Source organism: Panthera tigris, chromosome B2 (assembly GCF_018350195.1).
Source record: "Panthera tigris isolate Pti1 chromosome B2, P.tigris_Pti1_mat1.1, whole genome shotgun sequence".
Taxonomy (NCBI): Eukaryota; Metazoa; Chordata; class Mammalia; order Carnivora; family Felidae; genus Panthera; species Panthera tigris.
The window spans coordinates 92,092,481-92,164,569 of record NC_056664.1 but is presented as its reverse complement, the minus strand read 5'-3'; the positions used below and the strand labels follow the sequence as shown (position 1 = coordinate 92,164,569).

General features: G+C 34.8%; 1 pseudogene; it reads right to left on the bottom strand.

Moving 5' to 3' along the window:
• Positions 1 to 20,628: 20,628 nt before the first annotated feature.
• LOC102964987 lies at positions 20,629 to 50,955 on the bottom strand (annotated as a pseudogene).
• Positions 50,956 to 72,089: the final 21,134 nt, after the last annotated feature.

Below are 72,089 nucleotides of genomic sequence, written 5' to 3'. Positions count from 1 at the left end.
GGTAAAATCATGTTGGAACAGAATAAGTGCATTTCTTGCAGTCCCTGTGGGACATCTATGATACTGCTGCCTTGACTCTACCTACGTACATGTTGAAGATATGGAATTTATTGGCAAAGTTCACCCATATGCCAATGCCAATGTAAAACACCACAGCTGTGCTCTGGAAGAAGTACATAAGACACAATATACCAAGCATTCACCAGTTATAGGATATGGCAAAGAAAGCATTCAGAAAGCCTTATTAAAACAACTAGAGTATCTAGTGGATGTTCCAAGAAAGAATCATCTTCAACAACATTTGAGACGTAGTTCATACTGACCCAACAAACATCATGTCTTTGCATCTGGTGTTTTCAATACTTAGATTCTTTACCAAGAGGTAAAACAATAAGAACCTCAAATTTGGAGTCCTATCAATTCTTCAGAAAAGCCAAAGTTTCTGTGGCTGGGGAAAGCTGGTAAAAGTAATGTTCTATTGAACATGATGGCAGTGAAGAAGAAGCATAACCATTACATTACATAGAAGCCAGAATGTACTGAATTTGGCATGGTTTGTGGAGCATTGTTTTTGGTGGTACTTTTGCATAGCCTGACTGTGAAAACTTGAATGTGTTCTAGCTGAAACAAGTAGTGTTGTTGTTCTTCAGTATTAAGCCTAGTTCAGAATGGATGAGTATGAAATAAATGTTAATGAGGATGTTTAGAAGTCAATAGCCATTGGAACCAGACAAAAAAGCAGATCCAAGAGAGGTTTGGTTCTTAAGGTAAAAACTGTTACGAGAAACAAAGTATGAATTCTCTGATTCTAATATTGAAGGCATAGAGGTTGTAAGAAGAAAAAAATGTAGTAGGAGAGAAAGAACCAGCCATCTTCAAAACTCCTCCAAAAGTAAATATCACTCTTGAGTTCAAGAGGAAGTAAGTTAGCCAATCAGCTCCTTCAAACAGACACTGTCGCACTTCTAACCTTATACATGGATTTTCCTTGTGTACAATATCGTATTATCTCTACAATATAACATTAAAGGTATTGGATCTCCCTTGAACCACAAACCATGGTCAGAAGCCAGGGATTAGAATCATGCATAGTAGGCTAATCCTAGGTTAGACTGTACATATTACTTTAGCATCATATAGATATATTCAGGTGATATCATGTGAACATTAATGTACAATGTCCAAACATAAAATGTACATTATTTTACTTCAGTTCTTTCAAGCTTTTTATTTTGAAATTGTTTTAGACTTTTAAAGCTAGTTTTTTTAAAGATTTTTTTAAAGTTTATTTATTTTGAGAAAGACAGAGAATAAGTGGGGGAGGGGCAGAGAGAGAGAGAGACAGGATCTGCAGCAGACTCTGTGCTGAAAGCAGAGAGCCTGATGCGGGGCTCAAACTTGTGAACCCTGAGATCATGACCTGAGCCAAAGTCAGATGCTTAACCGACTGAGCCACCTGGCACCCGTAAAGCTGGGTTTTAATAAGATTCTTAGAATTGTTTTAAACGATGAAGATATTGCAATTACCCAGAAATCTTACTATTATGTCATTTTAGATCTGAGAAACTTATTTTATAATAAACAAACTATTAAGATAATGTACCTTTTGTAAAAAGCATTTTCAAAGTCCATGTACAATGGATCTCATATGTATAATAAACCTGTCTCACTTTTAGAAATGAAAAACATGTTTTCTTCCTTGAATTTCGGTCTTTTCCTTACATACCCATTTTTTAAGAGCAAGAAAATATTAAACTAAGAACCTATGTATTTATATATGTATGTATATATTTATTTATATTAATGTGATTTCTTCAAATGACTCTACAATCTCAGATTTTTCTGTGCATTTAGTTACATAATTGGCCGGAAAAGGAGAACAGATCCTTGGATAGAGGTACCAAAGGAGATTTTGTTCTACTTAGTTTTATATGCTGTTGGGAAAAGATAAGCTCTTGCTACTATTATTTTTCTTAAGGCAGAGAGATTAGGACACTAAACTAAAGCATCTTGTATGGTGCTATGCATCCACTCAAACTGGTTAAACGATGATTGGATTACAGTGAAAAAAAATGAACTTTTCACACCTGTTTTCTTTTTTTCTCCTACTTTTTCCTACATATTCATTTCTTCAAGAACTCAGAGAGCTTGCTCAAAACCTCAAGCAATTTTATTAAATTTTATATGTGACAACAATGTATAATATAACCTATCACTAGTTTTAGAGAACTGGGATCTGTTAGCAACACAACTGGAACAGTTGAGGTTTTTCAGATGTGATACAGTGATGATATGTCATGATTACATATTCTTAAAGATGTATGAGATGACAAACTTGTACTAAATTTGTTTTCTGCACCATAGTTAAATATATTTTACACGTCAGACACATTTTACATAGGATTTGGAGGTTAATTTATTTAAATAGGTTTACTCCTGAAACACAGTAGCATTTTAAAATGTCAAATGTGATATGAAAAACAGCTTAGCAGTTTTCAGTGCAACATTCGCAATTTTTCTCTGAAGGAGTTATAGGTCATTAAACAGGCTTTCAGGGCCAACTGTTATTATCATTGAAAAAAAGGCATAAAATACACAGTGGTAGTACATCTCACGGTGTTAGAAATGAGGGTAATGCTACATTACTTGAGTAGATATATTTAAACAAACGTCAATCTCCATAAAACCTTATGTTCAAAGCTTCACTGGGAAAAGTATTAAGGAAGAAAACATAAGTCTTAGCATTTTACCTGTTCTGTAGTGTTAGTGATTTGATTAGTATTAAAAGTCATGCAAAAGATAAAAATAATTGGATTTTTTTTCTTTTTCAGAAGCGCCTAAGACAGCGAGTATAGGTGTGGTCTGGGCATGAGAGGCTCTAAAGTTTAGGATTCATTGGCAATAAATAAGCCATTAGCTGTACTTACCCCTCACCCAAATCCTCTTTATATCAGCCCACGAAAGAGGACAGCTTTCATCCAGCTGACCAGCCATTGACTTTTACCAAGCCATTGGTAATATCTTTGGCCTCTGCTCTACCCTTCAAATTCCTTCAATACAGTTCACCTCTGTTCCCTAATTTAAATACTGTTTTAACTTCACTTTTGTGGCTTTACACTTTCAAGGTATTTTTATTTCGACCTCAATGACTAATCTTTGTCAGACACTTTGGATGATTTCTTCTCTATCTGAACTACAAATATGGGGGTCTTGGGGATTTATCCAGTACCATTCTTCCTTCTCCATCTTTATTTTCTCCCTTACTGATCCAGGCCCTTCACATGGTGTAAATAAAATTTATATGTGGATGATTCTTGAACTTTCATCTTCAGTCTCTAAATTCTAGGTTGATACATCTGTGTTCTTACCTGGTATCCCTAAGGTTCATCTCAAACTTACTTTGTCTCTGGGTGACTTCTTGATAGCCTCACTCAAACATTTTTTTTATTAGATTTGCTCTCTCATTAAATGGTTTGTTCACCTGTGAAATGAACAAACTAAATATCTAAGAGTTATCTGTCTTCTTCCTATAATCAATTCATCAATAATTTCTGTTTTGCCCCTTCCAAAATATTTTCCAATACCGCCCACTTTTCTCCACCTTCACTGTCATCCTCCCTTCCCCCAAATTCATCTTTCTTCCTTCAGGACTATTGTAACAGTGTTCTAATTGAGACCACTGTTTCTTTCTTTTTCTTTTTTTTTAATGTTCATTTATTTATTTTTGAAAGAGAGAGAGAGAGAGAGAGAGAGAGAGAGAGAGAGAGAGAGAGAGAAATAACTGGGTAAGGGCAGAGAGAGAGGGAGAATCCCAAGCAGGCTCTGTGTTGTTTGTGCAGAGCCTAGAGCAGGGCTTGACCTCACGAACTGTGAGATCATGATCTGAGTCAAAATCAAGAGCCGAATGGATGTTCAATGGATTCAGCTACCCAGGTGCCCCTAATTGAGACCCCTGTTTCATTCTTGACTGTCTTTTCCAATCCAAAATATTCTCTAAATTGATTATATCTTCTTAAGATACTCTATCAAGTGAACAAATAAACTGCATAAAACTCTTGCTTGGAAAAACACAAAGATGTCAGATATCTCAGGAAAGACAGTGCAGTGTATCCATTAGGTGAGAAACTCTAAATGGCAAAGCTGGCTGAAGACCAAGGGAAAGTGTAATGGTTAGTGAAAGATGCAGCATTAATCTCTACTATCACTTTATGAATGGTTACAGAAACTAGGGCTATGATATCTACCTGTATGTCTAGATTGCTGGGTCACATTTAATTATATGTTTTAACTAGCTTTTTAAAAATTTTCTTGTTTCTTTAAATTCTAAAGAGTTCATTAATATTGGTAAAGTAACAATTTATTTGATACGTTATCATAGAACGACATGTAAGTTTGATAAAATAGGAAGAGACAGTAAAATAAAAATCCTGTATTAAAGCCAGATACAATAACACACTTTGCTTTATGTTATTTTCCTTTGGTCAGAGGGAATCATCTTTTTTTGGAATAATATATAATTACCGTATTGGTCTGTTAGGAGGAAACAGCATCCACACTCTGTTCCAGGAGTGCTTTAAAAAATGGACTGTTTAGGGGCGCCTGGGTGGCTCAGTCGTTAAGCAGCCAACTTCAGCTCAGGTCACGATCTCGCGGTCCGTGGGTTCGAGCCCCGCGTCGGCTCTGGGCTGATGGCTCAGAGCCTGGAGCCTGCTTCCGATTCTGTGTCTCCCTCTCTCTCTGCCCCTCCCCCATTCATGCTCTGTCTCTCTCTATCTCAAAAATAAAAATAAAAACGTTAAAAAAAAATGGACTGTTTGTCAAAGAAACGACAAAATGTAGGGAACTCACAAGGGATAGTACTGTTAAGTATTTTGGGGCTACAACACCACCAGGGCCAAAGGAAAGGGGGGAAAAAGGCAGCAAAGACTGGAATACAGAAGGAAACAATTGAGTTAAATTAGAGTTTCAAATGCAGAGTCAACTTTCAAATGAGAGATGGATCCAGCCTGGGGCCACCCCACAGGGAGGAGCAAGGAGAAGAAACATCTACTACCTCAGGCTCCTTCCCTTTGGCCTCCTGCCAGGACTCCCTGTTCAAGCCAACCTGAAATCAGACCAGGGAGCTGTTGTGGTCCCTGTAGGTCAGTCACTTGGACCAGAAAGCAGGATGCAGAGAACTGGAGAGCAGAATGGAAGGTTTCTGGAATGTGACATCATGTGAGCCTAGGGCATTTTGTGCTGTCAGAAAGTTAGATATTAAAGAACGTGTTGGGCGTGGGGGGGGGGGACTATATGGGCCAGTGAACAGTTGAGATCAAATGCTTGTATTGTGTGTGGACACCAGCATCACTTTAACATCATTCCTATTTGGGAGGAAATTCTCCATACTGAATTCTGCCTGGCCAAGGGGAAAGCCACAAACTTGATTTCTCATCCTCATGTACCACTGAGGCACAGTCATGTGAAATAAGCATTGCCAGACAGATCACCCCATGCTCAACGTGGACTGTAGCAAAAACTGAAAAAGGCAGTTCCTTGTAGAAGCAATTTCCTGTCAAACTCTTTTGGCCAAGACATCTGGCTTTTAGGGTTAGCAGAGTTAATAGAGTGTCTGATGTCAGCTGCTGGGTTTGTGCCCATGGTCACAGCAGTGGGATCTTCCCAGAGAAGAATCTACCATTTTTCATTGCTTCTGGCTGCATGGCCTCCTATGCTGACTTTTTCCCGCTGCTAGAGATTCTGGATCTCTTCTCTGATTAAACTACTTACTGTGTTACCATACTTATTTTTTGCAGTTAAAATTCAGACTGATATATCGTGATATCCTTTAGACAGCTGCACATGAACAATACTAATTTAAAAACAAATTTCTGTTGATGGTCAATCAGGTAATTAAATGGTGCTACTACCATCTTTACCTATGAATTAAAATATTATGGAGTATTTATGAATTATGTATCTTTCAAGTAGAACAGATATACTGTGGCAATATATAATCAAGTTATAGAAAAATAACAAAAGGAAAATAACTAATACAATAACATTTGCATATATTTATGCATACGTATCAAAATAACTTTTTAATTAAAAGGTTAATAATATTTGTTATTGATTGGGAGAGTTCAATTTTTCTCTCCCTTGTTCTTTTTTATTTTTTTTTTTAACGTTTATTTATTTTTGAGACAGAGAGAGACAGAGCATGAATGGGGGAGGGACAGAGAGAGGGAGACACAGAATCCGAAACAGGCTCCAGGCTCTGAGCTGCCAGCACAGAGCCCAACGCGGGACTCGAACTCACAGACCGCGAGATCATGACCTGAGCCGAAGTCGGCCGCTCAACCGACTGAGCCACCCAGGTGCCCTCTTTTTTATTTTATAATAAGCATCTATCATATTAAACCTGAGAATAGGACTGTCACAGTTTACCTTATATGCCAGTTTGATTGGGCCACAAGATGTCCGATACTTGGTCAAATATTATTCTTTGGTAAATCTGTGAGGGTGTTTCTGGATGAGATTAGCATTTGAGTCTGTAGGCTGAGACGCATATTGCTCTTTCTAATGTGGGTGAGCTTTATTGAAGTAACTGAAGATTGAATTGAAAAAAAAAATAAAATAAAAAGGTCTAAGAGTGTGCTCCTATTATTGGAGCTGGAAGGTAACTCTTTTCTTATCTTCAGGTTCCTACTGAAACATCAGCTCTTCTTGGATCTTGACCCTGTCCACCTTAGGACTAGAATTTCAACATTTTCTCTTGAAAATGTTGTTGATGGTAGATCTTGGGTAGATCTTGGGACTTATCAGCCTCCATAAATGCTTAAGCCATTCCATTAAATAAATAAATAAATAAAAGATGATAGATGAAAGACGATAGATATATGGATAGATAGGTAGATGATAGATAGATATGATGACAACTTAACAAGCTGAAAATAAAAGCATTTTTATTTATTAGAACCTCTGTCATAGTTTTGATTTTTCCCTAATCATACTTTAAAATTCAGTTGCTATTTTATTAAAGATGTAAAATTTTACATACTCCTATACTTTAAAATCTACTATTTTTTTTTCTAACCTCCCCACGATTAGTCTTCTTTCTGCTGTCATGAATTTGTGGACCTTTCACGGCCTTTCCAGAGCCCTTCCAGGCCATATTTCTATCATGTTATTTTATGTACACCACTGTTTTACATGTATTTCAATCCATTATGTGACAGATTTTATGCACTATAAAACTCGCTTTTATACATATTTTAATATAGGCGCCTTTTTAAATTATTTTTAACGTTTATTCATTTTTGAGACAGACGGAGACAGAGTGCAAGGAGGGGTGGGGCAGAGAGAGAGGGAGACACAGAATCTGAAGCAGCCTCCAGCCTCTGAGCTGTCAGCACAGAGCCAAACGTGGGGCTTGAACTCATGAACTGTGAGATCATGACCTGAGCCTAAGTCAGACACCTAACTGACTGAGCTACCCAGGTAACCCAAAACTATGCTTTTTTTTTTTTTAAGTTTATTTTTTTAGTTGAAAGAGAGAGAGAGGGAGGACTAGAGGGAGAGAGTCAGAAGGAGGCAACCCGGAGTCTGATGCAGGGCTCGAACTCATGAAACATGAGATCATGATCTGGTCTGAAATCAAGACACGACTCTGATCTGAAATCAAGAGTCAGCGACCAGACTGACTAAGCCACCCAGACACCCCACAAATATATCTATGATTTTAAATATAAGTCAAATTATTTCATTCTAGTTGCTACTTTTTATTTCTATCATGTGAATATGTAATTTTTTCTGAAGCTAGTAGTTTGGATTAGATTTCAGGTATACACAAAGGATAATTGCTTGATCAGAAGCTATACGATTTAGCTTCCATTTCAATTCTTACATAAGTGCTTATATCTACTTACATTTCTTCCATCTGCGCATGAGAGTTACTATTTCTACACAATTCTTATTAACTGATAGTTTCAAACCTTATTTTTAGCTAATATTTAAAGAAGTGAATTGTTAATGCTTTTTATTTAAAATTTTATTTTACTTATTATAGAAATATTGAACATTATTTTAATATTCTCATGAGTTATTTGAAAATTGCACTTCTGAAAATTGTTCATTCGTATTTATAGAAGATGCCTCTTGTATAGGTCACATCCCCTTGACTCCTCTCTGATTTCGGCACTGACATGTGCAGTAGGAAGTTGTTTGCAAACTCACACAACCAGCAGCCAGTGTCAAACTGCAGTAATAGACTTTATGTCTTCTACCTCAGGCTTCCTAAAAGCCAGATGGAGTTTGCTCAAACTGTTCTCAAGCACTGCCCTGAAATGCTGGAGTTAATCCTCAGGGCCACTCTTCCTACAGTAGAAGTTAAGAACCAGTGCTGGAACTAGGATCCTCCAGCTTCCTGTCTTTTTGATAGAAAAAAAAAAAAAAAAAAAAAAAAGGCAGACATTTTGTTTGCTTCTCAGCGGTACCAGCAGTGTAGGCTTTGTCTATAGCATCAAACTTCATAACAGACTTCTACTTTGGCTTCTCTTCCTTTCCTGTATCACTTTCCATGTTCCCTCACTCCTGTTTAGTGAGATTATCTCCCAAATAGAGTGCCTGACAGCAAAGTTCTTGGACCTTTGCTTTCAGGGTAAATCAAACTAAGAAATTATCTTCATGTAACCTAGTATTTTTTTACAGCTTTATTGAGGTATTATTGATACACAAAAAAACTGTACGTATATAATGCACACAATTTTATGATGTTGGATGTATGCATATAACTGTGATAGGTTCACCATAATTAAGTTAACAAACACCTCCAAAAGTGTCATTGTGTCTTTTACTTTTTGTTGTCTTTTTTTTGTTTGTTTATTTATTTTTGAGAGAGAGAGACACAGACAGAGTGTGAGTGGGGGAAAGGCAAAGAGAGAGGGAGACACAGAATCCCAAGCAGCTCCAGGCTCTGAGCTGTCACCACAGAGCGCCATGTGGGGCTCAAACTCACAAACCACAAGATCATGACCTGAGCCGAAGTCGGACACTTAACCAACTGAGCCACCCAGGCGCCCAGTCTTTTTTCTTAATTATTGTTATAAGTTTTGAAAATATATTATACTTATTAACACTTTGTCATATATGTGGCAAATATTTTTTAGTCAGTGGATAAAATTGTTACTAGGATAATTCTATTTTTACAAAGTTATGTATGTGTATGTTACAGTATATATGTATCAGATACACACATATATATGAATATAAATATAAAAGTACATGTATTATAGTCAAATGTGTCAGTCCTTAGCTTTATGTGTAGTATTTATGTCCTTTGGTCCCCAGCTTTATTAAGATGGAATTGACATAAAATTGCATATATTTAAATTATACAACATGATTTGATATCATATACATGGCAAAATGGTTCCCACAATCACATTAATTAATATATCCATGACCTTGTGTTACATTTTTGTGTGTGTATGCAATGAAATGATCTACTATCTTCTCAAATTTCAAGGATACTGTACAGTATTATTAAATATAGTCACCATGTTTTACATTAGATAAAAAGTTATTTAAGTCAGTTTATATATTTGATCAATATATTCCCATTTCCTCCACTCTGCCTCATTCTCTAGCAACCACTATTCTACTATCAGTTATTCTTTCTTTCTTTCTTTCTTTCTGTCTTTCTTTCTTTCTTTCTTCTTTCTTTCTTTCGTTTTTAGATTCCAGAAATAAGTGAGATCATACAAAATTTATCTTTCTCTATCTGGCTTATTTCACTTACAAAATGTCCTCCAGGTTTATCTGTATTGTCACAGATGGCAAGATTTTCTTCTTTTTTATGGCTGAGTAATTTTCTATTTTCTATATTGATATAGATATAAGTCCTGATTCTTTCCTTGTGATTCTCACAGGAAATTATTTCCTTTCTTTCTTGACTCATTTAAATCACATTCTCTTGGAATTTATGTCTTAACTGATGTATTTCCCAAGATTTTGACTCTAAGCTATGTTTCAACCCTATTCTCAGGCACATTATTCTCCTTCGCAGTAATTGAACTTCTGACTATATCTGCCCTTACTACCACGGTGAGCAGCAGTACAGGAAGGTTCAACATTAAAGAACAAACAACCTAGAGGATCTAGGATCCAGAAATTTTCCCAGCCAACTGGAGACAAATTATGCCCATAAATCTGGTCACAGATTTTTTTTCACAAAAAAACTGAGGGGAAAAATGTCACCTTGAGTAGCATAGAAAAATCAAGTAGGATACTCTGTCCAGAATACTGAAGCTATCTCCTATTTCATTCTGCCTGCTTTTATTGCACCCTTTAATCCTTCTTTCATAATGCTACCAGTACTCCCATATCATGTCATCTTTCTCAAGCCTTCATGCCAATATGCAGATAATCAACTCTCTATTAAACCATACATCTTGAAGACTCAGCCAAAGCTTACTGCCTAATCAATGTCTTCCTTGAGTACGTTAAACAGTTTATACCATGCATTCTTTATCCTCTTTCGTAGCATTTATCAAATGGTCTACTGTCCATCATAAATTCCCTTGTTCTCACTTTTCTGTAAGACATTGAGTTCTGACTCTTTAATAGCAGGGGCTGTTTATTAAATTCTATACCATATCTATTAAATATTTAATGAATAAATAAATATCGTAGATAAACAAAATCTAAAATTTGGGAGATGAGAGTGTTGAAAAATGGGCACTGGTAGGCAAAACTGAAGTAGAATCTGAAACTAAGACAGAAGTTTCTTGTTTCTTTTTTTTATTTTTATTAGGTTTTTCATTTTAATTGCAGTATAGTTAGCCTACAGTGTTATATTAGTTTCAGGGGTACAACACAGTGATTCAAACAATTCTATACATTATTACTCAGTGCTCACCCTGATAAGTTTACACTTAATCCCCTTCACCTGTTTAATTCATCCCTCCCTCCCCACCTCCAGAAGTTGTATGATTTACATAAAAATATCTCTGGCAATTCTGAATTATTTAAATAATCTACATGTACTAAATAGTAAAGTCTCCAAATCATAATTTTACATTTTAATTAGAGTGAATTATAATAAAATGTAACAAAAATGTATGTAGGTTTTATCTTTAAGTCTATGTAGTAATGGGGGCACCTGGGTGGCTCAGTCAGTTAAGCAGCCGACTTCAGCTCGGGTCATGATCTCGCAGTCTGTGAGTTCGAGCCCCGCGTCGGGCTCTGTGCTGACAGCTCAGAGCTTGGAGCCTGTTTCAGATTCTGTGTCTCCCTCTCTCTCTGACCCTCCCCCGTTCATGCTCTGTCTCTCTCTGTCTCAAAAATAAATAAATGTTTAAAAAACATCTATGTAGTAATGTTTATTATATAAATATTAGAGAAGTCAGTGACTCATTAAAAAGGAACAATACCAGAATCATAGGGGTCCCAGAAGAAGAAGAGAGAAAAATAGGGGTGTAAGGGTTATGTAAGCAAATCATAGTGGAAAACTTTCCTAACCTGGAAAAAGACACAGACATCAAAATTTAGGAAGCACAGAGGACTCCCATTAGATTCAAAAAAACTGACCATCAACAAGGCATATCATAGTCAAATTCACAAAATACTCAGGCAAGGAGAGTTTCATGAAAGCAATAAGGGAAAAAAAGTCCTTAACCTACAAGGGAAGACAGATCAGGTTTGCAGCAGACCTATCCACAGAAATTTGGTGGGCCAGAAAGGAGTGGCAGGATATACTCAATGTGCTGAATCAGAAAAATATGCAGCCAAGAATTCTTTATCCAGCAAGGCCGTTATTCAAAATAGAAGGAGAGATAAAAAGTTTCCCAAACAAAAATTAAAGGAGTTTGTGAGCACTAAACCAGCCCTGCAAGAAATTTTAAGGGCGATTTCCTGAGGGGAGAAAAGATGAAAAAAATAAATAAATAAATAAATAAATAAAGATCAAAAGCAACAAAGACTAGAAAAGACCAGAAAACACCACCAGACACTCCAATTCTACAAGCAACATAATGTCAATAAATTCATATCTTTCAGTACTCACTCTAAATGTCAATGGACTCAATGCTCCAATCAAAAGACAAAGGGTAACAATGGATAAGAAAATAAGATCCATCTACACGCTGTTTACAACAGACCCACTTTAGATTGAAAGAACCCTTCAGATAGAAAGTAAGGAGATGGAGAACCATCTCTCATTCTAATGGTCAACAAAAGAAAGCCGGAGTAGCCATACTTATATCAGACAATCTAGACTTTAAAATAAAGACTGTATCAAAAGATGCAGAAGGGCATTATATCATAATCAAGGGGTCTATCCACCAAGAAGACCTAACAGTTGTGAACATTTATGCACCAAGTGTGAAAGCACCCAAATATATAAATCAATTAATCACAAACATAAAGAAACTCATTGATAGTAATACCATAATAGTAGGAGACTTCAACACCCCACTCACAGCAATGGACAGATCGTCTAATCAAAAAATCAACAAAGAAACAACGGCTTTGGATGACACACTGGACCAGATGGACTTAACAGATATATTCGGAACATTTCATCCTGAAGCAGCAGAATATACGTTCTTCTCCAGTGCACATGGAATGTTCTCCAGAATAGACCACATACCGGGACACAAATCAGCCGTCAACAAGCACAAAAAGATCGAGATCATACCATGCACATTTTCAGACCACAACACCATGAAACTCAAAATCAACCATAAGAAAAAATTTGGAAAGGTAACAAATATTGGAGACTGAAGAAAATCTTACTAAAGAATGAATGGGCTAACCAATAATTTGAGAGGAAATTAAAAAGTTCATGAAAGCCAATGAAATGATAACACCACAACCCAAAACCTCTGGAATGCAGCAAAGGCAGTCATAAGAGGAAAGTATATAGCAATCCAGGCCTTCCTAAAGAAGGAAGAAAGATCTCAGATACACAACCTAACCTTATGCGTTAACAAACTGGAAAAAGAACAGCAAATAAAACCCAAAGCCAGCAGGAGACAGGAAATAAGATTAGAGCAGAAATTAATGCTGTTGAAACAGACAAACAAACAAAAACAGTAGAACAGATCAATGAAACCAGACTTTGGTTCTTTGAAAGAATTAACAAAATTGATAAACCACTAGTCAGTTTGATCAAAAAGAAAAAAGGTAAGGGCCTAAATACATAAAATCGAGAATGAAAGAGGAGAGATCACAACCAACACAACAGAAATACAAACAATAATAAGAAACTATTATGAGCAGTTATATGCCAAAAAAATGGGTAATCTGTAAGAAATGGGTAAATTCCTAGAAACATATACACTATCAAAACTGAAACAGGAAGAAATAGAGAATTTGAATACACCCATAACCAGTAAGAAAATTGAATTAGTAATCAAAAATATGCCAAAAAACAACCATCCAGGGCCAGATGGCTTTCCAGAGGAATTCTACCAAACATTGAAGGAAGAGTTAACACCTATTTTCTTGAAGCTGTCCCAAAAAATATAAATGGAAGGAAAACTTCCAAACTCTTTCTATGAATCCAGCATTACCTTGATTCCCAAACCAGACAGTTACCCCACTAAAAAGGAGAACTATACACCAATTTCCCTGCTGAACATGGATTCAAAACTCCTCAACAAGATATTAGCCAACCCGACCCAACAATACATTAAAAAAATTGTTTGCCACTACCAAGTGGGATTTATACCTGGGATGCAGGGCTGGTTCAATATAATCAGTGTGATTCACCACATCAATAAAAGAAAGGACAAGAACCATATGATCCTCCCAATAGATGCAGACAAAGCATTTGACAAAATACAGCATCCTTTCTTGATAAAATCCCTCAAGAAAGTAGGGATAGAAGGAGCATACCTTGAGATCATAAAAGCCATATGCGAAAGACCCAACACTAATATCATCCTTAATGGGGAAAAACTGAGAGCTTTCCCCCTAAGGTCAGGAACAAGACAGGGATGACCACTCTCACCACTGTTATTCACCATAGTATTGGAAGTCTTAGCCTCTGGCATCAGACAACACAAAGAAATAAAAGATATCCAAATTGGCCAAGAGGAGGTCAAACTTTCATTCTTCGCAGATGACATGATACTCTATATGGAAAACCCAAAAGATTACACCAAATAACTACTAGAACTGATTCATGAATTCAGCAAATTTTCAGGATATAAAATCAACATACAGAAATCTGTTGCATTCCTATACACCAACAATAAAGCAGCAAAGAGAGAAATCAAGGAATTGATCCCATTTACAGTTGCACCAAAAACCATAAAATACCCAGGAATAAATCGAACCAAAGAGGTGAAAAATCTATACACTGAAAACTACAGAAAGCTTATGAAAGAAATTGAAGACACACACACAAAAAAAAATGGAATAAAGATTCCATGCTCCTGGATAGGAAGAACAAATATTGTTAATATGCTTGGCGCCTGGGTGACTCAGTAAGTTGAATGTCCGACTTCGGTTCGGGTCATGATCTCACAGTTCATGAGTTCGAGCCCCACGTCAGGCTCTGTGCTGACAGCTTAGAGCCTGGAGCCTGCTTCAGATTCTGTGTCTCCCTCTCTCTCTGCTCCTCCCCTGCTCACACGCTGTCTCTCTTTCAAAAATAAATAAAGATTTAAAAAATTAAAAATAAAATAAAATAAAATGTCGATACCACCCAAAGCAGTCTACATATTCAATGCAATCCCTATCAAAATAACACCAGCATTCTTCACAGAGCTAGAAAAAATAATCCTAAAATTTTTATGGAACCAGAAAAGACCCCAAATAGCCAAAGCAATCTTGAAAAAGAAAACCAAAGCAGGAGGCATCACAATCCCAGACTTCAATCTATACTACAAAGCTGTAATCATCAAGACAGTATGGTATTGGCACAAAAACAGACAACTCAAATCAATGTAACAGAATAGAGAACCCAGAAATGGACCCACAAACATATGGCCAAGGAATCTTTGACAAAGCAAGAGAGAATATCCAATGGAATAAAGACAGTCTCCTCAGCAAGTGGTGCTGGGAAAACTGGACAGCGACATGCAGAAGAATGACCCTGGACCACTTTCTTACACCATACACAAAAATAAACTCAAAATGGATGAAAGGCCTCAATGTAAGACAGGAAGCCATCAAAATCCTTGAGGAGAAAGCACACAAAAACCTCTCTGATCTGCCCGCAGCAACTTCTTACTCAACACGTCTCCAAAGACAAGGGAAACAAAAGCAAAAATGAACTACTGGGACCTCATCAAAATAAAAAGCTTGTGCACAGCAAAGGAAACTATCAGCAAACTAAAAGGCAACCGACAGAATGGGAGAAGATATTTGGAAACAACATATCAGATAAAGGGTTAGTATCCAAAATGTATAAAGAACTTATCAAACTCAACACCCAAAAAACAAATAATCCAGTGAAGAAATGGGCAAAAGATATGAAAAGATACTTCTCCAAAGAAGACATCCAGATGGCCAACTGACACATGAAAAAATGTTCAACATCACTCATCATCAGGGAAATACAAATCAAAACCACAATGAGTTACCACTCTGTTTTAATGCTTTAACTGTGCCCAAGCGTGAAAAAATGCTCAAGAAATGAAACATTTTTACTGGTCCACAAAAGACCTTAGCCTGAATTCTGTCTTCCCTCCCCTCTTACTAAATCCTAATGTAGTCTTGGCAAATTTGTGTTCCCAGTCTTACTGTTTATGCATCTTTACCACAATTAACACAATCTTACTTTTCCCACACCTGCAATAAATTGAATGCTGTAAAATTCTCAGAACAAGACTTTGACTTTCTCCAATATATCCCATTAATACTTTAGGCAATTGGTTTCCTATAGAACACTCATCTTGACCTTTTCCATATTACAGGATTTATTTTTAATTTTTTAATTTTAATTTTTAATTTTTTATTTTTTAATTATTAAATGTTTATTGTCTAATATTTAATGTTTATTTATTCTTGAGGCAGAGCATGAGTGGGAGAGGGGTAAAGAGAGAGAGGGAGACACAGAATCTGAATCAGGCTCCAGGCTCTGAGCTGTCAGCACAAAGCCTGATGCAAGGCACAACAAGGAGCCGTGAGATCATGACCTGAACTGAAGTTAGACGCTTAACCGACTGAGCCACCAAGGTGTCCTCCATATTATAGCATTTTAAATAAAGCTTGAATTAATAGTTTTGGTTGACTTTTCTCCTGCTACACAAGAGAAGCCTTTATAGGACCCCAATAGCCCTTTTCTTTTAATTTTAATTTTTTTTTCAATTTTTTTACGCCACAGACCCACCATAAGAGCAGAAAACATTTTCTCCTCTTACTACCTATCATAATCTCAATCTTAAGAGTGTCCAATCAAGATGTGTGAACTCCACCAAGCTAAAAGAGATAAATAACAGTTAAAGACATCCAATGAATTTTGAAATGTAGACCAGTGAAACAAAATTGTTGGAAGAAAAAGATAAATACATATACATATCATTTATGAAGATTTATATGCAGGAAAAAGTATGTCCTGAAAGTCAAGAACATATGTTCAAACCAAAGACAAATAAAAATCAATAATTTAACCAAAAAAGAAACATATACACTGTTGTAACTGGAATTAATTATATGAAATAGAAAATTTTAAAATGATCTCAAAAACAGAGGAAAAAAGGGGGAATTATGAGAAAAGGGATACAAACGCAGCCAATAAACCAAGGGCTCTCATTTGTGAAAACTAAGTTTTCAAAAAGAAAAAAAGGCAGATAAAAAGTGAGGAAGAAAATTAGGAAATACTGGGAAGAAATATTCCTGAGTAGAGGGCAGACCTATGATTGAGGAATTAAGGAGATTATATAGTCATAAGCTGTATTTTTAAGAATGAATATTTATTTAGGCACAGTCTGGTTAAAACTCTTATTCCTAAGGGGAAAAAAATCTTATAAGCCTTATAGAAGAAGAAAACTTTTTGTACAATAGGGAAAAAATATATGATTGCATTTCTCATCTTGAATCTGAAAATTAGGTGAAAATAGAGGAGAATCTATACACTACTGAGAAAGAAATGACTGCAACCCTAGAATTCCATATCTAGCCTAGATATTCCTCTATCAGGGTGGATGGAATATAATGAGATCATCACAAAGGCAGAGAATATCTGATCTAAGCGACTCCTCTGACAAAAATATTTGAGAAAAAGACTCTCATCAACAAATCACGGGAAATGCATTAGGGTAGAAGATGATGAAGACGAATGAGTAAAATTTCACTTAGTCCCAAATGGAGAACAGACACTTCTTAGTTCCCCACAACACAGCACACACTGGGTTAAAAGTATTTTCATGATTTGAAGGAATAAATGGAAAAGACAATGCAGTAAGTAATACAGAATTACTATTTCTTCAGGGGCTCTTTACAGACCAGCCCATTACCTCAATCATGACTTGACTCCATTTAACTAAGGAAATTTTAGTCCCCTAATTTGAAATTACCCAAAACTTTTCCATGAGATAGAGTTTGCTCAAACTGCCCCTGACACTAAATCTACCATTTTGTCCCTTATTTTTTTTGCCTTAGTCTTGAGCACTTACTTTTGTAAATGGTTGAGTAGTGACACTGATTTTTTTTTCAGGAGGAGAACTCACCATCACTCATGAAGATCTAGCCATAATACCTCAACCAAATAATCACACAACAATGTAATATTTATGTTTACTCCAAAATTTGAGTTATTTGGGCTTAAATACCACATTAAATCTAGTTTTGGATTCACCAAATTCAGTCAGTTTTCTTTTCAGTTTCTTCTCATCATATGTTGAGTTCTTGTCATCTAAAATCCCTTTTGTGCTTGATCACTTGCGTTCTTGAATGGCATAAGTGGTTGGTATCAATTATCCCATTGTTTGAGAAAATCCTTAGGGAAGCCCAACTTCTGCAAGTGGTGCTAAAATACATGACTTGCAATAATAAATGCCCTGAACCGAAAACCTACAGTAGAACGTAGGACCCTATATATTTTGTGAGACAATCCTTCCGTAGACAAACATTAAAATAAGTCAGGAAATAAGGGATGGTCAGCCTGTCATGTTTTGATTCAGGAAGAAACACAGAGTGAAGACTTAGAGGGGCCTTTCCTCCATGAGCTATGGGTGGCCAGAAGCTGGGAAAAATAATACTGTTAGAATTAGTTAAATTCCTCATATAATTAGGTGATTCAGTTTTCCACAAAGAAAATACATTTAAATTCAGTCTGCTTCTTGCCTTAAGAGTTCATTTTTAAAATTTCTTTTTGATGCATAGTAACATTAATCTCCTATAGAGACAAAATGCTTGTAGCATAATTTGAATACTAAACTATTAGTATCAGTAGGAACATGTCTTTCTGTCTTCCATAGTCTTTTTTCCTTGGGCATCACAAATATAAACCATCTGGTATGCCAGATGCTTGCTTTTCTCTTTATACATGCAGAAAGTGTAGGTGGAAGGCCTCCAAAATCCCAGACACTATTATCCATTTTGCTTATCATCATCATCATCATTATCAACTTCCCAACATTTTAATAAATGATGCTGTTTATCTGGTTTGAAGTCTGTAAGATTTGTAGAGATTATTTACTTTTTTTCCACCTACAAGATGTCAGTGAAATTTTAGTTGGCCAGAAGTCTGGAATATTGTTTATAATCGTTCTGTTGTTTATAAGCTCCAACTTTATAGAGTGTGCTCCATTTTAAACTAAGTGTTGACTTAAATTTTACTGTAGTATTTATCAACCTGTCTCTGAACCAGGGTTTACTTTTATAAACCAAAAACAATTTGAACTCAATTATATATACTGTCAAATACTTGCCAAGTTTTATCCAGAGTAGACTGGGTTTTTCCTAATGCAGTTCATTATATCCAAATCTTTTGATCAAAAAAACAAGAGGTTTGTATGCGTGTGTGTGTTTGCCTGCATGCACGCATGTCCTTTCATGTGTACTAATGTGTGTGCGTACATGCAAGAGAAGAACATTTCCACAGTGGTGGGCATATCATAATTAAACAAAACCTAGCAAAGCAATAACAGAAGGAGACACTAGGAATTTATAATACTTAGTGTGTCAGTATAGCGCTGGTATTAAGAATTAAAATAACCCCAGGCTAGACAATGCATTTGCAGTACAATAATTTAACAACAACAAAAAAAGAACTATTTAGCAAAATATTTAGAGAGAGGCATTCTAGTAATACAGTACCTATTTGCATGTAAATGTCTAACTTAAGAAATCCCCTTTTTAATCATAAAGCCACATAAATATAGAACAGCACAGTAGTGAGTACTCACAGATTTTCAGATGGAGTTAAAATTTTAGGGAAGTAGGTTCACATCTAATGTAAGAAATATGATTATCAACTCCTTTGTCATAGAGTATCATTAAGGCTAAATGAAATATTATATGTAAAACGACTGCCCTCCCCAGAAAACAGGTCAACAAGTACTTGCTGAGTTTGAAATAAATCTCTTGAAATTGTTCTTTCAAAGATTTGTGAAATACCTAAGCTTACAAATCAAAAAATTAAAATTGCTATTTCATTAGAAATATGATTGCTGAAGTTTGTAACAAGACATAACATCTGTGCTTTAAGGACTAACCTCTGAAGGGTTATAGGTGTAAATAGAGAAGAATCAAAACATTATTAATAAGATTAAGGATGATCAAAATAAAATGGATCCAGAAAGAAACAGTAGAAGTACAAGAACTAAGAAAAAGAGAATTTTAATCTGAATGAGGGAAATCTCTGGCTTCACTTGTCTGTAATGACTGCATAACGGGTTGTTTCTAGGTGGTGGAGAAAGAGTAGCAGAGAGTATCATGCCTTGCATTCTGAAGTTACTACACATAAACACATAAAGTTATGAAAATGTGTTTGTGTGTTCTAAAATCACAGTTTTAGGAAAAATCAATTAATGTACCTTCCTTCCAAGTATATTGCTATCCCTGCATGCAGAGTGTGGAGTTGCCAGAGTTTGTCTGGCAAAAGGTATCACCAGCACATTAGCTGGAAGAAAGGCTTCTTAACCCAGTCACACATGCTACTTAAAAACACATACATACTGGGGAGGAGCCAAGATGGCGGAACAGTATGAAAGTTTTTTTGCATCTTGTGTCCATGAAATACAGCCAGATCAACACTTAACCATCTTGCACACCTAGAAAACTGATTTGAGGATTAACACAACAATCTGCACAATCTGAACCACAGAACTCAGCAGGTGCTTGATGCGGAGAGGTGAACTGGGGGAGAGAGAAGCTGTGGAGGTCAGGGAGCTGGTTTTGCTTGTGGAGAGAGGATGGAGATGGAGGGGAGTACATGAAATGCACCCCTCCCCCTGCAAAAAGCAGCTGGAGAGAAAGTAGAAATAGCACATGCCATCCTTACACGCTAAGAAGATACCGCTCATCACCATCACTCTTGTGGGATTGTACAAGTCAACCAAAGAAACTCAGTGGAACTTGATGACTTGGACCACTTCAACCTGCACTTGGAATGTATTGTGAGCAACATTACCAAAGTAGTAGTTAAACTTAAATATCTGGATCAAGAGGAGGTGGGCCTGTTCACTTAACATCTTAATGGGGCAAGGCAACCAGAGTCTCCATGTAGTTGATGGGGCAGAAGCCTGAATGGCCATGAAGCATTCCCCTATACCAGTGCTCATCAATTTGGCTAGTGAGTTTGATGATAGCATCCTCTTTAAAACCCATTTCCCCTTCATTTTCAGGTTCAAAGTTGTACACAAATCAGCCGCAGGGCTGATCCACTGTGGCACTTATGAGTGTGTATGAGGGAGAAGCTTCCATTGGGCTGTTGTCTCCAGCTGGAAGCTCCTGGCTCATTTGTAGTTTAGGCTGATATTCTCCTGTAGGCTAAGATGAAGCTTGTGTTATTTTTTCTTCCAGTCTGAGGGTGACTTCCAGCAGGATCCGGACTGTCTGGTTATGGTACTCCAGATGGGTTTGCACAAGTGCAGAAAGCTGGCTCACCTGTTGAACATGTTTACCTCATCAACATCTTGAGACTAATCAAATTTCTCCAGACTCTTGTGGAGCTCTTGATTTGGAATCTTGCCTTGTCATTTCTTCTTACACTCAAAGTCCAAGCTTTGACCCTCCAACCTCTGTACATCATGCTTAATTTTCCTTAGATCACTGTCATGAAGGTTCCGAAGGAGGTCAAGTTCCACCTGACTTCCATGCACAAAAAGTCTTAAACCTCCAAAAGTTCTTGAATGACCTCCCGCCTCATCAATCGCTAGGCCAATGTTGCAATCATCTCTAAGCCCTCTTCCAGATTGATCATGGCCTCTGCCAGCAGCACTTCTGCCTGGGAATATCCTGGCTTTCCCCTGGATGCAGAATTTTGACATGGTGTTGATCACAATAAGTTTATCTCTGGAAGCTGGGATGGCTTGAAGGTATTCAATCATTTCCATCATTATTTCCATCATAGCCCTGATCCACTTTCCTCTCTATCTCTTTGAAATCATCATCTAGCTTGGTTCCTTCTGCTCCTCCAAATTTCTCACTTTTTCAGTGGCTCTGTGAATTGCTTCTTGCACCCAGCCACTGCCTACCAACAAGTTGCCAGAGGACACATGGGCATAGGTGTAGGGGCAGATGCTGGAAAGATTCTGTGGAGCTGGACAGGAGGGCTGCACAGGGCCCTTCCACAGCTCATGCCCCCACCATAGTTGTGGGTGTGGGGCACAGAGTGACATGGGACTTTGAATAACTTTAAATTTTAAACAAGCTAATATTTTTGTATTTATTTAATGAAATAAACTTATACAGAAATTACCCGAATTTATGTATGCACAGAAGTTCAATATTTTTTGAGGTTCTACCACAGTATAGGAACTGTCTGAGTAGCTGTAAATTAATTTACACATAAGATCTCATTTAATCTTCAGAATAATATATGATTGGTTGTAAGAAATGGGATTTACAGATGTGCTAATTGAGGCTCCAAAAATTAAGTAACTTCTCCATGTCACAGGTAGAAAGTGAAGAAACTAAGAGACAAACCCAGGACTGTGTGGTTGTAAATCCTGCTTTATTTTATTTGTCTATACAAATCAATAACTTTCCTTTAAAAATTGCTGGAGGAGATATCTCATATCAAATACTCATATTTGATTACCGTGTAGAAAGTCACAAATGACCATAACTCTGGCAGCAATAAGAAAGTACAAGATACATGGAAAATAATGCATTTGTTTAAAGTCATTGAAGGGGCGCCTGAGTCACTCAGTAAAGTGTCTGACTTATTCTGTGGTTACGATCTCACAGTTCATGAGTTCGAGCCCCACATTGGGCTCTACACTGTCAGCACAGAGTCAGCTTCAGATCCTCTGTCTCCCTCTCTCCTGCCCTTACCCTGCTCCCTCTCAATCTCTAAAAAATAAATAAAGATTAAAAAAATAATAAAGTTATGAAGAGTAGTAGATGCTATAGTTGGCTGCCATTTTTTTTTTTAAAGAAAAAGGTAAGCAATTCAGCCAGAAAATCAGGTTTATTAGGGAATAGCAGAAGAATTGCAATTCAGGACAAGCAAACTATGATGAACCATAGGCAAGTCCAGAGAACAAGGGAGAGCATCCTTTTATAGAGGAAAAGAGGAAGTTGGGGAGGAGGAGGGTTGTTTCAAAGAAAAGTTCATTGGAGGAAAATGAGAGTGAGAAATGGTGGTGGTATCTCATTGGCTGCAGGCCAGGATAGCTGGCTATTGCAGGGTATCTACAGCTTGCTGTTGCCCTAAGAGTAAATCTTCCTTCTTCCTGCTGGACTGTGCAAGCTACATAGAGTAGTATATGCTTGACAGCCTGACTGAAATTTTGAGTTAGGTTTCCTTAACACATTTTCATATGGTTAGTAAATTAAGTTCCAGAGATGGATGAGCCATGTTAGGTGATCAAAGCTTGCAGTCACTTTTAAGTCTGGGAATAATTGCCTGGTCTGGGTAAAAGGGGAAGGAGGAGTGGGTTTGACACTTGCAGGCATATGTTATTGAGATGAGAAAATAATTGAAGTGTTAATGCTAGCATAGTTTGTATGATGAATTAAAATCTGGAACAAACCCAAATGCAAAAATAAGTTTATCAAGAAAAATGAAAAAGAAAAAAATGTAGGCCTAAATCCAGTTATGTCAACTTTTACATAAAATAGAGAATTAAAAGACAAAATTGTCATATTGAATAAAAAAGCAAGATTCACATTAAATATAGACACATATTAAATATAGAGACCTAGAAACATTGACAGTCAAAGGAGGAAACAAATATACCGTACCAAGAAATGAAATATAAAACTTGAGGTGCCTATGTCAGTATCAAACAAAATAGGCTTTCAATGATGAAATATTACCGTAGATAGAGAAATTTCATAATAAAAAGTCAATTTGTTGGGTACATAATAATCACAATATGTGTGTATGTGGTTAATAACAGAGCTTCATAATAAATACAAATATTTGTATAAATAAAGTAGAATGAGAAATAGAAAAATACACAGTCATAGTTTGAGATTCTAACATGTTTCTCTCATTGATTGAAAAAAGTGTATAGGACACCTGGGTGGCTCAGTTGGCTAAGCATCCAACTCTTGGTTTCAGTTCAGGTCATGATCTCATGGTTAGTGAGCTTGAGCACATGTGGGGGCTCTGCACTGACAGCATGGATCCTGCTTGGGATTCATTCTCTCTCTCTCTCCTCCTCCTCCTCCTCCTCCTCCCCTGCTCACTCTCTGTTTCTAGTTCACATGGACTTTTCCTAAAGATGTACTACCTGTTGGCCAATAAAGCAATTCATGATAATTTTCAACAACAGAATTAAAATAAAATTAATTCTTAGTAAAATATCCAGAAAAGCCACAAATGTTATAGCTAAACAACACATTTATAACTAATCCATTGTTCAAAAAAGAACCCATTCATTGTTCAAAGAATTGCAGGAATAATTGCAAACTTTCTACTAAATGATAAAGATAATATATAAACATATAAATGTATAAAGCAAGTACATGAAAACAAATTTACACTAGCATTGGAAATCAAGAAATGAAGGCAGACAAATGGTAGGTATTTTTTAAGAGGTTGGTTCTATAAACAAGTCATGAAAAATTATACAACTCTAGCAAGTTAATATAAAAAAGAGAGAAGAAACAAAAATTGCTTATAAGAAGAATGAAATAGTAATATAGATCCTTCAGATTTTAAATATAGGCAAAGAAAAATTTATAAATAACCTTAAATCAATAAATTTGACAACTTAAACTATATTGACACAGTCACTGAAAGAAATTTACAAATATTAACACACACTCCCAAATCAAAATAGCCTTACATTGAAAAAAAAAATGAATGTGATTTAAAAGCAGCTACAAGAAAATGGTCTCTCAAGGAAAACTCCAGGGATAGATAGTTTTAATTATAAATTCTAACACACATCAAAAAAAAAAAAAAAAAAGAAAAAGTTTACACACTATTCTTAGAAAGTATAAGCAGAGAGCAAATTTTTCTACTTGTTTACTTGTCTACTTGTTTACTTGTTTACTTGTTTCTACTTGTTCTACTTGTTTATTGAGGCCAAAGCAACTATGATAACACAATTCAATAAAGATTTTATAAGAAAAAAATTACATAGCAAAATCCTCCATAATATAATGCAGAAATCTTTTACTAAAACATTATCAAATCACATTCATCAAGAAATTGGGGCTCCTGTGTTGCTCAGTCAGTTAAGCATCCAACTTCAGCTCAGGTCATGATCTCACAGCCTGTGAGTTCAAGCCCCACATTGAGCTCTGTGCTAACAGCTCAAAGCCTTGAGCCTGCTTTGGATTCTGTGTCTCCCTCTCTCTCTCTGTCCCTCCCTCACTCCTGATCTCTCTCTCTCTTTTTCTCTCTCTCTCTTTCAAAAATGCATAAAACATTTAAAACATTAAAAAAATAAAGAAAGAAGGATAATAATACACCAAGACTAACTGGGGGTTCATCCTGTGAATACAGATAAAATCCTGAACAAATTTTAGCAAAAAAATTTTGACAATATATAAAAAGGATAATATAGTATAATCAAGCAGAGTTTATCCTGTGAGTATAAAATTGTTTTAACATAAACCAAACATTGATTTATGTTAATATTAACATTAAAATATTTGAAATTAAAACTATGGAAGTTAATATCTATGCCAAAGAGAAAAAATAAAATCTCAATAGATGTGGGAAAAAGCATTTGACAACTTTTTAATACCCATGCTTTGATAAAAACTAACAGCAAGCTAGAAATGTAAAAAAATTCCTAAATCCAATAAAGGGCACACACAAACACCTACATTTAACATCAAACATAAATCATGAAGTATTAGACCCTCTCCCTCTAAGGTCAAAAGCCAAATAAGGCTGTCCACTCTTCCCACTTCTATTCAGCATTGTACCTGCAACTCCTGTTCATGCCATAAGGCATGAAGAAGGAACAAAAGACATAGATTGAGAAGAAAGAAAGAAAACAGGTTTTATTCACAAAAGGGAAGATGGCTCATATAGAAAATCCTAAAGAATATACAATTAGACTACTAAAACTAATAAGTGAATTTATCAAGGTCACAGATAAAAGCTCAGTAAACAAAACTACATGCATTTCAATATATTAACAGCAGTTGTATTTATGCATACCAAAAGCAATTTATTTACATTAGTGACAAAAAGAAAATGGACATTAATTTAACAAAATATGTGAAATATCTCTGCATTGGAAATTATAAAACATTGCTGAGATATACAATGTCCATGGATTAGACAATGGAGTATTGTTAAAAACTCAATTCTCTGTAAATTGATGTACAGGTTTAATTTTAGCAATTCCAAACTAAATCTCTGAGGGCATTTTTAACGGAAATGTTTGGGTGCTTTTAAAGTATACATGAAAATGTGAAAAATCAAGAGTCATGAAAGAGTCTTGAAATAGAAAAACCATGGTTAGAAGACCAACTCAATACATAATAAGAGGCAACAATTATCAAAACAGTATGGTATTTAAATATAAAAATATTTAAATGGAACAATGCAACAAAATAGTGTAAAAAAATAGACCCACACTTTTATAATTAATTGATTTCCCATATATGCATCAAATTATTCAATAGAGGAAGAAAAGTTTTTCAATGATGGGTGTTAGAACTAGATAACCATGTTTAAATAAATGAATCTCAACCCCTATCTCACATGACAATAAAATTAATTTTAAAATAGATCAAACATAACAACTAAAAATACAAATATCCTAGAAGAAAACATATGGGGATTATCTTCTCAACCATATGCATAGGGAAAATTTCTCAAGACACAGAAAGAAGTAATAATTAAAGTAAATACAATGATAAATAAAATTTTAAAATACTAAAAACATTATCAAAACAACATGAAGTACATTAAAAATGTTTTTGTTGTCTACTATGAAAATCATTTGAAGTAGTTCTAATAATTTGCGCAATTGGTTAATATAAAGACCTATAAGCATTGATTCTTCTTTGTAAAAGAGCTTCAGAATACTAACAAGAAAATATTTAACTATATTAACTCTTAAGTTCAAATGGTTACATCTATTCTAAAAAACCATGTATATTCCATTAGAAACCTAGCAGAATCTAGACAAAAAATATTAATAAGATTATTGATAGTGTCAATGATTTTATCTCTATTTCCTAAAATCTTCAATCAGATTTGAGTATATAATTGTTAGAATACTCATCTTGATGTTGATCTATACATACAGATCCTCTGTAGTTTATAAGTGTTTAACTTTCATACTTGGTACTCAGAGTAGAATGTGGTTTTACTTCTCCTGTGAGTTTCCCCTGTCAGAAATACATTATCCTCTCCAAAACCGTCAGGCAGAGTGCTATGATAATGAAAGGTATCTATTTTTCAGTTATATTATATGCAACAAACTCTATTGGAGAAAAAAAACCAGTAAATAAGTGGTTCATGATACACAGGCTACATTTATCTAGAGGGGCTTTCTATTTTCCAGAATTATTAATTTAGAACTGTCTATTTATTACAAAATATCAAATTAATTTGTTAACTGAATGTTACCTTCAAATTTAAAACAATTACAAGGAAGGAAGGGAAGAGATCATACAATGGTTATGTCCGGCTGGTTTGTTTTTCATAGGAATCAATGTAAAAACCTTTAGTGTGGTGGGGACTAATAGCTTAGACACTGAAGCAGACTGCTACAGTCCAATCTAGACTAGTTATGTCAACTTAGACAAGTCATTTAGCCTCCCTGTCTCCGTTTCAAATCTATAAAATGTGAAAATAATAATGCCTATCTCATACATTTCTTGAGAGGATTAAATGGATTAATGTAAGTCACGTCTTAGAATAGTTCCTGAAGCAGAGAAAATGGCAAATGATTTTTCTTTTACTTTTAGTAACAAAAAAGCATGAACATATTTTTTTTCAATACGTGTGAGAAATATCTACATTTAGAAAGCCTAAAATTTATCCTAAACACCTTTGCTATTTAGATCAAATTACATAAAGATTAAAGGTATTTCTTGAATTAATAATTTGCATAATTTAGTAATTTTTACATAAAAAAGTAAAGTAATAATGTTAAAATAGAGAAAGCAGTGTTTAAATAAAAAAATAACCAAATGACAATGGCCTAATCTGATAAAGAATATGCAAAATTCAAACCATCTCACAAACTCAATAGCATGAATATACTGGACATCATTTTAATTTTAATTTTGGGAATTAATTTTGTCATGCAAATAAATAATTTTGTGGTAACTTTTCTCAAGTTTTCTCAGACACACCAAGAATTTATTTAGTGAAACGAAGTCCAAACAATATATTTTACAGAGTATTTCCATATAGATGTATGCAACTGAGGCCAAAAACATATATATATTTCATATTTATATTTATATGAAGAAAATACACTAATCAATCACTATAGTCATGGCTATAGAGGGAATATTGTAAGATTATTTTCACTATGGGAGACGTTATGTGATTTTCCCCCTGAAATTCATTAGAACATGCTTCAAAAAAGTTGAAATACGGCAAGTGTCAATGAACAGCATTTAAAGCGAAGTGGATTTCAGTTCAAGACTAGGCAGAACAATATTACATGTGACAACAATTACTTCATTTACCTAACTAATGTTTGCAGTTGTTTTATTTGCGATGGTGAGATCACTTGTCAGAAAGTTTTGGAGGGTTTCACACACTTAGACAAGGGTGGGATTTAGCTAGATACCACTAATATTCTTTAAAGCAGTCTGTTCTGTAAATTTGGATGAACAATTAACACAATTATATTGTTAACATAGAGACAATTACTATAACTTATTTAAGGGAATATGGCTTAGCATGTTTAATAACAAAAATAATAATGTCTTATTTCTGTTCCTATTACAAATTAGATAAAGTGAACTGCATAGATATGTATTGAGGCTGCTACTGTTAAATCAAACAATAATAAAATTTTACTTGTATATTTATTTGTGTAAATACACCACAAGGGCCATTCAAGTACAGTGTGTGTGTTTGTATATAAGTAAAATTATATATATATATATGTTAAACATATATATAAACATATATATATTTTATATATATATATATATATATATATATATATATATATATATATATAAAATCCCTACACGCTACGAAGTATACATAAATATAATCACTACCCTATATTTCCTATAATAAGTTTACTACGGTACATTAGTATCCTGGTCTTTCCATAACCAAAAGTGCATGCAAGTATTTCTCTTAGGCATTCTTTGGACTTTTTGGCTGGCTGATTTGCTCCCTAGGTTTTCTCTATCCCACATTTGAGGCCATTTTTAATTGTTATTGAACAATCAAAGTCCTTACAAAAAATAGAGTAAAGGAACATAGTAAATGAACATTTTTAAAAATTTTTTTTTATTTAAAAAAAATTTTTTTTAACGTTTATTTATTTTTGAGACAGAGAGAGACAGAGCATGAATGGGGGAGGGTCAGAGAGAGAGAGGGAGACACAGAATCTGAAACAGGCTCCAGACTCTGAGCTGTCAGCACAGAGCCCGACGCGGGGCTTGAACTCACGAACCGCTAGATCATGACCTGAGCCGAAGTCGGACGCTTAACCGACTGAGCCACCCAGGCGCCCCGTAAATGAACATTTTTTTAACCAACAAATTAAGCTTTTACATCACACAAATTGGTCTTGCCACATGACTGTCACAGATACACCCTTTATAACATTATCCTGGGAGTGGAAATAGGAAGGAGACTATAACCACATAAAAGTTCTAAGTCAACAAATTGTACAAAGATTATGCCATTGGAGTGTTCCCAAATTTTCTCTTGAGGCATAAAACTCCAAAAATATGTTATTTTCTGCTAAAAGATGGTATACTGAGAAAAAAAAAAAAACTATTGACATTTTCTCCTATCATGTATGTTATTCTTAGCATGAAATTAGAGTGGGATTGTTGTTGGAAAGTTATAATTTATTAAGAATATAAACAACAATGTGAAATCATCCAAGCTTCTACTATTCTGACATGGTTGTTTTTAGCCATTTTCCTAATTTCCTTTCATAAATACTTATACTGTATATTATGTATTGCAGTGATCTCTTAACTATCCTTAAGTTATCAGTTCTTTTTTTATGTAAATAACTGTCCATTAGAATTATTTTGACAGCAAAATGAAGATAATACCATTTAAGATTAGCTGTAATTACAATGCATATTCATAACCAATATTAGTGCTTTAAGAAGTTTTATAAATGTCCTCCTTTATTCATTACACAAGTGTTTGTTGAGCACTGAGTGTGCACCAAGAAGGTACTAAGTTCAGGGAATTTCATGGCAATTAAGATAATTGCTAAGAGGGTAGCATAACTTTTATGTTAAAAGTTCTTATACACACAAAAATAATGATTATTTATTATAATAAATAAAGTGGAATGAAACTTTTGGAGGTGAAAGATATTTATGGTATAGATTGTGGTGATGGTTTCAAGGTATTTGCTTATCACCAAACTCACCAAATTGTATACATTAAATATGTACAGCTTTTGTATGACAATCATACCACAATAAAGTGTTTTTTTTAAAAAACACAAACATGACTTTACTCTCACTGAGTTTATTGAATAATGAAAGATAAGACAAGTTATTTAGAAATTGCAATACAAAGTGACAAGGACTATGGAAAGCTGGGCAGTATGTTGACCAAACAGAATGAATACTTTTATCTCTGCCCCCACATCCAAAACCCCTTTGAAATGATAAAAAGATTAAGAAAAACTCATTAGAGTACTGGGATGGGGCCATTAGTGAATGTGAGAAGTTAAAGTATTTGTAGAAAATACTAAGATGTTAGGGGAGAAGGGAAAGAGGAACCAAAAAAGAAACCAAAAGTCCAATCTAAAATTTGAAAAGATTTCTAAGAAATTGAACATCGTTCTCAACAGAGCCCAGAAAAAATTCCAAGTGTAAAGACAACAACAACAACAATAACAACAACAACAACAACTGTAACAACCAAAACAAGGTGCAGAATTAACCCAAAGGGATAAATATTAGGCTAATTAAGCTACTACCTGAAAAGATATCTGGCAAATTATGCTTTATTTATCAGGAACATTGAAAACAGCAGGTTGGAAATTTATCCTGTAATAAGTCAACGGATCAATCAATAAAAAGTAATGCATTAGAAAAATTCAAATATCAGGGTGCCTGGCTGGCTCAGTCGGTTAAATATCTGACTTTGGCTCAGGTCATGATCTCAAGGTTCATGGGTTCAAGCCTCACGTCAGGCTCTGTGCTGACAACTCAGAGCCTGGAGCCTGATTCAGATTCTGTGTTTCCCTCTCTCTCTGCCCCTCTTTTGCTCATTCTCTGTCTCTCTCTGTCTCTCAAAAATAAATAAACATTTAAAAAAATTAAAAATTCAAATATTTATCAGGTTGGAGACTGAATTGACAAATGATGCTATATCAATAAAAGGGGGTATTTTTCAGCAGTAAATAAAGACAAAATACTAAATGTAACAACATGACTGATCTCAAAAACAGGGGAGGGTGGGTGATGGGTATTGAGGAGGGCACCTTTTGGGATGAGCACTGGGTGTTGTATGGAAACCAATTTGACAATAAATTTCATATATTGAAAAAAAAAACATAATCTCAAAAACATGTCCAAAGGAAAAAAATAACAGAGTACATATGAAGTTAGAGACTAATTAAATTAATCTGAGGTGAAGATCACCAGTAGAGTGGCCACTTTGTTATGAAAGGAGATTGGGGAGGAAGGGGCTTGAGGGATATTTCTGAGGAGATAGAAATGTACATAAGTCTGTCAGTCACATAGGTATATGCATTTGTAAAACTCATTGAACAGTACACTTGATTTATGTGTTTTACTGTATTTCAATTACACCTCAATAAAAACAAATGAATAATAAACTCATGTTTCAATATGAAAAAACTTGGAAACTAATCAATTTAATCATGATATCTGGAAAAATATTGACAATCCTATCTAGCAACATAAAAATGAACTAAAGAAAGAGAATGGCAACCAGTTTAAGAAGCAACGGGAAGAAAATAAATTCTAATTAAGACTAAATAAATGTATAGTTCTTAATGTGCAATTTTATGATAATGTTGTGACATATTAGGAAGAAGATACTGTAGTCATTAAAATTTGGTATACTGAACAGTTATGGTCATCAAATAACAAAGAATAATTATGTAATGAGTTTTTTCAACAAAATCAATAGGAAGAATTAATCAACAAGCCTATATAATATTCAAAAATTCACTTAAAGTATTTTCCAAAACCTGTCACATAGTTACATAATTGGACCTTGTACTAAGTCAAAATTTTAATAATTTACAAAACAAAACAAATACTATATAGCATAGTCATGGAGTACAAAACTCTTTCCCAGGCAAAATGCAAAATCACTTCAAAAGCCATGAAGGAACATTAAAACTTCTGCCTGAGAAAAGACATTATAAATGAAGTTAAATGACAATCAGAAGAGAGAGAATACATGTATTTTCTATGTACAATAAACAAAATGTCTTATCAATAATATATGAGGAACTCCTTTAGATCAGTAAAAATTATGATAAATAACAGAAATAGAAATAAATGATGAAAAGTATAAAAGAGGCTATCCTGAAGAAAAAAGTAAATATATTTCATAGAGATATATTAAAATATTATTAATTTCATGACAAAAAATGGGATCTTGTTCAAAATTTTCTGGGCTATTCTTAGCCCCTTAATCTGCAATATTAATTTTAGAATTAATGTGTTAAGTTCCACAAATTATATAATTATGTTTTGGGTTGAATTTGATTTATGGGTAACAGTATAATGTGGAAATAATTGACATCTGTACAATGTTAAGGCTTTATTCAGACTTTCTGACAGTGAACAAAAGTTTTCATTTTTATTTATATGTTTTTCTGACTTTTTTTATTATTTGTATTGACTTGTTAACTTACCACTTTTTAGATCTTTTAAATTATTTAAGATTAGTGGTTAGTTGCCTCTGTTGGGATTTATTACTATGTGATCATACTTCATATAATATGTAAATAACAACTGTTTTATTCCTAGCTTATTGACCTTATTTATTCATCTTGCTGTTCTGCATTAGCAATAAATAAATAGTAGAACAATAATGAATAGTAACACTAGTAAGGGCAAATGTTGCCTTGATCCTGACTCTAACAGGAATGTACCAAATACTTTGTAGTATAGAAATTTAAGCTAATCCTCTACTTTTGAATTCATAAATATCTTCAAGAAGATATAAATACCATATTTTAATATCAGCATATTTTTAAAAATTATATATTGTATAATATTTTGCATTTTGAGAAAAAATGACTATATTTGACATATCAGAACAGATATATGGCTTATTTTGTTTTAATTTTTCTTGTACTAAAAACACTGTAATCATTTATATATCTAAGCAGATATTTGAGGTAGTGACAGCAACATGGTTTTGATTTATAACATATCACTCATTCTGTGCATATCAAAGAGTTTTAGAATATTTTCATATAACAAGTATGACTCAAATATAAGTGAGAGGTAATATGTGTTCAAAAATAAAATAACTAATAAAGGGTTTTGATCATACAAAGAAATTTATAACACTATTTTTAAGTTTCTTTTTTTTTTTAATTTTTTTTCAACGTTTATTTATTTTTGAGACAAAGAGAGACAGAGCATGAACAGGGGAGGGGCAGAGACAGAGGGAGACACAGAATCTGAAACAGGCTGCAGGCTCTGAGTGGTCAGCACAGAGCCCGACGCGGGGCTCGAACTCACGGGCTGTGAGATCATGACCTGAGCCGAAGTCCCGAAGCCAGATGCTTAACTGACCAAGCCACCCAGGCGCCCCTATTTTTAAGTTTCTATATATAATAGTATACTAAAACCATATTGGTAGATATGAATCTTACTGGGGTACCCAAAGCAACTATAGAATAATACACAGGTAAAACAAAGCACTATGATAAGTTATTGTGGGAAGTTATTGTGGATATAAGACTTGTGTTTCCAAATGGGTCAGAGATATTATGATGGCAATTTCTTATGTCTATATAACATATATTTATTAAATTATCAGTTCTTAATATTAAAATAAATATGTACCATTAAAGAACAATATGATTAAAGAGGCAGATATATTTATTTATTTATTTGAGAAGCAGTGATTCTCTGCTATAAAGGAACTAAAATGGATACTTTTCTGTTGATCAGAACGTGAAACTGAAGGGAGAGAGGTAAAATGAGAAATAACAACGGTTACTGCTCTGAGGGCTCCTAATTCTCCTGAAAAATGAGAAAAGAAATGGTAGAGTTTTCTTTAAAGATGGGGTTGTACTTCACTTATAAATGTTCATTATAAAAATATCTTTTTAAAAGTCAACATAAAAGTAAAAAAATGGGAGAAATAATAAGCAATGAAAATACAGGTGTCTCCCACGGATATAAGGTCATATTATACCACTCTGCCTTCACAAAAGACCTTCTTCATTACAAGTTTTCCCTGCTATCTGAAATAAATCAAAAGGATAAAAGGCAAAAAGCAAAAATAGCTTTCAGAGTTTAGTTTGCAGTGAACCATTACAGAGGCAGCCCGGACCCCAAGTAGTGAGAGTGGCGCCACCAAGCGCCTTCCCTGGGAACTACACTCAGCATCTCAGCATCAAGCTGCCAGAGTTTGAATGGTGTCCATGAGCCTCTGTGCTTTATTTTGATTTATTTTATGCATCTGTTAGCAAGATGTGGCCTAACGGATCAGAAAAGCCTAAGAGAGGTTAATTTTTCGCGCTTGGAATGCTCAAAACTTTTTCCATATAAATTAATGGTAATTGCTTCTTAATTTTACACCATTTCAGCTTAGAAAATTTTCATAAGAATGCTCCACTTTGAGATAGTGGGAAAAACTTGTAGTACATAAAAGTTTAGTATTCAGAACAACTGTAACAAATCAACGTGTAAAATAACATAAATAACCAAATAGGAAATCAGGCAAAAGAAACGTATTTCACATATTATGAATAGGATTGCCAATAATACTATAAGGGTGGATTCATTGATATGAAATTTGTTTTAGTTTACTTCATATTTATATGTAGGTTTCATGTGTATTAGTAATGCATGATCAGAATTAAAAATATATTTGCTAGCATATCCATAATGAATGGTATTATAAATATAAGTAGCACGACTTACACCATTTTTCAGTTTCTTAAGAAGATTATTTGAAGTATTTTCTTGGAATAAGATTCAAAAAAGAAAGCCAGGCTGGGGCTCTTGGGTGGCTCATTCAGTTAAGCATCTGACTTTGGCTCAGGTTATGATCTCATGGTTCATGGGTTTGAGCCCCACGTCAAGCTCTGTGCTGACAGCTCAGAGCCTGGAGCCTGCTTCTGATTCTGTATCTCCCTCTCTCTCTGTCCCTCCCCCATTTGTGCACCCTCTCTCAAAAATAAATAAACATTAAAAAATTAAAAAAAAAAGAAAGTCAGGCTGACCAAAGGTGAGCTCTACTAAATAAGGAAAAATTATGGTATTTATTCACAACCAGACTAATGAAAGTTTCTTTCATCTTAACCAAAATGAGATCATTGAAAAAATAAGTGAAATCGTTCTTTTTTTTTTTTTTTTTTTAATTTTTTTTTTTTTTTAAATTTTTTTTTTTCAACGTTTTTTTTTTTTTTATTTATTTTTGGGACAGAGAGAGACAGAGCATGAACGGGGGAGGGGCAGAGAGAGAGGGAGACACAGAATCGGAAACAGGCTCCAGGCTCCGAGCCATCAGCCCAGAGCCTGACGCGGGGCTCGAACTCACGGACCGCGAGATCGTGACCTGGCTGAAGCCGGACGCTTAACCGACTGCGCCACCCAGGCGCCCCTGAAATCGTTCTTTAAATTCAGAGAAGAATACTAGAAAAGGCAGAACATTAAGTCGATCAAATATTGTATATTTGATCAAAATGTATACATTTGATCAAAATGTATAATTCTTTTCTAAATCAATTATTTTAAATAATTGTACAATATCCTATCAGGGATAATATCAGGGCAGATTTTTTCAAGATCCTAGATGATGCTCCTGCTTCTATTTTAGGCACTTCAGGTTTGATACGTACTCTGCAATAAGCAGGAGGCATAGGAGAATGGCCCTTGGGAGAGAAATTCCAGATTTCAGTTGTGAACATGATGAATTTGAGGTTCCTTCCTAATATCCAGAGAGTTGTGTCTAATGCATTATTCAATATTCCATTCCCAAATCTAGGAGAAGCTATAATGCAAAGGCATATTTGGGAGGAGTTAAAAAAATGGATGAAAATTGAAGCCATGGAAATTAATGAGACAGCCCAGGAAATATTTGTGGTATTAAGATGAGGACTTAGCAGAGACATTTAGGAAATACAAATCAATGTTTGGGGGAAAAAAAGAGGTTTTAAAAGATGTTTCTGCAAGGGGAGGAGCCAAGATGACAGAAAAGCATGGAAGTTTTTGTGTGTTGCACATCCATGAAATACAGTCAGACCAACACTAAACCATCCTACACACCTAGAAAACTGATTGGAGGATTAATACAACAATCTGCACAACCTGAACCACAGAATTCCTCAGGTATGTGGGGTGGAGAGGTGAATTTGGGGAGAGAGAAGCTATGAAAGGTAGCTTTTGCGGGCAGAGAGGGGACAGAGACTGGGGAGGTGGGGAGCATATGGGAAAAGCACCCCTCCCCAAAAGCAGCTGGAGAGAAAGTGGAAAATTGGAAACAGCCACAGGGACTAAACTAAAAAGGGAGAAAGGAGAAAGGAGAGGGTTTTAAATTCCGTTAAGACTGTAAACAAGGGAGCGCAAAGGCTGCATCTCTGCAGCTCGATACCTTGTGGTGCTCTGGTGGGAAGGGTGAATCCCCAGGAACAGAGTGGGGTCCAGGAGGTTCTCAGGCCACACAGGGGAAAGCGGTTCCACTGCTGGAAGTACATTTTGTAGAGACTGTTGAAAGCACCTGGTCCCAGCAGACGCCAGAAAATGGCCACATTCGCTGGTGCTGGAACAAGGTCCTTAAGGGTGAAGCCTGGTGCCAGATGTGTGTTGTGATTTTCCATAATCCCTGAAACGCTGCTGCTACACTGTCTCGTGATTTTTTCTGGGGTGGGCTGGAACCTGGCCACAGTCTCGGGGCACTGGCAGCAGCAGGGTCCAGCAAGCATTCCTGGGTGCAGCCGACATTCGGCCATTGCTCATTCAGCCATTGCTCATTCGGCCATTGCTCAGTGAGACCCTCCCACAGAGGGGCGGAACGGGTCAAAACCACAGTCCTTCAGAAGTAAGAAACCAGGGAAAACAGCCACATCTGAGACAAAACTCGGGAGAGAAGTACTGCCAGCGGCCTGGTTACGGAGAGTGAAAAAGCAGGGAGTGAACCAGAGCTGAAGACAGAGAACAGGTACGCAATTGTTGATCCGGAGAACAGACTGGGTAGCTGGGTGGCGCCATTTTTTACCGCTCCTGTACATGCGCATACGCACCTATAAGCACCACAACAATCCACCCCAGTAGGCTGGCAGCGCCATCTAGTGGAGAGCGGAGCTGTTACACTGAGCACTGCCCACCTGGGCCAACTTCGCTCTTCAAGAACCCAAGTCTCACTACTGGCTTAATTAATGGACTATAAAGAGCTACATAGACTGACTTCTAGGGGAAAACAAAGTAATTTCAGTCCTACTTCAATCTGTTAGCAGGTTCATCTATTCAATTTTCTTTCTTTTTTCTTTTTCCTTTTTCTCTTTCATAATTCTTTTCTTTTTCTTGAATACAGAAAGAAAAAAATTCATTTTTATTTTCATTTTTATTAAAACTATTTTTCTTTAGTTTTTATTACTATATTTTTTCTTTTGTGTAATTTTTTTTCAAATTCTATTTTACTTCCATCATTTTAATTTAGTCTACTTCAGTGTATCACCATTTCAAATTTGCAATTTCCTTTTTTTCTTTCTTTTTCTTTTTTCTCTTTTTCATTTCCTTTCTTTTTCTTGAATGCAGAAAGAGAAAAACTTCATTTTTACTTTCAATTTCTATTAAAAATGTTTTTATTTAATTTTTATTACTATATTTTTTGCTTTTATGTAAATTTTTCAAATTTTATTTTACTTCCATCATTTTATTTTAGTCTACTACAGTGTATTCACTTTTTCAAATTTTCAAATGATTTCTTTTTCTTTTCTTTATTCTTTTTTATCTTTTTTCTCTTTTTCATTTTTTTTCTTTTTTCCTAAATATAGAAAAAGAAAAAAATCACATTTTTTAGTTTTTATAAAAAAATGTTTCTTTAATTTTTTTTCTACTATATTCTTTACTTTTGTATATATTTTTTAAAATTTTATTTTACCTCCATCATCTCATTTTAGTCTACTTCAGTGTATTCATTTTTTCAAATTCTCAAATGATTTCTTTTTTTTCTCACCCCCTTTTTTTTTCTAATCTGTCAAACAACTTTCAACACCCAGACCAAAACACACCTAGGATCTAACAGCATCTATTCGATTTGTGTGTGTATGTGTGTGTGTGTGTGTGTGTGTGTGTGTGTGTTTAAGTTTAATTTTAATATTTTTTAATTTTAATTTTTTTAATTTCAATTTTTCTGCCACATTAATTCCTTTTTTCCTTTCCAAATGACAAAATTAGGGAATTCCCCCCAAAAGAAAGAGCATGCAGAAATGACAGCCAAGGATTTAACCAACACAGATACAAGCAAGAAGTCTGAACCAGAATTTAGAATCATGATAATAAGAATACTAGTTGGGGTCGAAAATAGATTAGAATCCCTTTCTGCAGAGATAAAAGAAGTAAAAAATACCCAGAGAAATTAAAAATGCTATAACTGAGCTCCAATCACAGATAGATGCAGAAACGGCAAGGATGGACAAGGCAGAACAGAGAATCAGCGATATAGAGGATAAACTTATAGAGAATAACAAAGCAGAAAAAAAGAGGGAGATTAAGGCAAAAGAGCACAATTTAAGAATTAGAGAAATCAGTGACTCATTAAAAAGGAACAACACCAGAATCATAGGGGTCCCAGATGAGGAAGAGAGAGAAATAGGGGTAGAAGGGTTATGTAAGCAAATCATAGCAGAAAACTTTCCTCACCTGGGGAAAGACACAGATCAAAATCCAAGAAGCACAGAGAACCCCCATTAGATTCAACAAGAAGCGACCATCAACAAGACATATCTTAGTCAAATTCACAAAATACACAGGCAAAGAGAGAATCATAAAAGCAACAAGGGAAAAAAGCCCCTAACCTACAAGGGAAGACAGATCTGGTTTGCAGCAGACCTATCCACAGAAACTTGGAAGGCCAGAAAGGGGTGGCAGGATATACTCAATGTGCTGAATCAGAAAAATATGCAGCCAAGAATTCTTTATCCAGCAAGGCTGTCATTCAAAATACAAAGAGATATAAAAACTTTCCCAGACAAACAAAAATTAAAAGTTTGTGACCACTAAACCAGCCCTGCAAGAAATTTTAAGGGTGACTTCCTGAGGGGAGAAAAGATGAAAAAAAAAAAATATATATATCACAAGCAACAAAGATTAGAAAGGACCAGAGAACACCACCAGAAACTCCAACTCTACAAGCATCATAATGGCAATAAATTCATATCTTTCAGTACTCACTCTAAATGTCAGTGGACTCAATGCTCCAATACAAAGACATAGGGTAACAGAATGGATAAGAAAACAGGATCTAACTATAGGCTGTGTACAAGAGACCCACTTTAGACCTAAAGACACTTTCACATTGAACGTAAGGGGATGGAGAACCATCTATCATGTTAATGGTCAACAAAAGAAAGCCGGAGTACCATACTTCTATCAGACAATCTAGACTTTAAAATAAAGACTGTATCAAGAGATGCAGGAGGACACTATATCATAATCAAGGGGACTATCCACCAAGAAGACCTAACAGTTGTAAACATTTATGCACCAAGTGTGAAAGCACCCAAATATATAAATCAATTAATCACAAATATAAAGAAACTCATTGATAGTAATACCATAATAGTAGGAGACTTCAACACCCCACTCACAGCAATGGACAGATCATCTAATCAAAAAATCAACAAAGAAACAACAGCTTTGGATGACACACTGGACCAGATGGACTTAACAGATATATTAGGAACATTTCATCCTAAAGCAGCAGAATATACATTGTTCTCCAGTGCACATGGAATGTTCTCCAGAATAGACTACATGCTGGGACGCAAATCATTCCTAAGTAAATACAAAAAGGTTGAGATCATACTGTGCATATTTTCAGATCACAACACTATGAAACTAGAAATCAACCACAAGAAAAAATGTGGAAAGGTAACAAATACTTGGAGACTGAAGAACATTCAACTAAAGAATGAATGGGCTAACCAAGCAGTTAAAGAGGAAATTAAAAAGTATATGGAAGTCAATGAAAATGATAACACCACAACCCAAAACCTCTGGGATGCAGCAAAGGCAGTCATAAGAGGAAAGTATATAGCAATCCAGGCCTTCCTAAAGAAGGAAGAAAGATCTCAGATACACAACCTAACCTTATGCCTTAACGAACTGGAAAAAGAACAGCAAATAAAACCCAAAGCCAGCAGAAGAAAGGGAATAATAAAGATTATTTATTATTAATGCTATTGAAATCAATGCTATCTGAACCAAAAAACAGTAGAACAGATCAAAGAAACCAGAAGTGGGTTCTTTGAAAGAATTAACAAAATTGATAAACCACTAGTCAGTTTGATCAAAAAGAAAAAGGTAAGGGCCCAAATAAATAAAATCAAGAATGAAAGAGGAGAGATCACAACCAACACAACAGAAATGAAAACAATAATAAGAGAATATTATGAGCAATTATATGCCAATAAAATGGGTATCTGGAAGAAATGGAAAAATTCCTAGAACATATACACTACCAAAACTGAAACAGGAAGAAATAGAAAATATGAATACACCTGTAACCAGTAAGGAAATCAAATTAGTAATCAAAAATCTGCCAAAAAACAAGAGTCCATGGCCAGATGGCTTTCCAGGGGAATTCTACCAAACATTGAAGGAAGAGTTAACACCTACTCTCTTGAAGCTGTTCCAAAAAATATAAATGGAAGGAAAACTTCCAAACTCTTTCTATGAATCCAGCATTACCTTGATTCCAAAACCAGACAAGAGTCCCCACTAAAAAGGAGAACTATAGACCAATTTCCCTGCTGAACATGGATGCAAAAATCCTCAACAAGATATTAGCCAACTGGATCCAACAATACGTTAAAAATATTATTCACCACGACCAAGTGAGATTTATACCTGGGATGCAGGGCTGGTTCAATATCCACAAAACAATTAACATGATTCATCACATCAATAAAAGAAAGGACAAGAACCATATGATCTTCTCAATAGATGCAGAGAAAGCATTTGACAAAATAAAGCATCCTTTCTTGATAAAATCCCTCAAGAAAGTAGTGATAGAAGGAGCATATCTCGAGATCATAAAGGTCATATATGAACGACCCAACGCTAATATCATCCTCAATGGGGAAAATCTGAGAGCTTTCCCCCTAAGATCAGGAGCAAGACAGGGATGTTCACTCTCACCACTGTTATTCAACATAGTATTGGAAGTCTTAGCCTCTGCAGTCAGACGACACAAAGAAATAAAAGGCATCCAAATTGGCCAGAGGGAGGTCAGACTTCCACTCTTCACAGATGACATGATACTCTATATGGAGAACCCAAAAGATTCCACTAAAAAACTGCTAGAACTGATTCATGAATTCAGCAAAGTTGCAGCATATAAAATCAATGCACAGAAATCGGTTGCATTCCTATACACCAACAATGAAGCGACAGAAGGAGAAATCAAGGAATTGATCCCATTTACAGTTGCACAAAAAACCATAAAATACCTAGGAATAAATCTCACCAAAGAGGTGATAAATCTATATACTGAAAACTATAGAAAGCTTATGAAAGAAACTGAGGAAGACACAAAAAAATGGAAAAAGATTCCATGCTCCTGGATAGGAAGAACATATTGTTAAAATGTTGATACTACCCAAAGCAATCTACATATTCAATGCAATCCCTATCAAAGTAACACCAGCATTCTTCACAGAGCTATAAAAAAATAATCCTAAAATTTGTATGGAACCTAAAAAGGCCCCAAATAGCCAAAGCAATCTTGAAAAAGAAAACCAAAGCAGGAGGCATCACAATCCCATACTTCAAGCTATACTACAAAGCTGTAATCATCAAGACAGTATGGTACTGGCACAAGAACAGACACTCAGATCGATGTAACAGAATAGAGAACCCAGAAATGGACACACAAACATATGGCCATCTAATCTTTGACAAAGCAGGAAAGAATATCCAACGGAATAAAGACAGTCTCCTCAGCAAGTGGTGCTGGGAAAACTGGACAGCGACATGCAGAAGAATGACCCTGGACCACTTTCTTACACCATACACAAAAATAAACTCAAAATGGATGAAAGACCTCAATGTAAGACAGGAAGCCAACAGAATCCTTGAGGAGAAAGCACGAAAAACCTCTTTGATCTTGCCCGCAGCAACTTCTTACTCAACATGTCTCTGGAGACAAGGGAAACAAAAGCAAAAATGAACTACTGGGACCTCATCAAAATAAAAGGCTTCTGCACAGTGAAGGGAAGGGAGAAGATATTTGCAAAAGACATATCAGATAAAGGGTTAGTTTCCAAAATCTATAAAGAACTTACCAAACTCAACACCCAAAAAACAAATAATCCAGTGAAGAAATGGGCAAAAGACATGAATAGACACTTCTCCAAAGAAGACATCCAAGTGGCCAACCGACACATGAAAAAATGCTCAACATCACTCATCATCTGGGAAATACAAATCAAAGCCACAATGAGATACCACCTTACACCTGTCAGAATAGCCAACATTAACAACTCAGGAAACAATAGATACTGGTGAGGATGCAGAGAAAGAGGATCTCTTTTGCATTGTTGGTGGGAATGTAAGCTGGTGCAGACACTCTGGAAAACAGTATGGAGGTTCCTAAAAAAACTAAAAATAGAACTACCCTATGACCCAGCAATTGCACTACTAGGCATTTATCCATGGGATACAGGGGTGCAGTTTCAACGGGACACATGCACCCCCATGTTTATAGCAGCACTATCAACAATAGCCAAAGTATGGAAAGAGCCCAATGTCCATCGATGGATGAATGGATAAAGAAGATATAGTGTATATATGTATACAATGGAGTATTTCTCGGCAATCAAAAAGAATGGAATTTTGCCATTTGCAACTACGTGGATGGAACTAGAGGGTATTATGCTAAGTGAAACGAGTCAGTCAGAGAAAGACAAAAATCTTATGACTTCACTCATATGAGGACTTTAAGAGAAAAACAGTTGAAAATAAGGGAAGGGAAACAAAAATAATATAAAAATGGGGAGGGAGACAAAAAGGAAGAGACTCTTAAATATGAAGAACAAACTGAGGGTTACTGGAGGGGTCGTGGGAGGGGGGGATGGGCTTAATGGGTAAGGAGCATTAAGCAATCTACTCCTGAAATCATTATTTCACTATATGCTAACCAAGTTAGATGTAAATTATAAAAAATAAAAAATGAAATTAAAAAAAAATGTTTCTGCAAGAGTGGCCAGAAATGTAAAGAGAAAGCAGGTTGTGTGTGTGTGTGTGTGTGTGTGTGTGTGTGTGTGTGCTTGTGCGTGTGCGTGTGTGCATGTTCTCACTTGAAGCAAACGAAAAGTAGTGTACATGGCTAGTGTGCTAAACTATACCATGCAGCAAAGTGGCTATAAAATGAAGGAGGGGGTTTGACCGCTTGCCAGATGGGCCTGCACAATAGGTAGTTATCTAGGGAGAGGCAGTATTTACTTTTTCTATTGATGAAACAATCTGAATATTCTCAAATACCAAAAAAAAATCAAGAAGAGAAGAAGGGAATAAAGGTAAAAGTGTGCCAGTAAAGAAATCCCTGGGAAGACAGAAAAGCATTGAATCAGGACAGAAATGAGGAAGTTAGATTTTAGTTGCAGGAGAAACTCACCCATTTGTGTATTTTTCCCTTTTCTTTCTTCTGTTGTTTGTTGTTGTTGTTTGTTTTACTTTTTTCTTTTCTTTTTTAAAATTTTCTCTTTATTTATTTATTTATTTTATCTTTTTGAGGAAGTTGATCCAGTTCCTACCTAATGCATTTTATTTTCTCTCTGACATGAGAACAAAGATCATCTGAGAGTGAGGGGATTAAATGGAATTTAACAGGATTGGGAAAGGAGTGAAAGAGCTATCAGGGCAATAGAAAATAAACCACAAAAGGGGACTTAGGATTTCCAGGTGGTGGGGAAGTGTGGTTTGATACCATGGTCTCCAGAATGTAATGAAGAAATGAAGACCCCAATTCCATTGCCTGCACATATGTGAGCAGTGAGTACTGAGAACTAAATTACAGGAGAGATCAGTTCTTTATTTAGTTGCAATATGGTCCTACATTAAACTTTATGTTACTTTTTTTATTATCCACTAAGTATTCACAATATCCAATGACAATATAATCTGAAAGTGGAAAAAAAATTAAACAATAAAAGCTATTTTTATCAGCAAGTATATACATAAATGTCATAAAGTTCCTTTTCACTTTCTAAAAATTCAATTCTCCCCTAACAGCTTGTGCCATTCCTAAATCCTTTTAAAATAGTTGCTATATTTTTTTACTTAGTATTCACTTATAATTATGTGTATATAGAGATATTCACAGACATATCATATATAAAAAGACATCTCGGAAAAGACCAATTTTATCTTCTTATATGTTTAGACACTTTGATATGCATACACTTTCCAGTTTTTCAACAGTCTTTGTTGTAGAATCTTTTTGTATACTCCATGTTTTTTCCAAATATTTTACTATGAGAAAGTTTTGTAATCTTAACATCTGTTCAATTAAAAAAAAAAAACTCATGTGTTACAATATGCTGTACCTGTACATCAAAACTACAGTATATAAAAAAGAATTTGCATACTTAGAAACAAATTAGCTGTTCTATTAAACTACTGGAATGTGAAATTTCAACAGGTGATACAAAGAATGTCTTGCTATACAAACATTTCTAGAAAACAAAGTATTTACTTCCTCTAACTGCAAGTGAAGGTATTTAGAATGAAGAATAAGAAACAAAGCTTCTAACTGAATTTTCCATTTATAGTCTACAAATTTAAATTTAAATTTTCTGGTAGATAGAATTAGATAAAACTTACAGTAAATAAAAGCAAGGTGTGTTTTTGAGTCTAAAGTTAAGATGAAGGAGCACTTTAACCATTGCAAAGTAACATTGGAAATGCACAAAAACAGAAATAAATGTGTATACAGTAATAGATGATATATAGCAACAAGCATGATCTTCAGAATTAAACTCTTAAAAAATTTTTTTTAATGTTTATTTATTTTTGAGAGAGAGACAGAGTGAGTGGGGGAGGGGTAGTGAGAGAGGGAGACATAGAATCCAAAACAGGCTCCAGGCTCTGAGCCATCAGCACAGAGCTTGAGGCGAGGCTCAAACTTATGAGCCATGAGATCTTGACCTGAGCTGAAGTCAGACGCTCAACCTAGTGAGCCACCCACGCACTCCCAGAATTAAACTCTTGAGATATAGTTTCACTAGAAAGTAAAATAAGTGTTCTTACATTTGGGTTCCCCAAAACAATTTCATAGAACACTTATTTATATGAATAATTTAAGGAACTGTAGAAGACAAATGATATATGTGGCATAAGAATTATGCTTAAAATATTCAAAAAATTTTCCTAAGAGTTCAATATTCAATAATTTGATTCACTAAATGAATCAGTGTCTGTAGGATTTCACAATTGATAACAACAACAAAACAGATCTGAAAGGCAACGTTATATTAAAAACATTCCAGATCTATTTTGAAAAATCAGGTCTATCTTTTAATCCAGGTAATTAAAGACAACTTCTAGATCATAGTGTCCCTCCAAAATATTTTGTTTATTTATTTAATCTGTCATTATCAACTTCTATAATATGGAGCACTATATTCTATGTACCATATGAAAAGATGGAAATACTGAGAATAGTTCTTACCCATATATTGCACTCTAATTCTCTCAGAAACATATACTCTGTAATAAGAAAACAAGTTTCATGGTAGGGATTTGTACATAGGTATTTGTATGGATGTGGGGAGAGGTATTCATAGTAGACTTACACTACAATACCATTTACAGTAAGTCTAAGAGAATTTTCCAGAATAGATTATATTGGCCTGTACTTTTAGAGTTAGCCCCCCTGTGGAGATGGAAGTTGAAGGATATAGAACATACAATGCTATAGAGACAGAAAAGTTCTTGATAAGGTATCCTCGGTTAGTTATAAATGCATATGTCTGGAACATTAGAAATGCAGGTGAATGTGAGGAAACTCCATTGACTAGTGATGAACCAATATGAAGTATTAAATTCTGGTTAATTAAATTTTTTAAAGTTTATTTATTTATTTTGAGAGAGAGAGCAATCATGAGTGGGGGAGAGGCAGAAAGAGGGGTAGAGAGAGAATCCCAAGCAGACTCTGCGCTTTGGAGTGAAGCCCAACACAGGCCTTGATCCCACAAAGTGTGAGATCATGACCTGAGTAGAAGTCTAGAGTCAGATACTTAACTGATTGAGCCATTCATGCCCCTCTGATTTATTAAAAAATTGTTTAAAAATTTAGAACACGAGGGGCGCCTGTGTGGCTCAGTGGTTAAGCATCAGGCTCTTGGTTTCCACTTGGCTCATGATCTCATGGTTTGTGAGTTTGAGCCCCACATCAGGCTCCAGTCTGACAGTGCAGAGCCTGCTTGGAATTCTCTCTCTCCCTCTCTCCCTGCCCCTCCTCCACTCATTCTCATTCTCCCTTTCTCTCAAAAAAAAAAAAAAAAAAAAAAAAAACGTTAAAAAAATCTAAAAAAACCTAGAGGGTATTTTTTATTTTGAAATAATCATAAATACGCAGGAATCTGCAAACATAGTACAGAGAATCCTGTTGACCTATCTCCATTCTTCCTCTAATAGTGCCATCTCACATAACTATTTCACAAAAAGAAAATAAGGAAATTGATATTGGTAGAATACTGTTAGACTACAGATTATATTCATATATCAACAGCTTTTACACACACTTATTTGAGTTTATGTGTGTGTAATTCTATGAAACTTTCCCACATATCGATTTGGTTTACCACCACCACAACCAAGAAACAGCACTTCATCATCTCAAAGAAACTCCTTTATACTACCTCTTTGTAGTAACACCAACCCTACTCTTCTTAAACTATTTACATTAACAGCTAATCTGTTTTCCATCCCTATGTTGGCTTAAAAACTTGATATAAATGAAATGTATAGTATGCAGCCTTTTGAGACTAGCATTTCTACTCATCCTGGGTCCTTTAAGATCCATGGAGGTGATTGTATGTGTCAACAGTTCATTCCTATTTACTCCTGTGTAATATTTATGGTATAGATACACCATGGTTTGTTAAACCATTTTAATTGAAGAACAACAGGGTTATTTACAATTTTGGGTTACAAATAAACCTTCCATGAACATCCATGCACAATTTTTGTGTGTGAACATAAGGCTTCATTTCTCTGAGATAAATCCCAGGAACAGGACTGCTAGGTCATATAGTAAGTGCATTTTAGTTTTACAAGAGATTGCCCAAATACTGTCTGTTATACCATTATACAGTCTTATCAGCAATTTATGAGAAATTCAATATATCCTTTACCTGGCCAACATTCAGTATTATCATTATCTCATTAACTTAATCTTCCGAATATGCCATGATTTTAATTTTCATTTCCTTAATGCTTAATGATATTGAACATATTCATATGCTTACTTGCTATCAGTATGTTGTCTTTGGTGAAATATCTGCGCACAGTATTTGTCCACTTTTAATTGAATTTCTTGTTTTTTTTCTAAGTTTCAAGTTTTTTAAATATTAAAGATGTTTATTTTCTGTCCTGTAGGTGGTTTGCAAATATTTCTTCCCAGTTGTAGCTTGTTTTTCCATCTTCTCAACAGGGTCTTTCATGGAGCATGCATTTTAAATTTTGATGACGTGTAGCTTATCAATATTTTCTTTTACAGATCATGAGATGCCATGCTTAATATTTGTTGAAATGTCATCCATACTTCACTTAATTGTCTTTGTAAATTTGCAAAAATCCAATTGTGCATACTTGTGTGGGTCTATTTCTGGTTTTTCTGCTCCTTCTTTGATCTCTGTGTCTATCCATTTTCAATACCACACTATCTTGATTGCTGCAGATACCTAGTATTACTAAAATTAGGTAGTTTCCTCTCACACTTTTTTTAAACAATTGTTCTAGGTATTCTAGTATATTTTAATTTCCATGTCAAGTTTAGAATATGTTTATATATTGAAAAAAAAAACAACTTTGCTGGGATTCTAACAGTCATTGTGCCCATCTGAAATATCAGTCTGGGGGACAATTGACATATTAACTATATCAAGTCTCCCAAATCATGAGCACAATACGTGTCTTCCTTTATTAACTTTTTTGGTGATTTTTCTGCATACAAATTCTGTACATGTTTTGTTAGATTTACATCTGAGTATTTAATGTCCTTTGAAACAATTTTAAATGGTAAAGTATTTTAAATATTGGTTTCCAAATGTTCATTTTTAGTACATGGAAACACAACTGATTCTTGCATGTTTTTATTATGTTCTGTGACTTTGTTGAATTAGATTATTACTTCTAGATTGTGAGTCCCTCATGATTTTCTATATCAATTGATGTGATCAGTAGCTTATCAGTTTGGTTGATAATATTGATTGATTTTGAATATTTAAAGAATCTTGCATTTCTGGAATAAATCACACCTGGTCAGGGAGTATAATTATTATATATAATATATTTATTTTCTTTTATGTGTTCTAAAGAAAAAATGTTTTTGAAAAAACATCCCTCAATACAAAAGTTTTCTTAATATTATTTATTACTTAGGAATCTTTAATGTATTTGTTTTAATCAATGAAGTCTTGCTTTCAATATTATTTGTATGAATAGAATTTACTAAGCTTCTCAAAAAGTAGCTAGATATCCTATGTGTTGACATATGTTTTAGAAGTTTGAATACCTTTTATCTATAGTATTTAAAAATGCTCTGTGTGATCCATCCATACATCTTTTTGTGTTAAATTTAAATAAAAATATGTGATTCCGTATTTAAACTCTTTCTTCTTTAAAGGATTATTAAAATAATTTCCATTTTCTGAGTGTGAGAATGTTTGTTTGCATTTATCAATGATGATGATGATATTTAAATAGTATTCCAAAGATTTTTTTTTTTTTTTGGTAACACATTTAGTAGGAGATGCCTAGCTTACGTGTTAGTTAACAGAATCTCCATGTAAGTCAATGGCTAAAGCATTGAAAAAGATTTAGATTATTTTGTTTTAATTATTTTGCTTTTAATATGCAGGCCTATTTGCCAGCAACAAAGGGGTAGTTACTACTGGTAACATAAAATTGGTAGTTCCAATTTATAACATGAGGAAAGCAATGCCCCAAAAAGCTAATTAATTTTCTATTTTATGATGAAATTTGTAACTAAACCCATGTTTGCCAAACTCACTTTCTACTTTCTGTATTAAAAGAAAAGTATTATAATTCAACTTGTTATAGCACAATTATAACATTTCCTTAGTGTCTCAGAATGATGTAATCATTTTAGGTTGTTGTATTAGTAATTTATTGCCATAATATTGCTCCGTGAAAAGGCACCACAAAACTGGGTATTTTAAGCAATAATTCACTGTTCTTGATATGTTAAAAATTAGCCTGTGGGAAGGGGTTCTTACTGTAGCTGCTGATCTCCCTTAAGCACTGCTAATGAGGCTAGGTGGCTTTGCCTCTGGGAGTCCTATGGTTCTTGGCTGGGTTACCTCAGCTCTCTTCCATGTGGTATTTATCCTACAGCTACACAGTACTGGCTTACTTTCATGAATAAGACAAAGGTCTAGGAGAAAGTGTATAAAATCCTGTTGAGGCTTAGTTTCAGAAATAACACTGACAAAAAAGTCATCTGGCTATTTCAGATTCAAGGAGTGAAGATATAGACTCTGCTCTTTGATAAGGGAATCTGAAAAGATATACTTAAAATGAATATAGAAATGTGTAGAGAATTTGGGCAATATTCAATCATAGCTGACATAATTATGAGGCAGGGAAACTGAAGGAACCCCATGAGTGAAAAAAAAGCTTTTTGTTTGTTTTTGTTTTGTTGCTTCTTATCCAGTTTCTATTCTTCCTAGGGCTTGCACTCCAACCCCACTCTACACATGCTTTGAAATACAAATAACATGTTTTCCTTGTAAGGAACAAAGAGATAATGGTATCTTTGGAGGCTTCCAGCACTGTACACAACATCTAAGGTGTGACCAGGCAGGGTCTTCATAAAAGTTCTCTAAGACCACTGACTCCAACCAACTTGACACCAAGTCCCCTGGTTTCAGGGAATTAGTGACTTATGAAGGACACCTGGACCCTCTCCTTATTCTGCCCAATTCATGGATGCCTAAAAGGACATGTGCACCAGACCACAATTGCCAGTAAAAATCCCAGACCTCAAGCAAGACAGACTCATGCTATTTTCCTTTCCAAGTCTCTTGGATGCTCTCTCCTTATCCATCACTCTCTCTCCCTCTGTCTCTCCATATATAAATATGTGTATATAAATATATACATACGTATGTATGTATACATATGTATATATATATGTATATATGTATATGTGTGTGTATATATATATGCATATATGTATATGTATGTAAATCTCTGTGAGATTTACAAACTGCTGGTTCACGTTTGATTTCTATCTTGCTTGAAGCCAAGGACCTTCTGGCTAATTCTTCAGGACCCACTCTGGGTCCTCAGACCAGCCTGCCTGCATCAATTATACCATATCTCATGTTATTTATTTCCAAATTTCATTTCACACTTAAAATTTAGAGTCATATGCACTCTTGTTAAATAATTAGTCACACTTTTTATCAAAAGCTAAAACTAAGAAAACAGTAAATGTTTTATGACTTTATTTTTATGAATCAGAGAATTGTATAACTTTGTATTTTACTGGAGAAATTGGAATATTTCCACCTATGATTTTTGTGGACTCTTTACCACTACCACCACCACCACCGTCATCATTTTTCTACCCATAATGTACAGGGAAGTAATTTGTTATTTCCCCTAAGAAAATAAACTTTTATCAAGTATCATCAAACATATTTTACCATTATTAATTCTGCTGATCTTTAAGCTGTACCAAAGATAAATAAGACAAAAGAGCCTAGGCATCAGGGACTTCCAAATCTATGTTTGAACCTCAACTTCTTATAGTGTTTTTGTTTTTGTTTTTATGTTTATTTATTTATTTATTTATGTAGAGTGTATGGGAGGGTCAGAGAGAGAGGATGAGAGAGAATCACAAGCAGGCTCTGCTCTGTCAGCGCAGAGACCCATGCAGGGCTTGATTCCATGAACCTTGAGATGATGACCTGAGTCCTGATGTCCAACCAACTGAGCCACCCAGGTACTCCTCTTATACTGGTTTTGATATTGGTAAAGCATTTTTCTGTTTGAGGTTTTTTTTTTTTGTTTTTGTTTTTTTTTTTTTTAATGTAGGCTCCATGCCCAGTGCAAAGCTCAACAAGAGACTTGAACTTAAGACCCTGAGATCAAGACCTGAACTGAGATCAAGAGTCCAACCCTTAACCAACAGAGCCACCCAGGTGCCCCTCTCTGTGAGATTTACAAACTGAAGCAATTCTCAATTTTCTGTTTATAATTTTTAAGGGTTGAAATTTAAATATAGGTTCTCCTAATACACATTCTTTGAATACATGCTCTCTGCAGTATTTGAGTTGCATTTATTACTTGTGATTTTTTTGCTTGTTTTCCAATCTGTACTTCACTGCTGGGAAAACTTTGAATCTTTCTTGAATCTACTGAGAATTATGGCAGTTCAAATACAGAGAATGACCTGAAAAGAATTCTCATCTCCAATTGTATTAACAGCTTGCCACTTTTACTGATTAACTGTACATTGCCCAGTATGTGCCAGCTACTTAAGAATTTATATAAATGATCATTTTTTTCCTGTTTTTGTGATGCAAAAAGATTACTTAAACTTGGATTGCTGACATCCATTTCAAAGACAATTATGTTGAAAAGCACATTACCAGCCACCGGACTAGATAGAGTCAGACCACTCCCCTCTGCCTGAGTTTCTTTTGTCTTAGAAAATATGGTTGATTTCAATTACTCATCCTTGGGAACACTTGTCTTTTCTGTTTCCTTCACTTTAAATCACCACTTTTATGTTTTAAACCTTATGATGTTCTTATGTTTTAAATACACCAATAAAGAATGAGCCTGTGAAATCGGAGGCCCCTACCCTTGACCCCAATAAAAACAGAAACCCTGTGCATGAGCTTTCTTGCTTTCTTTCTCTCTTTCTACCCCCCTCCCTCCACCAGAGAGCCTCAGGTGTATTGTGTAATTTCCAGGTCTTGTAAGTAATAAACATTTATTTTTTCGAAGTTTCCTGATGGCTGTTGCTGAAGGGCATCTTGCAAGCAAGCACAGTAGGAACCCCAAGAGTCAGTCCAGTGGTTCTAACATTGGTTTGGAAAGAGATGTCTGTAGGAAGCTCAACGTGAGCCAGGTGAATGCTTTCAGGCATTTCTAGCTGGTAGCATTACCGTCAATAGGCCAAAACCAGCACAAAACAGTTGTGTGCATTGGGAATTATATTTGTCTCCTAGAATAAATTATTTCAATAACATCAACAGATAGAGGTTGGTATTTTTCTCCCGTAAAGGAATTACAAAGTGGGGAGACTATCATAGTTGTTATGGAAGGTCTGTGGTATCAACATTCCAGTTTCCTGTTGCACACGCATCATTTTAAGTGTGTTATTCTACTGTCAAGCTCATCTTATGTTCATGTGTTTTCCTGTGCAGCTTCAGCCATCATCTCTATGCTTCAAACAAAAACAGAAATAAGACAGCTTTTGAAAATGGTCATGAAGAAAAAAAGTCATCTTTATTTAAAGAACTTTCTTGGAAAACCAACCCGGTAATTTTCCTTATATCCAATTGAGCTTACCAATCTTCAAATAAAACTAAGAAATGAGGCAAACATCTGGCAATAAGTCATTCAGAGTTCTGATTCTAGAGAAGTTAGGGGAAAAATGGGTGTTGGATACATACTTTGTGCTCTAAATACCAATTAACCATACTGTGTTCAGTATGATCCTATTGAACCCATGTGAGAGATTCTAGTGAGAGTAAATATGTTTGCATGTCAAAATGATACACAACACAACTTTCAGGATTGTGACTGGGAAGTGGGCATTAAATTAGACTAGTGTGTAAGTGGTATTAATTGAGTAGTAGGGTAGTACAAAAACTACATAACCACAGGAGGCATTTCCAAATCCATCTGGTTCAATTCAATGAAAATTAAAGTCTAAATCACTTTCATTCTACTCCTAGAGAAGTTTGTCATGGGTGAAACAAAGATGGGAGGTACACATTTGAGCAGAACAGAGGTTATAAGCAGTGTAATAAAAGGAAAGAAAAAGGAAGTTCAACTGGTTCTCTAGATAATATAACTGAAATGTGGCTAGGCACTGAGAATTAGCAGATATTTGGGGAAATAACAAAAGGAACAAGAACTAATCTTCAAATATTTGCCCTAAGGAAATTTCTGACATGTTCATATACATATATATGAAGCTTACTTCTTCTAAATAAGAAGTAATTTCACACACACACACACACACACACACACACACACACAGTCACACAAATCTCATATCATTTTAACTCACATCTATGATAAAATGTAGTTGAGTAGATCAGCTTTGTCTTGGATTGTTAGTAAAAGTTGAAGATTCTCGATTGCTGACATTTTCAAAGTGAAAACCAGTAAATATGTCTTGTACCAGACAGAGGCTCTCTCCAGCTTGGTATTATGATCTGCTAACCCATAGTGAGCATACACACTGAGCAGTGAAACCAAGAACTGAATTTGCTCTTAATTACCTGTCTGTTTTATTTATTCTTCTAAGAGAGATCAAGTCTGGAAGTTCCCTATAGGTCTTTTCTTTAATCATTAAGCATTTCAAGGAGCAGTTCGTTTATATTAAAAGTTCAATAGGGCATAACTATTTCTCCTCATCTTCTGAAGTGAAATAATTCACTCTTGTTCAGGTGTTATATGAGACACCATTTCATTTGAAGAGGCAGAGAAAATTAATGAGTTTGAAGGCAATTGAGCTACGTTTTCAAATAGTAAAAGCAATGAAGTAGACATATATTGTTTATTTTCTACTCTAAAGGCCATATAATTGTACTAGACATTGGTCTATAAGGAAATAAAACCATGTTGCAGCAACTTTCAGGTCAACAAACATTCAGACCACCAAAATATTGAAGGCGGAACTTGGCTGCACCCAGAATTCAAAGATAGGAAATAGGAAAAACTAACACCTTGGATTTCAAAATAGCTGTAATGAAAATGATAAAGCTAAAGTGTAAATAATTTATTTTTAATTTAAAAAAAAGTAGAAGAGGGGCACCTGGGTGGCTCAGTCGGCAGAGCATCCAACTTCAGATCAGGTCATGATCTCACGGTTTGTGAGTTTGAGCCCTGCATCAGGCTCACTGCCGTCAGCACAGAACCTACTTCAGATCCTTTGTCTCCCTCTCTCTCTGCCCCTCCCCTGCTCATGCTCTGTCTCTGTCTCTAAAAAATAAACATTAAAAAAAAGTAGAAGAGAACAAAAAACATTTCATAAGTCACTTTGAAAGGCATTATCTAGGTAGCATATATCCAGCGAGAATCTTAACCTAGAGGTAGGCAATATTTGGTTTTCCCAGAGCAAGAATAATGAAATCTTTATTCAATTAAACTTAACTAAAAGTAGTCATTCTCTAAATATGTGTTGTTTATTAAAATATTTTTTAATTGAGGAAAAAAGAACACAACAAAATGTCTCAAAGATCTGACTAAAGTTCTTTGAAGGTGAGTTTTAAGTTTCTAACATTGACTAATCATGATTAGTTATACTAATGAATACATATTTTTCCAAAAAAGAAATACAGATGGCCAACAGACACATGAAAAGATGTTCAATGTCACTAATCACCAGGGAAATGGAAATCAAAACTGCAATGAGTTATTACCTATCATCTGTCAGAATGGCTAAAAAATAATAATAATAAAAAGACAAAAAATAACAAGTGTTGGGGAGGATGTGGAGAAGAAGGAATCATTGTGCAATGTTGGTGAAAATGTAGACTGATACAGCCACTGTGGAAACAGTATGGAGGCTCCTCAAAAAATTATAAACAAAAATATCATATGAACTCCACTACTAGGTATTCATTGAAAGAATACAAAAACACTAATTCAGAAAGCTATATGCATCCTTATATTTATTGCAGCATTGTTTTACAATAACCAAGCAACTAAGTAACCTAAGGGTCCATGAAGGAATAATGGAGATGTGATACACACACACACACACACACACACACACACACACACACTGGAATATTACAGGGGCGCCTGGGTGGCTCAGTCAGTTAAGTGTCCAACTTTGGCTCAGGGCATGATCACTGGCAGTTTGTGAGTTCCAGCCCCACGTTGAGCTCTGTGCTGACAGCTTGGATCCTGGAGCCTGCTTCAGATTCTGTGTCTCCCTTTCTCTCTGCCATCCCCTGCTCATGCTGTGTCTCCCTCCGCCCCCGCCCCCAAACATAAATAAACATTAAAAAAATTCAAAATTAAAAATAGAGTATTATGCAGCCATAAAAATGATGAGGTCTTGCCATTTGTAACAATATGGATGGACATAGAAGGTATTATGCTAAGTAAAATAGGTAAGACTGAGAAAAACAAATACAATAATTCACTCATATGTGTAATCTAAAAAAAATGTAAAAACAAACAAAAAGCATTATCACCTCTAAAAATATAGAAAACAAATATGATATTTGCCAGAGGGAGGTAGGGAGATGGGCAAAATGGGTGCAAGGGAATAGGAGATATAGACTTCCAGTTATGGAATAAATAAGTCATGGGAATAAAAGGTACAGCATAGAGAATATAGTGAATAATATTTTAATAGTGTCATATAGCGACAGGTGGCAGTTACACTTGCAGTGAACACAGCATAAGACATAGAGATGTTGAATCCTTGTGTTGCCCAGCTGAAACTATTGTAACAGTGTGTGTCAACTGTACTCAAATAAAACATTTTTAAATACACAATTTTTCTACTGATTTTCAGAATGTATTTAATAATTTCTACTATATAAAGTTTAAAAAGTTCCCCAAATACATAACTCTTTAATGTTGTCATACTGAGTTTGTGTGTATATTTGTATTGTGTGTGTGTGTGTGTGTGTGTGTGTTTCCAAATTCTTCTAAAATTCTTTAGTAACTATAGTTTTCAAGAAGTTCTGGGAACAATTTTTGTGATCTCAGAAGGTTTTTATAGTATTTCTTTGTTTAAATTTTCATGATACAAAATAAGTTTTGTAACTAATTTATGATTAAATTATTTTTCTTAAAACTCTTAAAATGGGTTTTATATTAGTAACTTTTTTGGTTTGTTTCTTTAATTAATAAACTATCTCTAAAGTACTTTACATTTACAGAACAACTGAGTGGAAAGTATAGAGAGTTCATATATACCCCCCATATCACCCCATTCTCCAGTTTCCCCTATTATTAACATCTTGCTTTTGTGTGGAACATTTGTTACAATAGAAGGGCCAATATTGATATATAATTATTTACTACTGTCCATAGTTTTCATTAGAGTTCACTCTGTGTTGTGCATTCTAACGGTTTGAACAAATATATACGATCATATGTCCACTAATTTGAGTATCATACAGAATAATTTCTGTCCAAAAAAATCCTTTTGCTTTTTTCTTTCTCTGAACTATTAGAAACCACTGATCTTTTCACAGTCTCCATTGTTTTGCCTTTTACCAGAATATCAAATAGTTCAAATCTTTAGTAAATTTTGAGGGAAAAAAAAAAAACTAAAGTTGAAAAGTGGTAAAGAGACTTAATCTTTGTGTCAGTAAATCTTTGTGTCTTTAGTAAATTTTGAGGAAAAAAAAACACCTAACGTTGAAAAGTGGCAAAGAGACTTAATCTCTGTGCCAATATTATTCTGTTAATGATTGGTTAAGATAACTTTTGTTTCTGATTCAATCACAGAATATTAACAGCCTTGTTTATTGCTGTATTTGAGTGTTGTGTTTTGAGTATCACTGTGTTTGTGTGTGTGTGTGCATGTGTGTGTGTATATATACACAGACATATATAATGTGACTTTATATTTATGTTGATTATATATAATCATACATATTTAAATTATATATAAACAAATACATATAAATAACAAATATATATAAATAAATAAACATATATATAATTATATATTTATATATTTTAAATGTATTTTAAGACATTATATAAGTATATACAACATTCTATATTCTTTATATATTAAAAAATGTGATTATATCTTTCATTAAAACCTGGAATTTATTGCTTCAATTATGTAAAATAGCATACCCATTGCAATGCACATGAATTACAGTGTTAAACATATAGAGATCTGTTGCTATTATATTGTAGTTAAATCTCTACTCTTTGATTATTTACTTATCTGTAAAATGGCATCAGTGGACTAGAGGATTCCTGACCCTTCATCCATATTTCAAATTTCAGGATTTTATTTCTTTCCCATTTATCCTCTTTTTTTTCTCTTGCAATATGTGATAAAAAGAGTGAAACTCTAATAATTTTTTTTTGTATTGCTATGTCTAAAGGTAGCTTTGTCTATAATTTAAATTGTTTTGTTTATTTATTTATTTTGAGAGAAAGAGTGCACACAAAAGGGGGGAGGTGCAGAGAGAGAGGGAGAGAGAGAGAGAATCCCAAGCAGGGTCCATGTTGTCAGCAGAGAGTCTAATGTGGAGCTTGATCCCATGAACCATGGGATCATGACCTGAGGAAAAACCAAGAGTTGGACACTTAATAGACTGGGCTACGCAGGTGCCCTCTATGATTTTTAAGTCTTAGATCAAAGTTACTTCAGAGTATTTAGTAGAGAGAGCCCATTCTTGCATGTCTGAAATAATACAAGTTATAAAATTCATGAAAAATTTTAGTTACCTTTGGAAATTGTCTTAGTTTATCTATGAGTAAATATCAACCTTTATATTGTACTTGCATCTTAGTGTGCATTTTTTAAAGTATTATTTTTCCAAAATAAGACATTTATCCATTTTAACCGATAATGAAATTTTAAAATAACCAACAGCAGAAACAAATCAGAATAACAAAAGGCAGAAATCTGAAAATGAATATTTCTACATTTTTTTCTGTATTATATGACAATTTTCAGCCATTTATATTTACCCTTAGGAGCTTTTCTTTTTTTGAATGTTTATAGCTAATTTTTTCTATACTCTACCATCTGTTTAATCAAGGATACAGGCAAGAAGAGGTTTATTCTCAGTAAGGTGGATGAGGTGTGTCCTATTGAATTATTATTTACTTAGCAAATAAGTGTATAACACACATTATCAGCTTATAAAAGAAAATAGAAATGCTGGCTTATGATGCGTTTTTGGCTTTCATATACGTAAAATTTCAGTCAATGAATCTGTGGATTCTACAACACCCCTAACCACCATCACCCCCCAAAAAATTCTCATCCTATAGCTCTGGGGTCGAACTCAGGCAGTCAGTATGGTTGACAAAGGAATTTTGAAAGACACACTTAAGGCAGGAATCAGAAAATCTGGAGCATTAGTCACATTTTTCTTAGGCTAGATGTGTGCTATCTCATCAAATCTCTCAACGTCTCTAATTCTATTTTATGTATAAGATGAAAAGGATTTGCTAATCAGTCTTAAAGTCCATTAAGCATTTTTTTAATGAATCTCTAATGTTAGCATCTCAAGGATATTAGGGAAATGGAAGAAAAGAACATAGATTTGGGGGAGAAAATATTGCTGAGTAAAAGCTTATAAAATGTCAGCTATTGTTTTAAATGTTTTACATTAGTTAATCCATTTTATTGTTACAAAAATCTAAAATGAAAGAAAAGGTTATTTTTTCCACATTGTACAAATAAAACAACTAAAGAAGAAATAAATTAATTAATGTAACCAAAGAGATACAACTATTGAAGGAGAAAGCCAAGATTTTAACCCAGCTGTCTGAATCAAGAACTGTACCTTACACTCTAAAATACCGCACACATCAAATGTTCAGTGCAGATTTCTTATCTTTATTGTTAATGCTTATAGCATTAACTTCTGCCAGTTCAGCGATCAACTTAGTACTTTGAGATGTATGGAATCTGAAGTCTGACAACTTTATCCTAGATTTGCTCAAGAAATTTTAACAAAGTCTGCTCTAATCAGACCTATATACCATATAAAAGTATTCTCAAAACATAATCTACAGCCTGCATTAGTATAAATTTGAGTGTGTTAAAATGCAGATTTTTAGAACTGAACCTACACACACTGAATAATTATTGAGAAGCAAAGTCAAGAAATGAATAATTTAACCATCACGATTATCACTATTGTAGGCGAAGTGAATAATTCCTTAGTTTTCATTGTTTATTTCAGGCAATCATAATAATTCCAAATACCAAGATCCCAGGATATAAATAAAAAAATGCAGTCATCCAGCCGAGCAGGCAATCAGAGAACCATCCAACCATCCATTCATTCAAAAAAACCTACATTGACTTTTTACTACGTGACAGATGTTACACTAGTAGCTGGAGAGAGGGGTTTAGCCTCTGTGGAGATTACTCTAATATGATAAACAAACAAACAAACAAACAAACAAAGAAGGAACCAAGCCAAACCTTTCTGAAAATATTTTGGTGGAAAGATGTAGTGGAAAAGAGAACAGTCTTTCATTATTAAACATCTATTCTTCTAATATTTCAGTGCCTGATGTGCCAAGTTCTGAATGGAGTACAAAATGATTTTTACCAATTACTTTAAATGAGGTGAATTGTTTAACTCTCGTTGTTGCAGAAAGCAAAACAATCACAAGATTTCAATCCTGAATTTGCCATATATTAACTTAAGATCTGAGACCAGTTTTATCTGTAATACAGACGTAGTTGAACATTTTCTATCTACATCAAAGACTTGTTATACTATGCAATCGAAGAACTACTTATGAATAGATATAGAAAATAGGATAGCCTAAAGACATTTTGTTAGCATTATCGATAATGGTTATTAATAAAATACATTTCTCACATTACAAAGAACTTAGGTAAAACATGTTTCTTATGCTTAGATTTCTAAGGCCCAGAATATAAGAAAATAAGGGGAATCTACTTTGAAGCAGTGCTTTCCAAAATATTATATATATTTCTACTGCTATTATCTTGCTACAAAGGTCTACATTTGTATAGTTAATGCAGTTCAATGTATTAATAAAATTAAAAATAGTTAATGTGTTTCATGATGCATATCTTTCCTTGACTTGATATAGTTGTGGTAATAATTTTCTATTACCATGTTAAATCTAAAGTCAATATTAATCTAAACTGAGATGAGGGGTGCCTGGGTGGCTCAGTCAGTTAAGCGGCCGACTTCAGCTCAGGTCATGATCTCACGGTCCGTGAGTTCGAGCCCCGCGTCGGGCTCTGTGCTGACAGCTATGAGCCTGGAGCCTGTTTCGTATTCTGTGTCTCCCTGTCTCTGACCCTCCTCCGTTCATGCTCTGTCTCCCTCTGTCTCAAAAATAAATAAACGTTAAAAAAAATAAAAAAATCTAAACTGAGATGAGAGTCTTATAACAATAAAGGTGGCTAATGTCAAGTGTAGTACCTACAGCATCCATTTTGAATGTGGCAATTTTGGTTATACTATCTAAATCTCTACTTGGTGTAAGTGGTAAAAACAAAGGGAAATGGACAGCCAGAATGGTACTATATGAACAAATTTAAAATGAAAAGAAACTGTAAACAAGTGTTTAAAATGAATACTTAGAACAATAAACATTCTGATCTATTTTAACAATCACACCTCACTGTAGCCATGGCAATAAACTCCTCTATGTCATCGAGCAGCTTGAAATTCAGAATTAAACAGAGAATAGAACAAGTGCAAAAGAATGCTCTGTAAATCTATCAGGAGTCAAATCTTGGCACTGCTTGTATGGGCAATCATCAAAGAACAGTGTCTTCAAATATAAATTGGGGCAACATTGTACTGCTGCTTTTATTTATAGATGAAACTCTTCTCAACTATGTTCCCTGAGCTCTTTGCCTTATCCTGAACTTGTTTCACGTTCTTTTCCCTGGTGAAGTTCTGTATGATTTGGCTTTGTGAGAGTTTTCCTCTTTCCTTGCGTTGAACCCGCCGAATGTAATGTAGCACAGAGTTGTAGACTGATGAGGCCTCACACCAGGGAGGATAGTTATCTATGGGTATCCCTTAGAGCAAACCACAAGATAAAATAATAGGTCATACTTTCCATCCTGATATGTAAAGATTGTCAATTGTCAATCTTAATTTCATATTACTTTCCATTCTTCCAGAAATCTTAGTTTTTAGTTTTGTGTTTTTATTTTCCATTCATCATAATCACTATGAAAATATCTTATTATGTAGTATCCTAATACATAGTGGGTTTTGTCATTTTATGTTGGTAACATTTTATGTTAAGATGAGTTGACCTTTGGTAGATTTTTTTTCCCCTATCATTTCTTAACTAATGGTAAATAACTTAGAAGCAAAATGTAGTGCTCATTCTGGGTGTTGTATGGAAACCAATTTGACAGTAAATTTCATATATTAAAAAATAAAAAAAAAATGTAGTGCTCATTAGGCAGTATCTATTAGTAGACTGGTAAAAATTGACAAATTCCAGGATTATTTGCCATCTCCAATTAATCAATCCCCAAGAGTAACTTCAATCTTTTCTCATGGACTGTGAGCTTTGGGCAGTTTATCAAGTGGAGCTCTCATGGTCCCAATTCTATTTCTCACTGTTTTTTTCTCAGTTATCAGTCAGGCGTGATAGTTCCTCCAGGTGCTCTTGTAAGTCTAACAGATCACCATCATCACTGTCATTTATTGACTGCCAGATAAATACTTTGCAGAGCATGGTGTAAACTGCTTCTCTGGGAAATCTACCTCCACATATAAATACATCTTTCTTTTCTAAAGTGACACTCCACTATGTGCTACTAAGCAACAGCTCTCTCTCTGACAGATCTAGTGTTCTTTTACTTTTTTCATGGGTCATGTAACCAAGACTTGGGACAAACTTTTATGCTTTTTGATTGAAAGATGCTTTTAAGGACACAGAATTTGAGACTCCACAAACTGAAAAAAATCACCTAGTCAACAAAAGTAATACATTACCTAAATTTTTAGTAGAAAAGTGTGGGCAACAGTGAGACCATGCAAATCTCAGTTATTATGGAGTGAACTTACTAAACCTATTTTCCATATTGTGACCTTGCATGTGCTCAATGTCAATATCATCTGTTCCCTCCAGGGAGTGCGCAAATAGCACTGTTGTTTTGCTGCTTGGCAAGATTTATTCCCTCCTGTGCTAGCTAGCAATGTACAACCAGACTGCTATATTGGTTCTGGTGTTTCTGAAGTTGACCTGGAAAAATTAGTTTTATTTATATTTGATTGTTACGATGATTATCATAGAATCAATACATATCTAGCTATGTGAACGCTATTTCTTCTCTCAACTGGAGTCCCTAACTAAAATAATAAAATAACATAAAAATAAAACAGAACAAAAGTTTCAGAAATATTTTGCAGAAAAAAACAAGGAGTTAGCCAATCAATGGACTTAATTAAGAAATATTACCTGAGCAGATTTGAATATTTGAAAAGGGATGTCAGATAAAACTTACGGATTTGTGCACCACAACAAAGTAATAGATAGGCCAGGTCAGTTTGCACTGAATACCAGCTTAAGTAAGTATCTAAAAACTTCAAATAAAAATAGATCTGACTTTCTATGGAGGAAAATAAAATTACCTTAAAAAGTTAAAATCCGTAGCTAAGAGTAGGACAATCTACACTGTCTTCTATTGACCATGCTTTTGTGTAATTTCAAGTTCTCTGAGGACAAAAATTATCATTTGGTCTATATTTCACATTTCCATGTGGGTATGGAATATTTGAACTTTTGATAATTTCCCAGAGAATATAATGTATATTTTATGCACTAATTGATAAGTTATTTGATTTTATTAATTTTTATAAATCTCTCATTCCAATCACCCTTCAATTCTATAATGCCATATTGTTCTAGTTTTTACCTATGATCTTAATATTTCTTCTTTATCTCTTTCATTTGTTCCTTCGCCTGTTTAGGTTCCCATCCCTACATTAAACACTTATGCAAATTTGGTTGTGTGGCGGATATGGTTGGGACTCCACATCCCCTCAACATTCAGGGTATCTTTCCATGCCTGCAGCTTTATTCTGCAGCACCTGCAACACTGGCCCTGAGGATGATCTCTGGCCACAGGGTTGTTCTCCAGCAGCAGCATGAGGCATGTCAGCAGAGCCAGACAATCAACATTCTTAGAAACAGTCCTCAACAAATGACAGGTAGGTATGGTGGACACATAACCCAGCTTCCTTGTCCTTTGGGAGGATAGGGGCAAGGTGTACCAATTCTGAGGCATATTATAGCCTACCCTGGTAATATGTTCATTAGCCCAGACTATATTGACTTCTTTTCCTTTCCTCCTCTGTATCACCTCCTTACCAGTGCTTCATGAGATCACCTTCCAAATAAACTATTTGCACTCAAATATATTTACTCAACCTCTGCTTCTTGGGTTACTCAAACCAAAACTATATTATTTGAATTCCTTCATGTTCAATTTACTTACCACAGAAAATATTGAACTGCAGGATTTTTGTGAGCATACCGAAATAAATTATGTGAAGCATTTTACATAATAACTATTTTGAGCACAAAAATACTATTTCCTTTCTTTTCTTTCACCACAAATAATATCAGCTTACTGCAAATCATCTAGGTATCAATTCAAATACAAATTCAAATAAAATCAAAATCAAATTCAAATACAAATGATGGCATTTTCATGATTTCTCCCATGCTGGAATGTTCTCAAAAAGCATAGGCTGGTAGACTATCGACCAAATGTGGCCTACAGACATAGTCAGTTTAGTTGTCACAGTAAAGGTTAGCCCAGCATTATAAGCTATAATTTTGTACCAACATTTAAGATGAGGAAATTTTATGTTTAAAAGGCCAGAATCCTGGCTTACCTTGAAAAACAAACAAACAAACAAACAAACAAACGACAGAAGATAGAGAAACTTGAGGCTGGATTTGTATATTGCCAGAGTCAGCGAGTATTAATAGATAATCACTTCCTTTGGATAGAGCATATGCTGTGCTATTATCTTTTTAGCAATAATAGTGTATATCAATTATTACTCATAGTAACATTTACATTATTTTCTTTAAGAAAAGTTAGGAATAAAGTGAAATGTTTCCTGCTTTGTGTCTGTATCCAAGGAGAGAAAGCAAAGAAAAACAGACTGATAATGTTATTTTTCGAACAAATATGTCAAGTTTGTTAATTTATGGAAGTGAAAGTGAATTATATGTTTCTAATTTGCTAACTACACCCTACCTTCTTCAGTTATACTTGCAAGTTTATGAACCAAAGTCTGAAGAGGGAAATTCCAGACTCCTCAGCCTTACAGTAACAGACTCCACATATAGGAATCTGTACATCTTAATCCACTGCTCTTAAGTAGCTTTTCTACAATTAGAAAAGTATACTTGTTCATCCTTCTTTTGTAAATATACTTCTCAGAAGTGATGATACCTATCTGTATGCATTTCCCTCCATCACATTCTTTTTTTCAAGCTTATAATCAACTAATCCAATCAAAGCAACAAAGTTTTATGGTGCTTCCTCCCTTTTATACTTGTGTTCGCGATATTATTTAAGATTAGTTAACATTAGTTAAGAGTTTGAAGCATTGTAAACATGAGATCCCTAAAACACAGTGGCTTAAAGATGCTAAAATCTAGTTCTTACATGTACTAGCCTCAAAGTAAATAGTCTGAATAGGCTGGCCATCTTTACATAAAGTCCCTCAATGATGCAGTTCCTTCAGTGTTGTTCCTCTATCATTTACTAAGATTTTTGTTTTCATCTTCATGGTCACATCACAGTTTCCAACATCTAAGTTACTGGAAGAGAAAAGACTATAGAGGAGCCCATACCCATGGTGGGTTAATGCTGAGAGTGACTTATTTAACTTCTGTTTATATTTCATTGACAAGAAGTTAGTAATGTGACGGCACCTTCCTGAAATAAGGACCTAAAGTGTACTTTCAATATGGGTGTCTGTATGGTCAGCTACAGTTCTGTCCTATAGAGAAGGAGTAGAAAGATTTTGATGTCAACCTAGTTCTCTCTACCATTGTCACATTATTTCTCATACCAGGTGTGTTCCTCCTGTTCCTTTCTTTCTCTAATTCCAACCTATTTTTCATGATCCAGTTTGAATAATACCTGCCCCTTAAGTCTCCCTAGTTAGATTTGCTTGCATTTATTTGACCTTAGATTGTGATTATTGGCCCCATCATCTGATAAATAAATGTGTTGAGAACTTACAATGTGCCCAAATATGTCAATTCCTGAGAATAAAAGATAAAGCAGAGATCCAAGGTTTAATATCAAGGGATTACAATTCAATCTACACATTTGAAATTGTTATAATTTTTCATTAACTTCTTATGGGTTCATGACTTATTTCAACAAATTAAGTACTTTGCTTTTAAAGAAAGTAAAATACCACCTGCTGCATTATTTTACCCTTATCTGGCACAAGGTCTTACAGTAGAGCTAAGTACTTTTATTTAAATGTAGGTTTGGGGAATCCCCTCCTCACATTCTACTGTATATCTTTAACTGTCTTTTTACAGTGGTATTTTAGGTAAAATATGTGAAAGTACATTTGGAATTTAAGGGTTTCAACATGAGTTTTAAATTGTATATTAAAGACATTGTATGGTGGTAGCTTAATCTGGGAATCAGATTATGAGATATTTCACAAGACTATTCCTAGACTGATGATTTTGAAAATTTTCATATGTGAACTTAATATTGTTGTTTTTGTATTTTTAAAATTTTTTAATGTTTATTTATTTTTGAGAGAGAGACAGAACCTGAGTTGGGGAGGGACAGAGAGAGTTGGAGACACAGAACCTGAAGCTAGTTCCAGGCTCTGAGCTGTCAGCACAGAGCCCAATGCGGGGCTGGAACTCACAAACCACGAGATGATGACCCGAGCCGAAGTCGGACGCCTAACAAACTGAGCCACCCAGGTGCCCCTTCTGACTTTTTTAAGGTTTATTTATTTATTTTGAGTGATAAGAGAGACAACACACATGCTCAGGAGGGGTAGCAAGAGAGAGAGAGAGAGGGAGAGACAGAAGGTTGGAGAGGGAGAAAGTGAGGGAGAGAGAGGGGGAAGGAGAGAATCTCATGCGGGCTCTGTGCTGTCAGTGCAGAGGCTGACGTGGGGCTTGATCTCACAAACCATGAGATCATGACCTGAGCTGAAACCAAGAGTTGGACGCTTAACTCACTGAGCCACCCACATGCCCCTGTTAATATTTTTAAGATAAATAATTTGCTTTTATTTGCAATAAAGACAGCAATATTCCTTTACCTTCTAAACCTTTAGTAAAATGTCTCCAGAAACAATTATCAAACTTAAATTAAAAAAAAATGTTTATTTACTTATTTTGAGAGAGACAGAGAGCATGAGTGGAAGAGGGACAGAGAGAGACATAGCATTGGAAGCAGGTTCCAGTTCACTGAGCTCTCAGCACAGAGCACAACACTGGGCCTGAACCCACAAACTGCAAGACTATGACCTGAGCCAAAGTTGGATGATCAACCGACTGAGCTACCCAGGCATCCCTAAACTTTTAGATGTTTATAGCTAGTGAAGTTGTTGGTGTTTCCTGAAGGTGTAGTAGTTTAGGACTACATCCTGTTCTTCCTTAAATTATCAAGAGTTTAAAGAATGCCCGTAAATCATAAGCACAAAGGAACTTAACTTTTACAACTTAAGAATGCTGATTATAAGAATAAACAAGACAAATCAAGAACCAAAAATAAATGTAAAATATCTGTGGTAGGAATTCTGAGTAACTACAGATAATGTTGGTATCATAGTAAATACTTCCTCAAAATTTCCTCCTCAACTGATAAAAAATAACCTCACACCTATGGAAATTTTATAGAAAATCACACCATAAGCATTGTTTGAGGACAGAATGCTGAGGCTGCAAAGTTGTGTACAAAAGGGATATATTTGGATAAGGTTAAACAAGAAAATAACATAAAATGCCACAATATCATAAAATCAAAAAACCCAGAAAAACCCTAAAGTCCTTAGTAAACTAATACAGAAAATCATGAAACAAAGTTGCTTACATATCAATTAAAGGAAATTGATCCTATAAAAGATATAAAAAACATAAGGGGTTCATGAAACTAAGGAAAACTATATTAATACTTTAAAAAATTACTATAGTGAAAAAACATTTGAGATACAAAAAAAACTAATCAGAAATTCAAAGTAAAACTTAGAATGGACAAAAAAGAGAAAGAAATGGAAGAAATGCAAACTTATCTCATAAGTATTCTATTACAACTTTCCCAAAACAGAATAAATCCAAATAAAAATTTAATAAAGAATATTGTAAAAAACAGGAAAACAACCAAGAGAATAAAAATGACATAAAGAAGTAAAGAGTCAGAAACTAGTGAACATGGAAGATAGAGAAAGAAATACAACTTATTGGAGTGTCTGAAGATCTTACTAGTTGACTGAAAATGTTATCTGAGAATAATCAACTCCGAGAGATATTCTAGTAGACCTATTAAATATCAAAGACAAAGATTAAATCCTCAAAGTTTCCAGAAAAAAATCAAATCAAATAACTTATAAAGATAAGATAATTAGCCTAGCCTCATACTGTTTACAAGCAACATATAAAAGCGAAACAATGAGACAGAATTTTTTTTTAAACATTCTGTGAAATGTTTATGTATCAAGAAATGTTATGTATATAAGTTGAATTAGAAATACAAGGGAGAACATTATGAGTGATGCTATAGAAATACATAGGATCATAAAAGACTACTATGAACAATTATATGCCCACAAATTGGACAACCTAGAAGAAATGGATAAATTCCTAGAAACATACAGCCCACCAAGATTAAATCGTGATGAAATAGAAAATCTGCGCAGACTGATTACTAGTAAGGAGATTCAATCAGAATCAAACACTTCCCAACAACCCGAAGTCCAGGACTAGATGCCTTCACTGGTGGATTTTACCAAGTAACAATAAAAAGAAATTAAAAAGTATTCATGAGAATATATTATTTAGATTTTGCTTTTTGATAAACCACCTCCAAATAGCATTTATTTGGCTCATGATTCCATGGTGCAACATTGTAGTTCAGGTTCAGCTAGTGGTCCTTATGTTGTTGGATGGACACAGTTTTGTGTTTTAATCACTTTCTGATAATCAGGTGGCTGCTGCTCTGGTTGGTGGTGGATTCCTAAAATTGGACAGTTTGTGTCTTATCCACATGAGTTTTAATTTTCCAGCAAGTTGGCTCAGGCTTGGTCACATGGTAGTAGTAGAGTTCAAAGAGACAGAGTAGAATCATAAAAAGCCTTTTTCTACCCTAACTGAGGGCTAACACACTGTCATCGATGCCACTTTCTGTTTCCAAAAGCAAATCATGAAACTAACTCAGATTCTGGGTGCGGAGGGAGAACACCCACCTCCTGATGGAAAGATCTATGAAATCACATTACAAGTGCCATGGACCTAGGGAGGAGTGGAAATTATGGCTATCTTTTCATTCTATTGGATAGGACACTAAAGCAATATTTTTAGGATGTATTCAATATTTTAGTGCTATATCTACTTATTCATGCATATATTCAACAAATATTAGTGAGTCTTTGTTACATTCCAAACAATATTCTTGCCTAGTAAAGGAATTGTCGGTAAACTGCAAACATTTTTCTGTCAAAGCTATAAATAATAAAGGGAAATTCAGACAAATTTGCTTACCTAAAATTTTAAACATCTGTGTTACACAACTTCTGATGCCTCTCAGGGAGATCCTTGCCTCCTGATATTCATTCCCTTCTCTAGCAGTGTGTATAATCTCTTCTCTAGCAGTGTGAGCTGGCCCTAGTGACTTGCTTCAAAGGAATAGTAATGGCAAAAATAATGTCATGTCACCTTTGAGATTAGGTTACAAAAAGACTCTGGCTTTGCCTTGCCCACCATCTCTTGCTTTCTCACTTGCACACTCAAAGGGAAGCCATCACCAAGTGAGGCGCCTCATGAAGAGAACCCCAAGTCATAGATGGCCTCTAGTCAGCAGCCAGTGTAAAATGGAAGTCTTCTATCCAACAATGTGGATAGAACTGAATCTTGCTAACAACCTTGCAAAAGAGTATAGAAGTGGGTCCTCTCTGAGTTTTTCTTGAAGATAAAACTGTGGCCCTAGCCATCACCTTGATTTGAGCCTTGTATGAGAACCTGGATCAGTGGACCAACTGAACTGTGTCCAGATTCCCGACCCAGAGAAACTGAGAGAATATTACTCTTTTTGTTTATTTGTTTTAAGCCACTAAGTTTTGAGGCAGTATATTACACAGAATTGGATAAATTAATACATCTATAAGGTATAACACATTATAAAAATGTAAGATTCAAGATACCATAACACATTTTTAAAACGGTGACTGACCAGAATTAAATATTTGCAACACATATAACGAAAAAGTATTCACATATATAATAACACATTTTTGAATACTGCTAATTAACTCTTAAGGGATAATTAACAAAAGATGAACAAATTGACAAAGAAAGATATAAGAAGATACGTACACCAAGGATAATCCATAAAAAATCAAACCTGGGTAAAATGCTAGAGAACTGGACTTATACCATCCATTGCTCATTGCTCATGGGAATATATACAGTAATATCCTTTCGGAAGGTGATTTAGTCATATCTGTGTCATCCCTGATTTACAATGCTGATTCTAAAACTGTAACTACAAAATATTGTGAAAGTTTATGTATAAACGAATGTTCAGTACAGAATTATTTGTATAACAAAATATAGAAGGACTAATTGTCCTCCCACTGATAAATGATTTTAAATAAGTAAGGGCATATTTATATAGTGGAATGAATATTCTGTCACTATCAAATACTGACTTATAATGTGGATAGGTTATTATGTGAAAAGAATCAGTTCCAGATATTTAATTCAAGGTAGTATGTGATGTGTCACAAGAAGAACAAAAATGCCACCGAAAAAAGTTTTTATTGCTAGTTGGAATACATTTTTTTCTTGGGCACTTAGATAACACTGCATCTATAACATTTTTTTTTTCTGCCCTCTGAAACTCTTCATTATCTACATGGAGCAGTAGGACAGAAATATTAGGTGGAAAAGTGTTTCATGAAACAATAATCTTACATCTTAATACGAATTTCTAAATATATTTTAAAAATCTTATTGAAAGCAATTCACGATAACATGTGAACACTTTTTAAACCAAATTATTACCATGTAATAACCTTCTGATGAGATAAATTTCCTGTTATTTTATAAGTGGATAATTCTATACATGTAGTGACATTGAAAGCCCCTGTAGAAAACAGGCAAAGGATTTTTCATTTTGACAAAAGTAATTCTCTTCATTTATAATGGAAGAGAATCATCATTTTCTCAAAAGAGCTATAAAGATTTCGCACAAACCATGTGTCCTCTCTATGTTCATTTACTTCCTGAGTAACACAGAAAATGGAAAATGAAGGCCTTATCTATGAATGTTAACATAATCAGTTACTAAATAGTTATAGCAATATAATACTAATTTTATCCATATGGAAAGAATAAAATGGACCATTTAAATAATTATATGTGTAATTCATTCTCATCTTACTTCAGTTGCAATAAGTGATTGGAAGTAGTCTGACAACAGGTAATACAAAAATAATTTCTGTCTATGAAACAGATTTTATGACTTTTTTCTTCAGAAACAGGTTTACCACTTTAATTACACTTTGCTAATGCATATTTTACAATTAATTTTAATCCTCCAAATACCTGTCAGCTGATAGGAGGAAACAAAGTCAAAAGTTCATATGGTGTTGCCATTTTTAAATAGGAATAATTTTTAGTTTTCTCACATAACACTAAAAGTGGATGAATCACGTATAGAAAAATTGAGTCAACTTAGCCATGTAATTATTTATAAGGTGCATCTTTTTTTCTTTTAATAAGATGCACTTTAAAGCAATGTGAAAAGATGCTACCCTTTTCCCACTCAAGGGACATACTGAAGAGAATGACTGGCAGTTTTGGGAATTAGTAGAAGACAGTATGGCTGAAGTGGTACAATGTGGAGACCAGGAGAGGTAAGGTAAGAGAGGTAATGGATCCAGATCATAAATCACATTAGCGATCTTGGACTTTTCCTTTGAGTGAGATGGGAAGACATTGAAGGGTTCTGCACAGAGGAATGACGTAATCTGGCTTACACTGGGGTCTCTGGAATTTGTGCTGTAAGAAACTGTGTGGCAAGAGCAGAAGCAGGAAGACCAGGTTAGGGGTGTGAGAAATAGAATATATATAGGTCTTTGACCCTGATTCTCCATACAGAGTTCCCAAAACGCGTGTAATTTCCTAAGTGGGAAGAGTGATAGAAGCATCTTTTGTTTTAATGAGGTGACTCTGGATGGGCTGCTGGATAATCACCAGAGAGCCTAAACCATGATTAGAAGCCTGGAATTTTCAACTCCACCCCTCTATTCTCCAGAAAGGGAAGAGGGGCTGGAAATGGAGTTAATTGATCATGCCTATATGAGGAAGCCTCCATAAAATCCCAATAGTGAGGGACTCCAGGTGGGCAAACACACTCACACCACAACTCCATAGGGTTGGAGGCTTCTGCACTTGGACCCTTCCAGAGTTTAACCTATGTATCACTTTATCTGGCTGTTCATTTGTATCTTTTATCATATTCTTTAACAAATTGGTAAATGTAAGTAAATATTCCCGAGTTCTGTGGGCTACTTCAGCAAAGTAATCGAACTTGA